Consider the following 72,089-nt stretch of genomic DNA (forward strand, 5'->3'; position numbering starts at 1 on the left):
TAAAGGAATTTCTGTCTCCCAAACCAGTACTAGAGGAAATATTAAAAGAAATTAACTGCAAAGAATAAATAATTAATGCACACAAGAACCAGAGAAACAAGAATTTCCATCCAGCAAACAACTAAGCAAAGAAGAACAAACACTACTTCAAACAGGAGTTAAATCTCAATATGTTAGAATTAAAAATAATCTCTCAATAATCATACTGAATGTAAATGGCCTCAACTTTCCAATAAAAAGACATAAAATGGCAAAATGGATTAAAAACCAGAATCCATTTATCTGCTGTCTGCAAAAAACACACCTTACAAGTAAAGATAGTAACAAACTTTAGGTACCTTGCCAAAAGAAATCAAAGACAAGCAGAAGTAGCAACTATGATACCAGTCAAGTTAGACTTCAAGCCCGAGCTTATTAGAAGAGACAAAGCAGGTCATATTTTTACTGTTAAAAGGAGCAATCCAGTAAGAGGAAATAACAATAGTTAACATTTATGCCCCAAACATAAGTACAGCTACTTTCATAAAATAAAAATGTTCAAACAAAATACTTTTCTTCTGTTAACTTAGCAGCTAATGAAAAAACAAAATATTCAAGGCAGCAAAGATTCAGCAAAATAAAAACTTTTACTCACTGCTTGTTAGAGAATAGATATTCCGAGTATTTTCAGAAAGCAATTTTGTAGTATGTCAAATATAAATATAAGGTAGCTGTGAAATAAAAATATATATTTGCAAATGTATAGCTTTAAGTAAAAAAATTATGGTTCAGAGAATTTTTTTTTACCACATCCTTATATATAAAATGCTCTACAACATTATTCTTTTTTTTTTTTTTTTTCGGGTCTGGGGATGGAACCCAGAGGCATTTGACATCCAAGCTACACCCCCTGCCCTATTTTTTATTATTTATTTTGAAACAGGGTCTTTCTGAGTTACAAAGGGCCTCACTAAGTAGCTGAGGCTGTCCACAAACTTCAATCCTCCCGTCTCAGCCTCCCAAATGCTGGGATTACCAGCGTGCACCACCACGCCCGGCTAACATTATTCTTTTTTTGTTTTGTTTTGTTTTTTTGTTGTTGTACTGGGGGTAGAACCCAGGGGCTTTCTGCCTCCGGTTCACACTCCCAGACCTAGTTTCTATTTTATTTGGAAACAGGGTCTCACTAAGTTGCTGAGAGCCTCACTAAGTAGCTGAGGCTGGCTTCGAACCTGTGCGATCCTCCTGTCTCAGCCTCCCAAGCGCGGGGATTACAAGCGTGCGCCACCATGCCCAGCTAACATTATTCTTAATAGTGAAAGTTTTCATGTTAAGGGGAAGACAAAATTCTTCCAAAAAGGGAAATTGATGATTTTGTTATAACAAGCTGCTATATGAAACATTACAACTGTTGAAGCAAGAGTCCTCAAGATTACTTAATATCATATTAAAGGCTTATGTGATCCAAAATATTATGAAAATTTTATAAACAGATAACAAATATACATTCACAAATGTGGTTTGTGTCTGTGAGAATATATCCACACACATGCTTATGCACACACACTCAGATGCACACATACACACCCCTTAGCATACTTGATGCTGGAAGAAATAGAAGACCCAAAGAACACTGCCTTTAAACAGTGAGGACATTATCTATATCAACATCCTATTGAGAAACAAATGGCACACTGAAGTTAAAATAATTTCAATTTGATGAGGGTTTATTTAGAACAGTGATTGATGGCATAGGTGTAGATGGAATGCAAATGAACCACCAGAATGGGAACATAGGATCACCATGTTGACCCCTGACAGAAGAGAGAAGAAGGGGTAAAAAACACATCATAATATGTAGATGCTTGCTGGGCAGCAGCGGTGTGCTGGCTTATGGGAAGCAAATGCTCAAGAGGAACCTGTCTGCAAAGAACTTGTGGAAGCCTTGTCAGCACCTGGTGGGAGGGAACCCAATCTGATGAGGGAAACCAACCAAGAGGGCAGATCAGGAAAGGAGCCCACTGTGCATTCACTTCCCTGCAAACGCTGACGCACCATTGTGCTCCAGGGGACCATTCTCTGAGATCACAGCAACATGAGCACATCGTAATTGGTGGGAAGAAACGGCTCTGTGAACACTCAAAACCACACATCACAAATCTTGGAATCCCAAGGGCTTTCTCTATTTTTACCAGACCCAAAATAGTAATATTAAAAACTGAGACAGATGTGCTATTTCTGGGAGGTCTCAGAATAACTTTTGATCTGTTGCTGTATATCCACAAGGAAGGAAACAATGTGATAGAACCATTGTCAGGAAGCAATAAGCTTCATTTTGACATCATTTGAAGCAAAATTTGCAAAATAAGAACAAAAGGCAACAGTGCCATTGCGATCCCTTTGAAAGCAGATTAAGTTATATCCACAATAATAGATCATGATGGTATCAGTTACCAATATGCACAAATTTAAGAATGCTGTGCTTAATGTAAATGTGTGATTTTCTGATTTTTGATAATTATACTGAGGTTATCCAATAATATATTCTTGTTTTTAGAAATATAAACTAAAATATGTGAAGCTAGAGGGGCATTATACCTGCAATTTCTTCTCAAATGATTCAAGAGAAATAATGTTTGTATATGTACATATACATACAAATAGAATAATAAGATAAACATAGATCTTAACAAGACATCTGAATGATGGCTATGTGGGGATTCTTTATACTACTCAAACTTTCCTGTAGCCAAGAATTATTTCAAAGCAAAATGTGTAATGTGTAAAAATTTCAAGGAAAAATTCTTAGAGGTAGAATATCTTTTCTGGTCCAAGATAACGATGTCCCTTCAGAAATGACTTAGCAATTTTTCTTAAAAACTGAAAATCAATTGTTGCTTTTTCATGCAACATTAAAATGATCTGGCTTTCAAAATACCTAGGTAGGTTATGGCAGATTGAACATATGCCTGTAATTTTTCTCCCTTCCACTCAAATGGCAATATAGGAATTTTTTATTTGCAAGACAACAATCTCAAGTCATGGGTAGAACAAGAGAGGGTATACCTTTTACATTTTGGAAAAAGAAAACAGGTGGAACAAAGGTAACTAATTCAAAGCACTAGAAAAAAGGAAATTTAATCTGCAAATGTGGAAGTCTGAATGCATGCAGACTTCTCCCACAAGCTTACGTATCAGAACAACAACAACAACAACAACAACAACAACAACAACAACAACAACAAAATACTTCTAGAAATATGGGAGCCAACATAAGGAAATCTGGTTAAGAGCAGTTTACAAAAACAGAGACCAAGCCTGGTGAATGTGGTACACTCTGTAAACCCAGTACTTGGGAGGCTGAGACAGGAAGATTGAGACCAGCCTCAGCAAGGTAGAGAGGCCCTGTTTCAAAATAAAAAAAATAAAAATAGGACTGGAACTGTTGCTCAGAGGTAGAATGCCCCTGGGTTCGACACTCAGTACAACAACAAAATTAATTAATTAATAATAATAATAATAATAATAATAATAATAAAACAGACCAACTGGGCATGATGACACAGGGTTGTAATCTCAATACTCTCAAGGCTGAGACAGGAGGATCACAGGTTTCTGTCTAACCTCAGCCACTTAGCAAGATCCTCAGCAGCTTGGTGAACCCTGTTTCAGAATGAATGATGTGTTTATATATATCTTGTATTCCATTAAAATGTATGACTACAACACACCAACAAAAAATAAAGTTAAAAAATAAAAAATAAAAATAAAATAAAATATGACTGGGAGTGTAATCAAAGGTAGAATGCCCCCAGGTTCAACCCCTAATACCACAAAACAATCAAACAGAAACCAGATTTCCCCTTTTATTCTATGAAGCTGGACAAATTCTAGCCCAATTCCATAGAGCACTGGCAGCTCATTCTTTGGAGAATTATCTTATTCTGGCACTCTGAAACATAGGAATACCAAAGTTCTCAGACAGCTGAGGAAACTGTAACAAGAATAATTGAGACCAAGAAAACAGAACACAAAAGTACTTGGACAAGAAAACAAAGACTGCAGAGAAACAACCCTTAAGAAAAACGCAATAACCCTGGAGAAACAAGAACTTTTAACAAGACACAAGAAAAAAGGAATATTTAGAAAAACAAATGAAAGGTCATGAAATTGAAAATATGAAGTCATAGTTGGTTTTTTAAAAAGCTCAGTAGGTTTATTAGGAAATAAAACTTAGTAAAAATTATGATACTCTCTCAAGAAGGAGGAGAGTGAAAATAATCAGAAAAAAATGAAGTGAAGTGAAAGTAAGAGAAAAAATAAGAACACAAAGATGTTTGGTTTAAAGTCATTTTTTTGTCATCCAGAAAGAAATGTGTATGTTTCGAAATGTCAAATTGTGTGAAAAGGCTTATAACAAAACCATAATCAGTTCCTCCACCCACTTTTTCCTAGTCCCTCGGTGATTTGAGAGGAAACCATCTTCACTCTACAAGCTGTTTTAGAGACTTAGCTAGCTTTTCATTCAAAATGTCTGTATCATTTATGTAAATAAAGATCGCAGATTGAACATAAGCCTTCAATTTTTCTTTCATCACATAAATACTAAATGTATTGTATTCAATTTAGAGATATCAATTTGGGGCATTATATATTTCCCATGAATTGGTTGAGCATTCTACTCTTGTGTACTTCCATTACTTTTGCTTTTCCTTCTCTATAACTCTGATACAGTTGTATTTATTTTTAGATTAAATTAATATTCACTTATTTCTATGTAAATATTACTCACAGATGCACATTGCACTATGACTACATTTCCTTTCTTTTATTTTCACCATCTTTAATTAATACCATTTTTTATTGAGGTACAATGGGTACTCCATAATATTCACCCATCATCACTGTGCAATTCAGTGATTTTTTTTAATATATAGAACCGTCAAGAATGAATCACCACAAGCTGGCTTTGGAACGCTTCCATCACCCCCCCCCCCAAAAAAAAACTCCCTTGCACCTGTTTGCAGTCAATTCCTGCTTACACTCCCAGCTCCAGGCAACCACTCATCTGTTTTCTGTCTCTATAAATGTGCCTTTTCTGGAAACTTTATATAAATAGAATCATGCAACATGTAGTCTTTTGTGTCTGGCTTCTTTCACTTAGCATAATATTTTGAGATTCATTATGTCATAATGTAGATCTGTAGTTTGTTCATTTTTATTGATGAATAATATTCTATTTTATAGTTATACACACTTTGTTAATCCATTCACCAGTTGATAGATATTTAGATTGTTTCCACATTTTGCCAACTATAAATATTGCTGCCATGAACATGTATAAGTACAAGTGTTTATGTGGAATTATGTTTTCATTTCCTGTGGGTAGATATCATAGAACAAATTTTTTGAGTTTTTTTTAGTAAATTTATGTTTAACTTTTTAAAAAGTTAAGCCTGTTTTCCAACATAAAAGTCTCATTTTACATCCACACTAGCAATATATGAGAGTTCCAGTGACTCCATATACTCAGCTACACTGGATATTGTCAATCTTTTTGTTTCAAGCCATCTCTCATGATCCATTTTCCAATACAGTAACAGAAGATCATAGAATGAGTAATTTATAAACAATAAAATTTTATTTGGCTCACAGTTCTAGAGTCTAAAAAGTCTAAGAGTCATCACTTCCTAATCATCCTAGGAATTTCCTTTGCCTATGCCCTGATTTAGGTTATATGTCTTCTGAATTTCAAGATTCTCTCTTTTCTCTGCTAAAAAAAAGAGATTCACTGTGCAAAGACTAAAGCTTTACCAAAACTGGATTCGTTCTAATACAACCCTTGTCTAAGAGCATGTTCCAATTTGCTTAGCTCAAATACAAACAAAAGAAGACCCTCACATCTATAGAGCCCAGTACCCTGGAAATGAAGAGATTGATTGTCTTGGTAAAGTGGAAAAAAATTAAGAATGGCTTTGCAGAATTATTTTATCCACTCCAGAATTGTTGCTGTCTAATATTATTAAGAAGAAAGCATAGGAACTGATGACTATTCTCATTATATTTGGAATGCAATTTGGTCCTGACATCTTAGCATGCAACCAAGCTCCTGTTTTTTATCCAGTATACTCACACTGATGACATCCAAAAAGAATTCCTAGTTGATGTACACCTTTTGAAAAGTCTAAAGGTTTCCAGGACATTTGAAATTGTAAAAAAAAAAAGTTTATTTGCTGAAGAAAAACTCAACTGGACAAAACGTCTAGGTACCTGAAGTGCCGATGGAGTACCTGCAGTGATTAGCCATGTGTTTATTTTTGCTTCTAGGGTGTGGATGGAAGCTGGAGACACAGTACTGAGGCTCATTGTGTTCTCTGCTGGAGTACACTGCATCCAGGGGCTGCCTACATCCTTTAGCAAGATTGTCTTCCACAGTGAAAGTCATGTTATCAAAGTCAGGGATAAATATATCACCTTTGTAAGAGATTGTGTCGGGAATTTAAAGCAGACTATAAAGTTCTTAACTGCTCATAAGTTCATTAGATTTTTGGGGGAAAAACCATAAAATCTTTTTATTTTGAGGCTGAACATTTTATCAACATTTTTCATTGTTGATAAAATATTTTTTGTTTGCTTATTCTTTTTTGCCTGGACCACTTAGAAGATAAGTGGGCCCATATAGAAGAAATAAAACTTTCTCTTGAAGACAAAAAGTCAGTGTGGTTTTGCTATACATCTTAGCCCAAGTGAAAACTGAACAGGGCCTCTAACACCCAAATATTTACAAAGTATTGCATAAAGCAACAAGATGGCCAAGAAAGAAGTCAAGGCCAGCCTGGCCTCTGTGTTTAAATCAACTTTTCCCTTCTTATCCAACCTTTAAATACTATCTACCTTTTTCTTATAATATTTTGCATTATTGTAACTGAATTTTTCCTACTTCCAACTTATTTGTTTGTTATTTTATATGCCTTTATTGGTACCGTATAGTCTCACTTCATAATGTAAATCATATTTATAGTGCCATACATGCACACAGCACTTGGTGCCCCCCACTGTCTCCCCATCTCCCCTCTTCCCCATACAGAGTACTGAGATTGACATTGGAATATTCACATACGTAACATAGCTGATGTTAGTAATTCCTTCAATGAACCTCATTCTTTCTCTTCCACTTCCCCTAGAGCACCTCCCTGGCTCTGCTAAAGTTTCTCCTCCATTATCTGGAGTCCCTCTGGTATCCCCATTACTCCCCAGCATCCACATATTAGAGAAAACATATCACCCTTCACTTTCTGTGACTGGCTAAACTCACTTAACATAATGTCCTCCAGGTCCTTTCATGGCATAATTTTGTTCTTCTTTATTGCTGAGTAGAATTCCATTGTGTGGGTATTCTATAATTTTGTAATCCATTCATCTGTTAATGGACACCTAGGTTGGTTCTATAATTTGGCTATTGTGAATTATGCTGCTACAAATATGGGCATGCATATGTTTCTATAGTTCTCTGATTTTAGCCCCTTCAGAAAGATACCCAGGAGTGGTATAGCCAGATCTATTCCCAGTTTTCTGAGGAATCTCCATACTGATCTCCATAAAGGCTGAACTAATTTGCAATACCATCAATAGTGTAGACGTTTTCCAATTTCCCAACATCCTCACCAACATTTTTTTACTTTTTCACTTGTTAATGATTGCCATTCTGATTGGGGTTAGATGGACTCTCAGTGTAATTTTGATTAACCCTAATTGCTAGTGATGTTAAACATGTTTTCATGTATTTATTGACAATTTGTATTTCTTCTTTTTTGAAGTGTCTCTTCAATTCAATTGCCATTTCTTGACTGGGTTTCTTTAGTGTAAAGTCTGTTAAGTTCTTTATGTATTCTAGAAAACAATTGAGTTCACAATAACCTCAAAACCAATAAAATACCTAAGAATAAACCTAATCAATGAGGTAAAAGACATCTACAATGAAAATTATAAAACACTAAAGAAAGAAATTGAAGAAGATCTTAGACGATGGAAAGATCTCTCTTGCTTTTAGATAGGCAGAAAAAATATTATCAAAATGGCCACTCTACCAAAAGTGATCTACAGAGTCCATACAATTACTATCAAAATACCAATATCATTCTTCACCTAGAAAAATTAGTCATAAATTTCATATGGAGAAACAAAAGACCCAGAATAGCCAAAGCAATTCTTAGCAATAGGAACCTTGCAGGAAACATCACAATTTCTGACTTCAAATTACACTACAGAACTATAGTAATGAAAACAGCATGGTATTGGCACAAAAATATACACATAGGCCAATGAAAGAGAATAGGAGATACAGAAATAAATTTGCACAATTACAGCCAATTGATTTTCAACAAAGATACTAAACATATACATTGGAGAAAAGACAGTCTTTTCAACAAATGGTGTTGGGAAAATTAGTTATACAGTTGTAGAAAAAAAAAAAACTAAATCCTTACCTCTCACCCTGCACAAGAGTCAGCTTAAGATAAATCAAAGACCTATAAATTAGACAAGAGATTTTGAAGATATGAGAGGAGGACATAGGTCTAACAATCCAATATATAGACACAGGTAGAAACTTTCTCAATAAGAACCCCAAAGTTCAGAAAATTAAAACAAGTATTAATGAGTTAAATGGCATTAAATTAAAAAGTTTCTGCTCATCAAATGAAACCATCAAGAGTCTAAAGAGAAAGCCTACAGAATGGGAAAAGATCTTTAACTTTACATTTTTAATGGCATTTAAAAAAAAAAAAAAACAGTTCTAGGCTGAGGAAGATGGCGACCGAGAAAAGTGGGGCTTAAGAGCACCACTAACAACCAATCTCTATTACCACAAAATCAGTGCCTTTCATAGCCAGAAAACACTATCACCAGAGAAACAAAAAAAATGTAACTACAAGGGACAGAGACAAAGAGGGCTGGAAAAACAGGACTCCAGAAAAAAACCAGACTGCAGTGCTGCGGATGGAGCCGCAGCGCAGAGCGGCGGGCACCATCTTTTCTTGCAGCACCAGGCCCCAGAGAGGAGGGGGACTCAGAACGGAGCTCAGAGCCACAGAGGAGATACGCCGGCCTCACACCCCAGGACGCGACAGCAGCGCCTTACTGCTGGCGGCAGCGGAGAGTTCACTGGACGGCTCTAGAACAACACACTCAACAGCCCACCAGGCTCCAGAGAGAAGCAGCGGACAGCAAGCCGAGGTGAGCCGCTGTGGAACAGCCGGGCAGGATTCGGCAGATTTTTCAGGCGCAAGGAGCATCTAAAACTCCCAGTGGCTAAGCTCAGCACACACTGCAGGGACTCAGAGCAGAGCTCAAAACCAGAGAAGAAATACACCAGCCTCACGGCCAAGGGTGTGGCAGCAGCGCCATATTGCCACCGGCGGCAGCAGCAGCAAATTCACTGAGTCCACTACAACTCCATCTGTATACTCAACAACAGAGAGTCAAATTGTGGGCCCCAGAGGAGAAATCCCAGTACTGCACTCCCAGGGACTTGAACCAGTGGGGGAGTGGTGGTGGCAGAGATATCACACCATAGGAGAATGCCCAACCTGGCATATATACCCTCCCCCATAGTCTAAAGTAGCCTCTATTGACTCCCTGGGTCTGAGACTCTGTGATACAACCCAGTAAAGGAGTAGTGGGGACCAAGATACCACAGACTCGAGATCCAGAGCACCTTAAGTTAAGTCGTAGTGACCCAAGGGAAGAACCCAGAGAAGGCACAAACTTCTGAAATCATGGGAAAGAGGAATAACAATGGAGGAATGAATGCCCACAACCCCACAACATCAGAACCTGATAAAACAGAAATTCAGAGATTTCAAGAAAATCAAATCAGGAAAATAACTGTAGAAATAATAGAGGTGTTTTGAAAAAAATTCAGAGAGAGCCAAAAAGAGATAAAAGATGCAATTAATGAAGTAAAGGCCTCAATTCAAAGCACAAACAACCAATTAGACCACATGGAGAATAGAATCTCGCTCTTAGAAGATGATCAATCCAAAAATGAACACATAGTTTCTAATCTAGAAAAAAATATCCGACAGCAGGAATCTGATATTGAAGAAATATGGGCCCATTTTAAGAGAGCTAACCTAGGAATAATTGGAATAGAGGAGGGAAAAGAAGGTGAAACCAAAGGAATCAACAATCTCTTCAAGGAAGTAATAGCAGAAAATTTTCCAAACATAGAGCAAGAGGTCAATACACAGGTCCAGGAAACTTATAGTACTCCCTTTAGACAGGATCAGAGAAGAGGATCCCCACGCCACATAATTGTCAGAATGTCCAATGTGGAAGCCAAGCAGAGAATCTTAAAGGCAACAAAAACAAAGGGCCAAGTGACATTCAGAGGCAATCCAATTAGAATCACTTCAGACTTCCCAAACCAAGTCATGAGAGCCAGAAGGACTTGGAGTAACATATTCCAAACTCTGAAAGAAAACAACTTCCAGCCAAAAATTTCCTACCCAGCAAAACTTTCTATCAAATTAGATGGAGAAATAAGAAGCTTCCATGACAAACAGAAACTGAAGGAATTTATGTCTTCAAAACCAGCGCTAGAGAAAATACTCAAAGAGATTAATTATAAAGAAGAAATAGGTAACACACACCAGAACCAGAGAAACAAGATTTTCCATCCAACAGACAACTAAGATTGGTTATCTGTGGAGATTCATTATTTATGTTAGTCTTTTACCTATCTCTAAATTGTATTGTTTGCTTTTATTGTTGCTAGTTTTTAGGATTTCTAGTTGGAATATTAATATACCTTCAGATATAGCATTTGGAAATATTTTATCCCATTCTATCAGTAACTTTTAACTCTGTTTACATTGTCTTTGGATATACAATATATATTTTTAGAGAGTTTGTATACCCTTCTGTTGCCTGTGCCATTGAAATCATATCCAAGAAATCACTGCCAATTTCAGTGTTGTGAGGTTTTATGACCCAGATTTTATTCTAAAAGTTTATAGTCTTAAGATTTATATTTAGGTATTTTATCTATTTTGAGTTAATATTTGTATATGGGATTAGGTAAGGGTCCAATTTTATTCTTTTTCATGTAATTATTATTTTCAACAATATTTAGTTAAAAGATTATTATTTCCTCCATCAAATGTTTGTGGAAACCTTGTCAAAAATAACTTGACAATATAGGGAAGAATTTAGCTCTAGGCTTTTATTTAACTCCAGTGGTTTATATATCTTCCTTTAGAACAGTACTACACTGCTTCAATTCTTGTAGCTCTATATGGTTTGAAATCAGAAAATATATATCTTCTAGCTTTGTTCTTTTTCAAGATCGTTGTGGGTATCTAGAGTCCATAATCCATATTAGGATAGATTTTTTCTGAAAAATAAATATATAAATATATGTTAGTTTCACCTAAAAAAAAAGAAAAAATATTCTCTGGTAAGAAAGAAAGCAAAAAGAAATATTGAAATGTTATCTTTAAGTTATCAAAAGCTTGGTATCAGACAAATGAAACTGTTATGTGAGATTATCATTTTTAATTTTGGATAAATTACTACAATACTAGATGTCAACCACTAAGCCAAGCATGGGAAGGAGGGATGGGGAGGGAATGGGGTAGGGATCGGGTGGGGGCTGACTGGGCGATGTGTTCATGTATGTCTACAAAAGTTTTTTTGTATCCCACTATGATGTATGGATACAGTGCACCAATAAAAAAAAAACAGTTCTATTGAGTTATAGCTGATATTCAAAAACTGCATATATTTAATGAAAACAATTTGATAAGTTTGGACATATGCACACACCTATAATATCATTCCCATAATCAAAGTAATGGACTTAACCATCATGTATAAAAATTTTTTTATGTTCCTTTGAGGTATTTTTTTACTATTTGTTTTTGTTTATGTTTGTTTTATTATAAGATCAATTCATGTGAGTTCCTCTCTCTTAATGAATTTTAAACTGCCATAAGTGTTGTTGACTGTGGTCACAGTGCTGTTCAGCAGATGCAGACAACTAATACTAATTCATTTTGCATAACTAAAGCTTAGTACCAATTGAACAGCCTCCCATTCCCCTCTCCCTATAACCTCTTCTAACAACTGTTTTATTCTGTTTTTATCTTGGTTATTTTAATTAACTCATTTACATAGAATCATGTAATATTTGACATTCTATGACTGACATTTCATTTAGCATAATGTCCTCCAGGATTACATATATGTTTTCAAAAATCTCAAGATTTTCATCATTTTTTAATGAAATGATATTCCAATTGTATGTAAGTATTACATTTTCTTTATTCATTCATCTACCAATGGACAGTCTGGTTGTTTCTATATTTTCTATTGTAAATAATATTGTAATGAATATGAGAAGACAGGTATTTCTTCAAGATCATGATTATAATTATTCTGTGTATATATACCCAGATGTGTGACTACTGGATAATATGAGAGCTTTAATTTTAATTTTCTGAAGAATTGTCTCTGTCTTCTGTAATGGTTATACACATTTAGATTTCCTATTCCTCCTCAATCTCTACCAAAAGGAAGGCCTCAAACTTATGCCTTCTCATGCCCAGTGTGGTGGCGCACACTTATAATCCCCGCGCTTGGGAGGTGGAGACGGGAGGATCGCACAGGTTTGAAGCCAGGAAGCCAGCTGTGCTGGCTTAAGAGACCCTGTTTCCAAATACAAGGTATAAAATAGGCCTGGGAGTGTAGCCCGGAGGTAGAAGGGCTTCCAGGAACCCCAGTACCACCAGAAAAAAAAAAAAAAAAAAAAAAAAAAAAAAAAACATGCCTTCTCTGAGCCACACAGCTCCAAGCCTAATGCAGATTAGCCTAATTCCCTCTGGTTGTCCCATGTATCCAAAATTATGCCAGTTCTTTCAGTTCTCTTTGTGAACAGAGACAAAAACTGGCTTTTGAGGAAAGCACTGAAAACTCAGGGTGTATGTTAAAAGAACAGGGCCCCTGGACGTTTTTCCCACTCCCCACCACCGGTGCAGAGATGTGTGATACAGGTAAACTAAAAGTGGTGTTCTTACCCATTTCAGCAAGACTGATCTATGTTTCTGTGTTTTGCTTTTCTGGGCTACGACAACTTCATATAGGGATCTTGGGCTTTTCATATTTTTTTATGTGGTTGTTAGATAAGTATTTCTGTAGAGTAAGAAAAGTTGAAACTTCCTCTATTTTTTTTGGGGGGGTATGATTGAACCCAGGGGCATCTACCTCTGAGCTACACTCCCCAGCCCTATGGTTTATTCTTTATTTTGAAACAGGGTCTCAATGAGTTGCAGAGGGCCTCACTAAGTAGCTGAGGCTGTCTGTGAACTAGAATCCTCCTGTTAGACTCCCAAATGCTGGGATTACAAGTGTGCAGCACGACGCCTGGCTGGAACTTCTTCTGTGATAAACTCAGAAACCTGTGCAAATTTTTTTTTAAATAATGAAATATATAAAGAATATAGACTTGTTTACTTTAAGATATTAAAATATAAACAACTATTATAATATTGCAACTATAATAGTATTCCAGGAAATAGAAAGAAATGATGGTTATGTCTACAATACAGTGAATTAAAAAATAGAAAGCTGGGCGTGGCGGCACATGCTTGTAATCTCAGCCCTTGGGAGGCTGAGACAGGAGGATCACACGGGTTCGAAGCCAGCCTCAGCTGCTTAGTGAGGATCTCAGCAACTTAGTAAGATCCTGTTTTCAAATAAAGTATAAAATAGGTCTGGGAGGATAGCCTGGAGCTAGAAAAGACCCCATGTTCCACCCCCAGTACCACAAAAAATAAAAAATAGAAAAAATAAATAAATAATAAATAGAGAAAACTGATAAAGCCAAGGTCTAGTAATTTGAGTGGCCTCCAGAGCAGGGTGACAGAACACCAGGCAGCCGGGGTCTGAGCAAACCCTTCTCCCTCAGACTGAAGATATTTCTCTAATTGCGGAAACATTTATGGGTGACTGATTAAAAACTGTAGCCCTCCTTTCTCCAGCTGAATAATTTCCACCACAGGGGCCTGGAAGGAAGAAGTTTCCAGGATGGGCAGTCCCAAGACTAGAGAGAGACTGGCTTTGCCTTGGAGGTAACTCTGAGGGAGCTGGCCACCCCAGACATCCTCCAGGGATGGGGCTGATCTTCTCCTGGGATGGGACTTGGGACCTTACCAAGTCCCTTTCGGTGAAGTTTATGGGGTCTGTTTACCCCATTTTATGGAGGAGCCCAGGTAGGACTCCTCCACCTAGTTTCATGACTGTTTTCCTGATAAGAACCAGGGCCTACAGAGAGCAGGTAAGAATGTAAGAAGATAATTCAATTATAACCCTTTATAAGTCTAATAAAAAGAGATTATAATAACTACAGGGGTAATTTTCATGTGTGAATTCTGTCTTCAGTTCTATACCTGTACATTTAACAATCTCAATGATAAGAAATAAAGAATCAATAAAGAAATTTTAAATAATCATGATACAACTTCCCCAAAAGACTACAAGATCAGATAATAGATACCTGGATTTATATTATGGGTAAATTACTTCAGTCTTTTGATAAGTCAGTAATTCCCACACAACATAAGCTATTCTATGACATAACAAAAAATGGAATTAGTCTAGGAAATAAAAATCTTAGAATTTCCTGGATATGCTACCTTAGATAACCTTTCCCAAAAAAAGTTCTTTTATATATAAAAGATGAAAAAACATAGACTTCGTAAAACTGTTACTAAATTTAAATGGGATAATACTTGTAAACCTCAATTTAGTAGCTTCCCAGGGACAATGCACACTCTGCAAGTTTTTTTTTTTCAAGCTAAAAATAACATTGACCTAAAAATATGTTAAATATAACTCTGAAGTCAACTATAAATCAATTTAATTAATGAAAAATAAAGCTTATATAATTTTCAATAATGGCATTGAAAATTCTTGAAATATTACCACTAACACCAGCTCCCTTGTGTTCTGCAGAAAAGTAGATGTCAACATTATTCATATATTTACAAAGGCAACTGTGGGATATATATATATATATATATAACAATGAGTAATCTAAATACCTTCTATCTTGCTAATGTGTTCTTCCAAGATTGCTTAGCATCACAGAAATAACCTTTAAATTTGGGCCATTTTAGCTGCATAAAGCCTAATCCATTCAAGCTGCAGGCCTTTACAGGAACTCTGACAGGAGCACTCATGCTCCAGCCTACTTGCAAAAGGCAGTGTTCATGAAGTGAGTCCATGGCAGGGGCTTATTGAATCATCATGGGAAATCAGATTGGGCTTGTCTTTGTATAATAGATATATGGAGCAAGAAGCCCAAATGGCTCTTCTCCACCATAACTATGGCTGTATCACTATTTTTATATATTATCCTAGATCTTGGTCAAGTACAGATGATAGCTAAGAATAAAAATCATATACTAAGCATCTCTCATCTCTTTAACCCTTAAAGTGCCCTTAGGGAGTGTACAATAAGGATCATTATTCTCATTTACAACAAGAAAAATGAGGCACAGGGCAACTAAGAAATTTGCCCAAGATTGCACAGATGGCAAGTGACTAACTAGGACTTGAACTGGCTCTGTACCTCCAAAGCCAATGCTTTGCTATACTACCTCCTTCTGAGGTCTAGAGAGTCAGGATTTTTGAGGACCTAATACTTAGATCCTGGTGGGTGGCTCACTCATTGTTCAACATTCCTCATTGACTCCGTATAACCGTTTGGATTTGGAATATCTTCAGCCCTCATGGAAATGGGGAAGCAATCGCTGTAATCTCTTACAGTGGACTTATCTGAGTGGTGGCCTGGGCCAGGAGGATGTGGCTGGAGAGAGTGGGTCCCTGAGACTGAGCCTTGTGTATTATATATGGTTCTTCTTCCCCTGACACACACACACACACACACTCTCTCTCTCTCTCTCTCTCTCTCTCTCTCTCTCTCTCTCTCTCTCTCTCTCTCTCTCTCTTCTCTCTTCTCTCTCTCTCTCTCTCTCTCTCTCTCTCTCTCTCTCTCTCTCTCTCTCTCTCTCTCTCTCTCTCTCTCTCTCTCTCTCTCTCTCTCTCTCTCGTGTTTTCAGCCTCCATGATGTAAGAGCAAAGCCCTGTGCTATCCCGCTCTCCACCTCCTGCCTCCATGCACTGAGATCTACTGAGGCCTCACATGGACTGAACTCAAAATCTCCAAACCATGAGCAAATAAACTTTCCTTCCTCTAAGCTACATGGTCAGGTCTCTAGATTATGGCTATGAAAATGCTGACTAATATACTCAGTAATCATTTGCTCCTGGTACCCACCTGTTTGGCAGCTGAAATTGTTAAAAGCGCCATTTTTTTTCACTGTAAGATGTATCCTAGCTTAGGGTTTTTTCTTTCTTTTTTCTTTTATGGAACTAGGGGTTGAATCCAGGGGCATTCGACCTCTGAGCTACATCCCCAGTCATATTTTTTATTCTTTATTTTAAAACAGTATTGCAGAGGGCCTCATTAAGTAGCCGAGTATGGCCACAAATTTGCAATCCTCCTGTATCAATCTCCAAAGTACTGCTAGCTTAGGTTTTAAATGAGATACTCTCCCTATATAAAGAAGAACTGCTCTTGTACACAAGCAGCGATCAAGGCAAACTGTGTCTTTGTCATGATTCCAGTGGGAGAAAGATGGCAGCAGTTCAAAACCAGCCACAACTCTGCCCATCCAGCCACATTTGTGTGCATGCATAAAGGAGAAAATTGCAATTTTCCAAGCATAATTCCAGTGGTAAGAAATTAGAGTCATGCCCTTTGACTTATGAAATTACTTTTACTGATTTCTACTACTTAAATATCATCTTGAGTGAATGACTCCCCCAGAATGTATTTGTATTAATATTAGGATTATTTTTCATAACTGTGCCAAAACCTGACCTCAAAATGTTTGGGGACATACAAAAGACAGAACATTAGCAAACAAATATGTATGACTGTAAAGCTCTGTAATAAGAGTCCAGTATACAATCCCAGTCCCATCCACCTAGACCTAAGAGGTTACAGTACAGTCAGGGAAACAATATTTACTCACCTCCAATAGTTTTTGAACAACATAACAATGCATAAACAAGTGTTAAATTATATAGAGCAAACGAATGGTAAGGTGAGGTGAGAGTCCAAAGAAAAGAGGCATTAATCATTGTGAGCCAAATTGTGAGAGGGAGTCCCTACAGAGGATCACTGACCAAATATTCCCGCAATCATAAATGGTCTAGGATTTTGTTATCGTGTAGCTTCTGATTCAGCAAGTTGAGACAGATCTGAGGTTCTTCATTTCCAACAAGTTCAAGGTGATACCCAAGTTGTTCCTCTACACACCACACTTTGAATAACAGCAACTTCAAAGACAGGGAAAGTTTGGAAATGTGAAAAACAGCAATAAAGAGACCTGTCTAATGCCCTTAGAAACAGTAAGAGAATTGGGAAAGTAGTTCAACAGAAGAATAAATGTACCAATGTTGTCTATGAATTTTTTGCCAATGATATGATAACCCCTAGGCCCAATTTTCCACACCACTATCACCTAGATTATTATTACTAGACCAAAGCCCAAAGAATCCTTTACACCCCTATGAAACACACCATTTCTTTTTAGTTGTCTGAAGGACAGGAAAAGCCCTGATAAAATGAAATTTTTTTTATGCTGTAAACTGAATTGAAATGAGTAGTATCTATTTTCTAATAAAGGTTTTGCAACTTAACTGACTTCTTTCTTGCCTATTTTTACATTCAAATTGCTCCAAAGTGTTATTTAAAACCTTAATATGTTTTAAATGCTGTGACATCATTCCTAAACAATCAAAAGCCACTTACAGCTCTAGGCAGAATATTCTGTACATATAACCATTCACCAAAAGAACCATTTGCACCTAGGACATCTCAAGCATTCCTAATAATGCATTTACTAGGCTAAAGTAAATACTACTAAGACCTATAAAAAAATTTTAAGATTTTATTTTTACTGCAAAATAAAGAAATTGGTAATAGACCCAGGCATAGCTTCTAAGTGTTTTAAGTTAAAATTATGGTGACAGAGTGAATGATTTGGATTCCACCATCTGAAGAAGAGTCAAGGACAAGCTTTAAAATCAGGCCATCGTTCTGGTATTCATAAGAGCAAAAACACATAGATAATGACTAAATTCCATTATGGCCAAGGGAAAGAAAGTTATTAACCCCGAATAAGATATTTAGGGGCCTCTCTTTTTTTTCCCTCAAGATTTCACTAAAAGCAGTAGAGGAAAATGTCTTTTCAAATTGCCTCTATAACACCCATAGCCATTATTCCTGGGGAGATATTGGCCAGATGGGGGTTGGTACCTGGAGTGATCAGTGAGGCTGAATTCAATTAGTGCTACTGCTAAGTGGTGCTTGCAGATAGCACCATGTTTAAAAATATGCCGTGCTCCAGAAGTGGGTAATATGCTTCACTTCTATCCTACAGACATTCAAAGACTGAACTCCCAAGGGTGACTTAGTTAGGAAGGGTCCCTTAATCTGGTGAAACTGCCTTACCCAGCAGCCTTCTAACTTTTCAGCCCTAGTAAATTGCCCCAGGCTTTCTTTTTCTTTAATGTTTACTGCTTGGCCTCATTTTTAAGCCTATATAACCCACAGTGGAGGACTTTCTAGATCCAGCTCTGAGCATGACCCCTGAATTGAGAGGCTTAAAGCTGATAAAAAGGCTTGAAAAATAGATAAGATGAGAAAATGTCAAAGACACTGAAGTTATTTAAATTGGAAAAAGAAGAAGGAGAGTTAATCAGTTGGCTCACATTATCTCCTAAGCTCATTTTTAAACTTTTAGAAATTTCAGGTGCTGGTTGCTAAACATGAATATTAATAAAAGTAAATGATATTGATTTGCAGTATTATAAACAAAAGTAATTATCAAAGGGCAAAAGGAAGTTTTGGGGTATGGTAGTTATAGCCATTATATTAATTGTAGTAAAAAGTTCAGAGAATATATTTGGTATTGTAGAGTGTTTGCTAAAACATTGCAAGTCTTATTTATTCTATTATAAAATTTTATGCAAGACATTTTATACACAGTCTTAGTAATTTAATATTTTATTCTTATACAATATCTATTATTATTTCATCACCTAGAACACAATATTTTATGCACAGTCTTAGTAATTTAATATTTTATTCTTATACAATATCTATTATTATTTCATCACCTAGAACACAATATTTTATGCATTATTTTTCAGGTTTTGAAAGCAATGCATCTTCATTGTAGATAATTTGGATAAAGAAGAGTTTAGAAAGTATTAGTCAAATACATAATATAGATAACATAGAAAGATAAAAATATTACAGATAAATATAATTAACAATTGGAATACTTCCTTTGAGATATATGCATGCACATTCATGTACATATGAGTAGTATACACAGGACGTATAACTTGCTCTTCTGCACATTACATTACTATGAGCATTTAACTTGTTACACAAATTCTCCTTTTATATATCAGCTGTTAATGTAGTAAGAATGCAAATATCTTGTGTTTAAAGATTAGCTCATTTTTAGCACCTATAATACAGTTTTAAATTTTGTGTTTATGTTTAGAAATACCAGAAATCCAACAGCTTAAACCAGGAGTATTTATTTATTTATTTATTTAGTGGTACTGGGGGTGGAACCCAGAGGCTTTCTACCTCTGGGCTATACTCCCAGACCTTTTTTATATTTTATTTGGAAACAAGGTCTCACTAAGTTGCTGAGAGCCTCACTAAGTAGCTGAGGCTGGCTTCAAACCGTGCCATCCTCCTATCTCAGCCTCCCAAGCGCGGAGATTACAAGTGTGCGCCACGCCTGGCTAAACCAGGAGTTTTTAGACATTAAATATCAAGCTGGGCGTGGTGGAGCATGCTTGTAATCCCAGCTCTTTGGAGGCTAAAACAGGAGGATCACACAGGTTCAAAGCCAGCCTCAGCTACTGAGTCAGGCCCTTAGAAACTTAGTGAGACCCTGTTTTCAAATTAAATATAAAAAATAGATCTGGGAGTATAGCCTGGAGGTAGAAAGCTCCTGGGTTCCACCCCAGTACTACAAAAAACAGAAAGAAAGAAAGAAAGAAAGAAAGAGAGAGAGAGAGAGAGAGAGAGAGAGAGAGAGAGAAAGAAAGAAAGAAAGAAAGAAAGAAAGAAAGAAAGAAAGTAAGTAGGTTGGTTAAAATGAGCTGCAGGGTTTATAAAAACTCAAATTTCTGGGACTACACTAGGTTTTTCTTAAGTGTGACCCAAGAATATGGATTTCTAACATATGTTCAATAATGCTGATGTTTCTAGGGAACCACACTCTTGAGAAGTATTGACTATGAAAGGACATAGAATTGATAGTCCAGAGGCAGGCTATTCTGGCCAAGTATCATGGTTGTATGACACCTTGGAAACCTAGCTCTTTGAATTTTTCCTGTCTCAGATCCTCAGAGTGTAGCTTTAGGCCTCTTAATCCCACGATGTTTCCTGCAATCTCTTGTTTCTACCAGAAAGAAGGGCAACAAGATATCGGCTGTCCTTTTTAAAGATTTTTTTTCCAGAAGGATTTTTACCTAGGGGTTTCTGCTTATGGATTTGGGAGTTAGACTTTGTCAAGACCTCTATACCTGTAAAGAAAGCCTTGGGAATGTAGGTTATTTTGTAGTTGGTTGGCAACTTGGTTTTATTTATTTATTTATTTATTTATTTATTTATTTATTTATTTATTTTTGTATGTGTGGGTCTGGGGATGGAACCCAGGGGCATTTGACCTCTGAGCTATACCCCCTACCCTATTTTTTTATTATTTATTTTGAAACTGGGTCTCACTGAGTTGCAGAGGGCCTCACTAAGTAGCGGAGGCTGTACTTGAACTGCGATGCTCTGGTCTCAGCCTCCCGAATGCTGGGATTACAAGCCTGCGCCACCATGCTCTGCTACTTGGTTCATTTTAAATACAGTCCATCATGGGAAAAAAAAAACACACAATTGGATTTGATAAGCACTCTTATCTTCTCTAAAATCTTAATAAGTGGTTTTATATCTCAAAGTTTATTTTCTCCCAAAGAAGTACAAATAAAAAACTTTTTAAAATGAACACCTTTAGCTGGGCGTGGTGGTGCAAGTCTGTAATCCCCGTGCTTGGGAGACTGAGACAGGAAGATCGCACAGGTTCGAAGCCAGACTCAGCTACTTAGTGAGGCCCTCTGCAACTTAGTGAGACCCTGTTTCCAAATAAAATATTTTTAAAAAATAGGTCTGTGAGTATAGCCTGGAAGTAGAAACCCTCTGGGTTCTACCTCCCACCCCAGTACCACCAAAAACAAAACAAAACAAAAAAAACACACCTTTAGCTTAAAGGGGAACTGTAGAAAATGGTAGACATTTTGAACCTCTTTCAGAGGAAGCAAACATGAGCTGATCAGTGACCCTTTTTCATCTGCCTTTGAAAGCGTGGCTGGTGACTACAGATAGATTCATGCTGGAGCAGTTGGGAACCTCTCCAACACACTCAATGCCTCATATACAGAAGAAGAAAACAAGTGGAGTGATTAACCCAAAGTTGGAGTCCAGCAGGAAAGTGTTTTAGAGAGAGTACAGAGGATGAGAAATTGAGGAAATTGATTTAAAAAAAAAGTTTGATACAGCACCCGGGAGTATCAGCTATAGAGAAAATGAATACAGTTCTTGTTTCTTTAACTTTCATATCTCTATAATTGAGCCAAGAAATATAAAAAATGACTTCAGATAACAGCCAGTGGCCGTTATAATTTGACTCAGATTCACAAGTCATTAAACTATTTTAAATCTTGACTCTATCTTGGATTCTGTTACATATTATTTTGAATGATTCTTCAAAATAATATACCAGTAACTTATTATGAAGAGCAGATAAAGTCATTCATCATTAAGGGTGACTTTGCAAAAGTTTATAGCAACCATTACGTCCATATGGGTAGCTTGGCATTGTGCTGGCAAATAGCTTTTACAAATAAAGCATTTTGAGCCAGGTGTACTGGAGATGGATGGAACCTAGAGGCATTCTACCTCCAAGCTTCACTCTCAGCTCTATTTTTTTTTCTTTATTTTGAAACAGGATCTCACTGAGTTGCAAATGACCTCACTAAATAGCTGAGGCTGTCTGTGAACCACGATCCTCCTGTCTCAGGCTCCCAATCGTTGGGATTACAAGCATGCAGCCCCATACCTACCCCTATTTCCACTAATTTAGACCAATGGGGGGGTCTCAGTAATTAATCCCAATTTTAAGAGATGTAACGTTATTTGTAATCTAGTCATATTCAGTTAAAAATAAAAAATGCTATATTATAGTATATATATATATATATATCATATATAACATATACAATATACATGTCAAAAATATGGAAAAGTACTCAAAACAAAATATACAGCTCAATGAATTACCACAAAACGAGTACTTTTATATCAACTAGAATAGGAAAATGAGCAAAGCTGATGATACATGAGATTCTTCTCTCTCTCCTTCCATTTCTAATTACTGTCTCTTTTTTCCTCCCCAAAGTGACCATTATACTGACTTTTATGGCAATCATTTTCTAGATTCTTTTCTTTATAATCTTACATTTAAGTTTACCTCTCTATCCAATATAGGTGAATTTCAGCTATTGGAACGATACAGTGTTTATACAGTATAAGGAAGGGAAGAACCTCGCCTTTTTTGTTTAACCTTGTGTTTGTTAGATCTAAACACACTGTCACAAGGAGCTGTAGTTTTCACTTACATTATTTGTTGTGTGACTATATCTCAGTATATTTAACAGGCTACTGCTGAAAGGCATTTGGTTTGCCCTGTCTACTTGGGGGTAATTTTGAATTTCACTGCTAACAACACTTTTATAAAATGTATGTTATTGAAAAGGTATGTGCATTTCCACTGGATATAATCGCAAGAGTGAAAATGCTAGTTGATCAAAAATTGTTATCCAAGGTGGTTGTACCAAAATATACTCAACAGCAGTATATGACAGTTCCCACTGGCCTAACTGTAATTGTCTGTCCTTTTAATTTCAGCCATCCGAACATAGCTTTCATTTGCATTTTGTTGATTAAAATGGCACTGAGATCCTTTCTACAAGTTTGTTGATCATTTAACTTTTCTCATGTGACGAGTTTCCTCAAGTGTCACCTTGACTTTTCTTATTGATTAGTTCTTTATATACCTTGTATGTGCACTTTTAATGATATTTTATAAATATCTTCTCTCACTCTGGGTCTTGTTTTTCATTCTCTCTAATGCTACCTTTTTATGGAAAGAAGTTATCAATTGACCAGTTTAATGTAGTCAAGTTTATATTTTTTTTATAGTTGGTGACCTTTCATTCTTTTTAAAGTTCATTTTATATCAGGAAGCCCATTCATATCATCTAATCAAATAAAGTTATTAACTTTTATAATTAAATTCATAACCAATTTGTATTTGATTTAGGAATAAGTGTTTAATGAGGTAAGGGTCATGCTTCTTGCTTGTTCCAAGTGGGTATTCAAATTAACTAAGAATTATTTACTTTTAAAAGTCCTTCTGTTCTTCAGTTGGGTCATTTTTGTCTTACGTTCTTATTTATGTGGAAGTCTATTTGGGAATGATCTAGTCTCTTTCTTTCATCTCTCTTCTATCACAATTATAGAACTGTCTTAACTAATATAACTGTTACCTAATCTTGATATCTGGTAGATATCCAGTTATTTGGTTATCTTCATTACTCTTCAAAAGGGAAAAGATTTTCTTGGATATTTTTGTCACTTTGCACTTGCATATAAATTTTAGAATAAACTTATTACACATACACGCCCTACTTGGGTTCTGAATACATCTGCATTGAACCTAGAGGTCAATTTGGGAAGAACTGACTACAGTGAATCTCACAACTCATGAACATAGTATAACCCTTTATTTCAGTCTTCAATTCCTTTAAAAAACGTTTTATAGTTCTCTCTGTAGAGGCGACAACCTTTAAAGTTTTTCCTAGTTATCTGTTGTCTAATATGCCATCATAAGCCACGTTTCTTTAAAAACTCAGTTTTTACTTATCTATTAAAATAAATAACTTTGATTATTGACTTGTATACAGCAACCCTGTTAAATTTTTAATAAATTTTTCTCTTTTGTGTACATAATACGTCATATACAAAAAAATTAGTTCTCTTTCTTCCTAATCCCTATTTCTTATTTCCTTTTTTTTTTTACCAAATCCTGAAAGCTACAGTAATTCGCATCTGAGCAATATGTAGCTTCACTTGTAAAATAGATAGCTTCTAGTGCATTCAATCTACTTCATCTATTTAGGCTAAATCCCACTCCTACAAGTTCTTCCCATTTCAAAGCATCTGCGACTAGACCCCATCCAAGAGGCTCAGAGCCCGGCTGAGGATGCGCGCGCAGCCCGACCCCTGAAAGCCCCGCCCCTCGCGCTCACGCAGCCAATCAGCGGCTGCCTCCTGCGCGCGCCCCAGCACCCAAAATGGCGGCGGCCGTTGGCGCGGAGTCCGGTTGATGGTGCCGCGGTTTTAGTCCTTCTGTTGCAAAAATGTGAAAGAAGCGCCAGGTGGAGGGGGTGGGTCGTAGGGATGAGTCGGCGAAGGAAATATGGGGACAGCCCTGCCCCGAAGGACGCGCCGCGCAAGGCGGCGGCGGTGGAGGAAGCCGCGGCGGCGGTGGAGCCGGGGAAGAGGCGGCAGAGCTCGGCCGGCGGCTGGGGGCCCCGCGGGGCCCGAGAGCGGCCGCTGCGGTCGCTGTGCCCGCCGGAGCAGCGTCCAGCAGCCGCTTGGTGCGGTGACAGTAACCCCGAGGGTGAGAGCCACGTGGGCGGCGCTGCAGCCCGAGCCCGCGAGCAGGGAGCCCGGGCGCGGGCGGCGGCGTGAGCTGGGCCGGGCCTCGGCCCTGCGAGTCCAGAGGCAGCTCCGCGGCCCGCGTCGCCGAGTCCGAGCTGCCCCGCCGGGGCCGCAGGTGGAGCGGTGTACCTGCGGGCCCGAGGGCTGCCAGCTCCCAGGCTGCTCAGCCCGTCTGCAGTGCAGGAATCAAAAGAAAGAGCTGCCTGTCCTGTCCCCCCCCACCCCCGCGTTTTCCCGGGGCAGTTATTCCCCTCAAACTTCTTTTTTTATTTATTTTTATTTCTTTTGTCCTGGCTTGCTGTAGAGAAGGGGCCAGGTGAAAATCTATAGCTTAGCAGTGCCTTGGTGATGTCCCATCAACAGGCTGAAGAAACCGGAAGTTGCTGGGTGTAACATCCCCCAGAGTAGGAAATCAAGGGCCCCTTTCTTTCTGATCAGTGTTTGGTGGTTCCTTTTACAAGCTTTTTAGAAACTATAGTGAGAATAAAACTCGTATAAAAGGCCTTTTTCTGGAACATGTTATTAAAGCTTTTGTTGTTACATCACTTGGCTTTCATTTACTCCCATAAAGCAACTCAGGAATGAACATACACAAACTATTAACGTTGAAGTGGTGGTAGGGAAAACTTTGCAAAATATGGATCTCTTTTGTAATAATTCGTGTAGGTTGGATAGAGTTGATGAAAGGAGACTAAGATTGTTCGTGGAGTTTCTGTTGGGAGACATTTAATTTTTTTAAAGTATTTGTAATTACAGGTGGTTCTACAAATTCTCCCAGTCCAAAGAATAATGGAATGACTAGGTCATATGCTATCGTACCTTCATGTATCTACCAAAATGTCTAAAAATATTTCCCCTTTACAATATTAAACTTATAATGTCTTAATGTGAATATTCATGCCAAAGGAAATAAGTTGTGCTTAAGAAATTGTCACTAAGAGAATATTTTATATTGGGCTATAAACAGTAGTCACAGCTCTTTGACTTTGTGACATTATGAAATGATGCTTTTAACATGTGACTTATTTTAATCCTATTTTATATAGAGAGGTATGAAACACCAAGAAGAGTGCTGAAAATGGATTTATTATCATGTACCTTCAGTTCTCCAAATGATCCAGATGGACAGAATGATATCTTTTGGGATCAAAATTCTCCAATGACAAAACAGTTAGGTAATTTATTATTAACATTTTAATGCAGATAAATATTTGATAAGTGATTAAGATTTAATTATAAACTTTCAGTCAGATGACATCAAGAACTTTATACAGCAGATTGTTTTTGAGAATCTTACATGATGTATGTGATATCAGTGCATAGTCATCTAAGCTACGCTAATTAAAAATATTTCTGGAAAATAACAGCTATTTTAATTAAAAGTTTTGCTTAAAACTTATAGAAATGTGTTTTTTAGGTAAAAGAAGAAAGAAAAAGATTAACACCACAGATAGTGATGAGATTTCAGATATTGTTAATCGTATTGCTCCTCAGGTAAATACCACACTCTTTTAGATTACTTTTTTTTTTTTCTTTTTGGTGGTACTGGGGTTCCTGGAAACCCTTTTATATTTTTATTTGGAAACAGGGTCTCTTACGCCAGTGCGGCTGGCTTCGAACATGTGCTATTTCCTATCTCTGCCTCCCAAGTGCGGGGATTACAAGCATGTGCCACCACACCCAGTTTATAGATTACTTTTAAAACAGTGGGAAGCCGGGCGTGGTGGCACAGGCTTGTGATCTCTGTGCTTGAGAGGCTGAGATAGGAGGATCGCGCAGGTTCGAAGCCAGCCGCACTGGCGTAAGTGACCCTGTTTCAAAAATATAAAATAGGAGCCCGGTGTGGTGGCGCACGCTTGTAATCCCCGCGCTTGGGAGGCTGAGACAGGAGGATTGCACAGATTCGAAGTCAGCCTCAGCTACTTAGTGAGGCTCTCAGCAACTTAGTGAGACCCTGTTTCCAAATAAAAAATATAAAATGGGTCTGGGAGTGTAGCCCGGAGGTGTCTGGGTTCCATCCCCAGTGCCACCCCCCCCAAAAAAAAATAATATATATTATATATATATAATAATATATATATAATAATATATATAATAATATATATGGTATATATATGGTTTGGAAGTGTAGCCCGGAGGTAGAAGGGCTTCCAGGAACCCCAGTATCACAAATAAATAAATAAATAAATAAATAAATAAATAAATAAATAAATAAATATTGGAAAATGTGCATCAAGTGATGTGTAGTTCATTTATATGAAAATAATGTTTTATCATGATTCTATTTTCAAGAAATAGGAAGCAAAGATTACTTTTACCTTTCTATTTCTGAATTGCATGTTTTGAAAAAAGGAACATAATATAAAATTTGTAATTGGTATCCAGAGCATTGGATTGATTGTAGGACCCTCACAGATATCAAAATCTTTGGATACTTAACCTCTTTTCTGAATGGTATAATATTGCATTGTGTCTTATGCAAATCCTACTTTACTTTGTTTCTTTTCCTTTCCTCTCTTCCCCTCCCCTCCTAGGGCTTCACAGGTTAGGCAAGTACTCTCCCACTGAGCTAAATTCCCAACCCCTCCCATATACCTTAAATCATCTCTAAATTACTTATACCTAATATAATAAATGTAACTGTTACACTCATTTGTTTAGGGAATAGTAACAGAGAGTCTATAGCTGTTCTGTACAGCTGCATTTTTTTCTGAGTATATTCAGTCAGTGGTTGGGTGAATTTGCCACAGATACGGACTGTATAAGCTTTCCTACACTTGTTTGTTTTTGGTGGTATTGGGAATGGAACCCAGGGGCCTTCTACCTCTGGGCTACACTCCCAGACTTATTTTATAATTTATTTGGAGACAGGGTCTCTTAAGCCAGCTGAGGCCGGCCTTTAACCTGCATGACCCTTCTGTCTCATCCTCCCAAACACGGGGATTACAAGCGTGCACCACCACACCCAGCTACACTTGTATTTTGTTTTAGTTTCTTTAGAGTTTTCTGTGTTTTTTTTTTTTTTTTTTTTGGTGGTGGTACTGGGGTTCCTGAAAGCCCTTCTACCTCTGGGTTATACTCCCAGACCTATTTTGTATTTTGAAACAGGGTCTCTTATGCCAGCGCGGCTGGCTTCGAATCTGCACGATCATCCTGTCTCAGCCTCCCAAATGCTGGGATTACAAGTGTGAGCCACCATGCTCAGCTGCAGATGACCGTTTTTGAAGCATGTAAATCTTTGTCAGATCATTGTCTCTTCAAAAGCTTGTCATGTTTCAAAATGACAAATATTTATGCTTATTTTTAGGCGAGTTATTGAGTCCTTTTCTACTGTTTTCAGAGATTTCTTTTTTAAATACACACTTAAATTCTAATTAAATGCTAATTTTGCTTTCTGCAGCCTTACCTTTACAGTGTTGTTTGTTTGAAGGTAGTGCATACCTTCTCTGTTATTTATACAACTTTGCACACTATGCTTTTTAGGATGAACTGAAGTAATAAATAGAGTACCTAGAGTACCTGAATTAGTAAATATATTTAATTGTTAATGATAAGTTTAAAATATAAGTTTAACTAGTATACAAAATACAGAAAGTTTTGATATACAAAGTTGTGCACATAAAGTAGTCATAACATGTTAATTCTCTAAAAATTGAATGAATTTAAAGCCAGGTGTAGTGGCGCACGCTTGTAATCCTTGCACTTGGGAGGCTGAGACAGGAGGATCACACGGGTTCGAAGCCAGCCTCAGCTACTTAGTGAGGCCCTTTGCAACTCAGTGACCCTGTTTCAAAATAAAGAATAAAAATAAGGGCTGGGGGTGTAGCTCAGAGGTAAAATGTCCCCGGGTTCCATCCCCCCTACTGCAAAACAAAAACAAAAAAGAAAATAGTGTTGATTCATTAAGGATTTTAAAGTACCAGGTCATAGGGGTACTTTAAGTTTATTTGTACATATGTGTAAAATGGCATTTTCTTTATGTTCACCATACTGAGCTATCATAAGAAGAGTCTGCCTTTAAGAACAATATAATATAGCTATAATTTTTTTTTACCTTGTGTGATAATTCATTTTATTTACTACAAAAGTAGAATAAAAACTGGTTAATCAATTTGATTTATTGGTTTTGTTATTGCTACAAAAAGCTCATTCTCTAGCTTAACTGTTCTCAGTTTTGGTGTTAAGTGTTCTCTTTACTTAAGTGTTCTCAATTTAGGTTAACATAGATTGTCCACCTCTAGATAGAAATAATAACAGTATTTGGAAAATTTGATGAGCTAAGGGATAGAATCTGTATATGTCTGTATTTTCAGTTCTTAGATACTACCATAGGTTGCTTATTTCTAATAAAGTTTTAAATGAGTATCTTATGACAACCAAAGCAGTCAGTTTCTTTTGATAAAAACATGTCTTTACACATGCATATATTAAATTTGAAGAATAATTTAGTTTTCAAAATCTATTTTTAAAATCACAAATTCCTAATTTTTAATATTTTCACTCTGAAAAACATAAATTGATGACTTCTACAACCTGTTATTGCCATTCTAGCCTCTGCTTGTCTTTTAGTTTGTTAAGTAACTATCACCTCACCAGATTTTATTGCTCTAAGAAAATAACTCAAAGTAATTTTTACTTTCTTCCTTATTTGCTTCTGTGTTTATGTGTGTGTGTACACATGTGGGAATGTGCATGCATCTCACATCTCTTTTTTTCTTTCCTCTTCCAAAGGATGAGAAACCAATAGCAAACTCTATGCTGGGCATGTGGATTGGTGCGTCTGCTATTCCTTGTACTCCTAGTGTAGCAAAAGAAAAATCAAGAGTAAAAATGAGCTGCACAAAGTGAGTTTAGACTTTTAAACTTTTCTAAGATTCAAGTAATATTTGTAATAATAATGTTTTGTTTTTGCAAATATGTCAAAATAGTTAATAAAAACTTTTTAGTTTTATTCAAGCATGGTGGTGCCTGCCTATAATTCTAGAACTTGGGAGGCTAAGACAGGAAGATCCTAGATTTAAGGAAAGTCTCAGTGGGTAGGTGAGACTCTCATCAACCTAGTGAGACCCTATTTTAAAATAAAAAATAGGGCTGGGGTTGTAGCTTGGAAGTAGAATGCCCCTGGATTCAATCCCCAATAACACACACACACACACACCTCTTTAGGTTTGAAATGTAAACTTTTGGAGTAAAAACTTGTAGTTTAACAAATTTAGTTGAAAATATCTTAAATTACAATATTATAATGACTCAAATAATTTCTTGGTTATAATTTTTGATGTTCAATAGGTTAAAAACACAAAATCGAGAAAAAGAACTCATGAAATTGGCTAAACAATTTGATAAAAATATGGAAGAGCTAGATGTGATTCAAGAACAAAACAAGAGGAATCATGATTTTATTCGGACAATTTCAGAAACAGAGACTTTAAGTAATTGTAAAGATTATGAACAGATGCAAGCATTGCGTGATATAGTTCCAACAGTAGATAATGTTATAATAAAGAAGCCAATGAAAGGAAACACCAGCATATCTGTAGTAAATGATCAAAATAGCAGTCAGAAACCATTTGACCCAAATGCTGAAGCAGCTTTTAATGCCATTTTTGATGGTTCTACTCAGAAATGTAGTGGACGGTTAAGCCAAGATCTGTCAGATACTCTTTTGAACAATTGTAATACAACCTTTGGAAAGAAAAGTGCTTTGAAAGAGGAGAAAATCATTACTAATGATACTCTGCTTGCTGAAAAACTGCCAAATAAAATCTCTGTATCACTTTCTTCTCAAGTAGGTACTCCCATAATGACAAAATCATGTGTGACTCCCTGTACTAAGGAAACAGAAGCTTCTAGTAAGCACATTGATGCATTTAATTCCAGCAGTTTTGAGGATGATTGGGAAAGCCTACTATGTAATGAACCTTCTGTTATTCAAAATGTTGAAATGCTTGAACTGGTCCCTTCTAAAACTGTCCCAGCTACTGATCATAAGGGAATTTGTACCTTTATTAGTAAAAATGATGAAAGTACACCAAAAACAAATACAACTCTAGATGCCAGATTGAAAGATTCAAAAATACAAAATCTTCCTTTAAAAATATGTAACAGAAAACTAATGGATGCTGGAGAATGTAGACGTTCACCAAGTCCAAATGATAAATCAGTCAAATTATCATTCACTGGAAATGAAATGAAATTTGAAAAATGTTTCAATAAAATTGTCATTCAAGACAGAACTCAGGATTGTGCAGTTGCATCTGCTGTGACAAAAGTAAAAGAAAATATTCATATCAAGTTGACTTCTAATGTAACTGGGCCTGAAAAGTCTGCTTTAGACACAAAATATTCTAGTGAACAAAAAAATAAACCCAGTTTCAATCAGTCTTTCAAAGCATCTGTTAATATTGAGTCTTTTGGTTCTGCAACCTTGAAAAATGAAACCACTGTTAGTAACCCAAATCAGACAAGTGCATCGGAATTAAGTTCTTTTGTTGATGACTGGAATGATCCATCATTTGCCAATGAAATTTTTAAAGGATGTCATTCGTTAGATACTACCTGGGAAGCAGATGATGTAGATGATGATTTGTTGTATCAAGCATGTGATGATATTGAAAGACTAACTCAGCAACAAGACATTATAAAGGACAACAAGACATCAGAAAGTATACTTGAGATCAATAATAGTTCCAAACATGGAGCCAAAAACATGTCTACTACATCTAAACAAGGAAGTCATTTGGTGCAATCAAAGCATTTGAATCTGGGCAACCTTTCATTACAAACATCTTCCTTGACAAATAACACACAAATAAATCAATCAATGAAAACAGAGAAAAGGGAAACGTGTGGGAATTTTCCACGTTTTTTGTGTGCTGCAACAAATTTCACTGTGTACTCTAAGAACTCAAATTGTCAGATCAACAGTCAGCATGTATCTTTGAGTAACACTGATGTTCCAATAGTGATGAATAGTACCAAATCAGTTCTTACAAGAAGTTCAAGTTTGAATGTGAGTACAAATCATATGAGCACAGTAATTACTACTAATAATAACAACTTGAGTACTCAGCAACTGTCCTTTAGGACCATAACAGATGGAGTTCACAGTGACCTCAACAAAGCAGTTACATTTTCAAAGTATACATTTGCAAAAGTGAAAAATTCTCAGATTCTTTCTCAGTGTAATCAAAATTATATAGCACGAAGTCTGTCTGCTACCAAAATCACACAAAGCTTAGAGAAAAAGAAAACTGTCAACTCATTACATGGGAAGGGGGATCAACAACAATCTTCAGTGAACATTTCTGAGTCCTTGAAACATTCTTCAAAAGGTATGTATGAAATAATTCTCTTTGAAAAGTATTAGCTTAAAAAGTAGTAAAATTATTGTTCGAGGATAAGATAATGTAAAGTACGGTGTTTCACTAGAATTCTTAAAGTGATTCTTATAAATAATTATGCTGAAGTATATAAACTATAGGTGATTTATTTTTTTAAAGATTATATTGGATCCCTTCCCAGCATTTAGTAACTGGTATATAGTAGGTATTTTATTTTTTGAACAATTCATGAATTCTTAGAAAATCATACCTTCAGATGTATGTATTCAAATATTAGAATTATTAGGTATATTTACTAAATGTCTTTTAATGCTTTATTATTTTAGTAAAACTGAGAGACAATATTTGAAATTTGGGGGCTTCTTAATCATCTTTGCTAAAATCTGATGTTTAAAGCTCACTGCTAGTTACTGATTATTAGAATTGTGATGGTGATTTGTTTGATGGCAACCTGTCATTTTGATTCTTTGATTTCCTTCTTCCCCAACTCTCTGTTCTGTCAATAAGTTCCATTGATTGTACCTTAAAAAGTATATGTCCAGAGCTGGGCATGGTGGCACACGCTTGTAATCCCAGCATTCGGGAGGCTGAGACCTGGAGGATCGCGGTTCGCGGACAGCCTCAGCTACTTAGTGAGGCCCTCTGCAACTCAGTGAGACCCAGTTTCAAAATAAAGAATAAAAAATAGGGCAGGGGGTGCAGCTTGGAGGTCAAATCCCCCTGGGTTCCATCCCCACCCAGACCTGCAAAAAAAAAAAAAAAAATTATTTGTCCAGACTCTCTATTTTTCTCACTTTCTACCACTACCACTCTATCCAAGTACAGATTTCTTGATTGAATGGCTACGGTTCTTTGATATGTCGCTTTTCATTTCTAGTCTCCAAATAGCAGACTAGTCTTATAAAATGATACAGGCAAACATGGCATTCCTATATGTATAAGACAATTTGTAAGTGGCTACCCAACACATTTCAAATAAAATCCAAACTTTACACTGTAATCTATAAGGCCCTGAATTATCCTTTCTCAACCTGCCCATCCAGCTAAGCTTTAGCTATACCAACTATCTTTCAATTTTTTAAACATTGTAGATTCTTCCCTAGTTCCAGGAACTTAGACAATGGCCCTTGACGAGAACACTTCCCAACATTTGACCTCCCACACCCTTTTTGTTTATGCTGTCTTTGCCTTATGTCTGAATAAAATGTGATTCTCATACCCAGAATGATTAAGATTCACTTTCTCTGATATGCTAACTTAGGGTGCTTTATTTATTATGCTGGCTTGTAATTACAAACTTTCTTAATCACTCCCTCTCTCATGACGCCAACTTCGGGACTCATAATGTTGATCCTAATATAGTGAGTCTTTCTTTTAACATCACATCATTTGTTAGTAATGCTAGCAAAGCATTACTGCTACAGATTTTCAAGGTGCGCCCCTTCTTAGCTTACAACAGTAATATGCTAGTTTAAAAAGAAAGGTCACAGTATAGAGTAACTTGAAGTAACATGTTAAATCCTCAATTTTTTGTTTCCCACAACCATTTTATCAGAGGACACTAACCACAGTTTGATATTCATCATGGAGCATTTTCTGTGGATAGAAAAAGGCATTGGGGCTAAAGGTGTTGCTCAGTGGTGAAGTACTTGCCTAGCATGTGTAAGGTCCTGAGTTCCATCTCCAGTGCCACCAGAAGAGAAAAAGAAACAAGGTGTGTCTGTGTGCATACATATGAACACATTTAAACAAACAGAATTATGCACTCTATGCCCACTATTTTGCAGCTTGCTTTTGCCTTTACTTAATGTATTATCGTTTACCTTTTCCTATTAGTACCTACAGATTTGCTTCAGTTCTTTTCATGGATAAATGATACTAATATGGATATGTCATAATAACTGTATTGATGGAAGTTTACATGGGTGACAGATTTTATGCTATTGCAAACAATACTGTAGTGAATATACTACTTAAATTTCTGCATGCTTGTATAAGAAAATATTTAGAATTTTGGTGAATACTGCCAATTTCCCTTCAAAGAAAGTTACACCAACTAATATACTTGTCAACACTGGTAATGAATAATTCTTAATATTATATTCCAAACTAGGTGCTTCAAAGCTTTAAGGATTGTTATTAATCTCTAACTTTAAATATTTAAATTTATATGAAAGTGACATATAACTAACATTAATTTATTTATATATAGTTATAATTCTACTAAAAATAATCTCAGATGTATTTGAATTGTCCTAAAACTCCTGTCATTCTGTGTGCATTTTTTATGGCTGGTTAATCTGCCTTTTAGTTTCCTGTACAAAATTTTTACTTTCAAATATAGAATCTTAGCCAAGGATTGCAAGTTTGCAGCCAGCCTCAGCTTAGTGAGGCCCTCTGCAACTTTGACCCTGTTTGAGAAGAAAGAATAAAAAACGGGGCTGGGGTTGTAGCTTGGAGGTAGAATGTCCTGGGTTTTATCCCCAGTAGTGGGGGGAAAAAAATTAGAATCTTAATATTAACCTTGGCAGTGTTTGCTATTCTGCTTCTCTTTGACTTTCATGTGTAGCAAGCTGCTCTCTAGGAAATCTTTGAAGCAAAACCCAGTTATAGTAAAGAGCTGTGGTTCTCATAGGTTAACATATTTTGTTTCTGGGCCCTTTAGAAAAACAAAATTTCTTGACATCACCCCACCACCACCACCATGCTTTAAAATCAAACGTAAGGAGAGCCGATTGAGTTAAAGGAAGTGTTGATGGGAAGAATATGGCTCTCCCTCAGTCAGATTTTTCATGGCATGACTATATCATTTGAAGTTATTTTCCATGATATTTTCAGGCCAGTTATAAGACTACTTCAGGAAGCTATACTATTTCTTGCCATTGTGGATTATTAACCTATCTTTCTTCCATTCTCACAGTAAATTGAATATAAACTCTATGTGTATGTATTCTGAGCTTTGTGTTTCTTGACTTTGAGTCTAAAAATTAGATACTTAGTAAAGCTAATTGTATTTTTTAGTATATTTCTGAAAGGTAAAATAGCTTTAGCCTAATAACAAGCTATGAAATAAAAGATATCAGGATCATCTGGGGGTGTGCATATTTTTTTCTTTGAATATTTTTTCCCATTTCTGATTGTACCAAGAAAGGAAGGTATATTTTGGAACATTTTCCCCTTATTACCAAGATAAAAACTCATGTAACAAATTTCTTTATCTTTCTAGGAATCAATGAATAAATTTTTCTCATCCTCTCAGAAACATACATTTTATAGCATATAGTTTTATCAATAGAAGTTCACTTAAATATGTATTCGGGTTATAGTGTTAAATATTAAATACCATTTAAATAAAATAGTTCCTAATACAAAGCTTCAGCTAAGTTAATAAAAAACATTTTAAAGTTTCTATGAAATTCATTTTCCAATAAAATTATCTCTAACAGTAAGTCACGAGTAGCTAGTTTGACATGAGGAATTTTTCATACTATCATTCAAAAAAAATTTTTTTCTGAATAGCTGAAATAAAAACCTTGCAGGCCTATTTAGAAAAAAAAGTAGTTATGGGTCAGGTGCAGGGTACATTCCTATAACCCCAGTACTTGAGAAACTGAGACAAGAGGATTGCAGGTTTGAGACCTATTTCTAAATAAAAAAAAAAAGGGGGGCTGGAGATTAAACTCAGTAGTAGAATGCCCTTGAGTTTAATCTTTGAACCACACACAAAAATAATTCATATATATTAATATAATTTATGTTATAGTACTATATATTACTTGAGGTATTGATATTACCAAATTATATTTTTACCACTTAATTTATTAAAGTTCATATAACATTTAAGATTCCGGTTTGTATGTTTATTTTTAAGACATATACATGTATAGATCATATAAATTAGATACCATCCATAAGAATTATTTGGTGAGTAGTCAAAGTAAACAATTTTTAACTAAATTGATTTTTTTCACCCTGAAAAGAATGCATCAAATAGGGACAAACCTATCAGTACTTGATTTTCTTTTGACCCTACAGCATTATATTTCTATGCATATATTTGGAATGCTATATTTAGTAGCTCGGTTTGATAGAATAGACAAATCAATGTGGCAAATCAGGGTAATAAGCAAAATTAAAAGCACTTATTCAAAATATCGTTAGGTTATAAAATTAATACATATATGTTTTGTTTAATTTTTAGACGAAGAAGAGAAAAATAGAAAATATTCTCCTGAAGAAATTAAGAGAAAAAGACAAGAAGCATTGGTTCGAAGAATGGCCAAAGCACGGGCATCATCTGTGTACTCAGCTCCTCTTTAATTTTTTCAATGAAATATTAGTATGAAAACTCATAGATTGTTGATAACTATCTATGATAGGAAATGTTTTTTATTTCTCTATGAGAAATTTAATGGTGACTTATAAAGTATGGACTTCTACTTTATTTAATAAATCAATGTTGGCGTTGGTAAATTAAACTTCTGCTTGGAATGTATGTGAAAGTAATTACATAGAACTTCTGGAAATTTAGGAAAATTAGCAATTATGTACTAAGTTATACGGGAGAAAATGGTTATACTTTTTTTTTTTTTTTTTTTTTTGGTGGTACTAGGGTTGCTGGAAGCCCTTCTACCTCCAGGCTACACTCCCAGACCTATTTTATACTTTTTTTAATTTGGAAACAGGGTCTCTCAAGCCAGCAAGGCTGGCTTCGAACCTGCGTGATCCTCCTGTCTCTGCATCCCAAGCGCGGGGATTACAAGTGTGCGCCACCATGCCCTGCTGAAAATGGTTATACCTTTTAAATATGATTGAAGGAGCTCATCAAAAATAAATTATGTACCTAATTTTCTATTGTAATGCCTTTTTTCTAATACAAAATTTCAGTTTACTGAGTTCAGAGAAACTATAATTTTGTTTTTAGTAACTGTTGCTTAAGATTTTTATACATTTTTATTTATTTATTTTTTTTTTTATGATGGTACTGAAGGTGGAACCCAGGGGCTTTTCTACCTCTGGGCTATACTCCCAAACCTACTTTGTATTTTTATTTGGAAAGGGTCTCACTAAGTTGCTGAGAGCCTCACTAAGTAGCTGAGGCTGGCTTTGAACCTGTGCGATCATCCTGTCTCAGCCTCCCAAATGCAGGGATTACAAGCATGCACCACCATGCCCGGCTCAATTTTTAATTAATACTTCCATGTTACTATGAACATAGTTGGTAGGAAATAAAGAACTTTATTTGTAAAGGTTTTGTTTTTATTTTCTAGCTAGAAGTAGATTTGGATTTTAATATTTTTAAAATGTGATACAGTTTGGAAACTTTCTACCACATTTAGGGAGAACATTGGCTTTAGTTTGGCTTAGAAAAGGGAAAGTAGTGGATTAGCTATATAAGTAATTATTAATACCATATTGAACTGGCAAATGTCAGATATGATTTGAATCCAGGCTTTTTGTTAGGTGAGAAAAAGACACAAGTTAAAGCTGTGCTAGTATTAGAATGATCTCTTTGGACACCTAGACAATTATTTTGCTTGAAAATACTATGGGATAAAGTAACTTGAGGCATTATTTTACAATACATAACTAAAAGCACATGAAAGACTTTAATAGCAATGCTTAATTTTTATTTAAAAGAGTGTTTCCAGGTTACAAGAATGAGAGTCTCTTCAGTTTTTCTATAACTGCAATTTCCCCATTAATTGACTTCACTAATTTTTTACTGCACTTTTTTTTTTTTCTTGTTTGGAATTTGCTGAGCCAGTAGTGGAAGTCTTAAGTAGAAAGCATAAAGCAGAGAGGATGCGTTATTCCTTTCAAATGGCTTTAGGAGACCAGAGGGAAGTGGAGATAAGAAACACCTGCCACGGTGTGATACTCACCACTATTCAGATGTCTTACAGCTCTGATAATGTGCCAGTTACTGTTCTGTAGGTGTATATCTTATTGTAAATGGTATTTTCATATAGACAGTAAAGTAACAGATTTCGATAACCTGTATTGTCTAAGAATATATTACAAACTAAATACAGGGAAGTTTCTATGAAGAAAATGAAAAAACTTTTTCTGAGTGTCTTTTCTTTGTTCTGACATGCTTTGACTATCTCTTTGCTTAACTTCTTACTTGCTTACCACTTCCTTTCTCTAGCATGCTTTTATTCCATCTGTCCTTTAATTTAGACTCAGCCTAATCTGTTTCTTGGAATCTTGTACCTGGCCATCTTCACTGCAATTGATTTCTTCTCTAAGTGATTTTGTCTCTTTACAAGGAAACTTTATACCACTTCTGGATGAATGGAAGGGTGTAATGATCTGGTATATCTGAACCTGACCCTGTTTGGATTCTAAGGTTACCCTGGTGTTCATACCCTCTCCTATCTCTTTTTTTCTTTCACCATTGTTGGAAACACTGGGAGTTGAGTGGGCCGTGAATGAGCATGCAGGTGGCTGCCTGCTGTACCCAGCTTGGTTCTTGTCTAGAGAATCAGTCTCCATAAGGCAAAGAGGCAGCTGGTGGACCTCGAGCTCTGTTCTTGCTCAAGCTTTGTGGTGGCTCATGCAGTGCAGAAAAACTGATGCCAGTAATGTGGTTGTCATGGAAGAGCCTTGCAAACTTCAGCCTGTCTCATTTGTTTTCTGTTATAAACATAATCCTAATCCCAGGTGCACATGGATGCTCATTGCAGGCATGGTCCTTGGTATGTACACATGAATTATACTGAAAAGCACTGCCTCATACTGTCATGCACCACCCTGTTATCACCAGCTCTTAAGCTACCTAGGACTGAGGTACTTTACTTGTCCCCACTTAATACTAATATTGGTGGTTATCCATTGCATTTTGAATAGACTTGGACAGATTCTGGTTGCAGAGATTCTGCTTTGTCCTACTTGAATCAATTCAACTCTAACTGAACTTTTCTTTTTTGATTTTTGTCTTTGTTTGCAGTGTTGAGGATTGAACTCAGGGCCTTGCACATGCTAGATAGTCAATCTACCATTAAGCTATAGCCCTAGCTCCAGAAAGTGTTTTCTAGGAACAATTTAAGTTTAGCCTAATATAGGTTGTTGTAGTTTAACACTGGTATAAGTGATGGTTTATGGAGAATCTATCCACAGTGTATAATTCCCGCCATTGGGATCATTGATGGGATTCAAAACAAAATACCAAACTTATTCTTGTGCCTTCTCCAGTACCTCATGGATGAATTTGTGTAGCAACTGGCTTCTGTATGTGCCTTTTTAACTTCTGCTAGCTAGTAAATTATAGTTGCTAAACTTCTATAATGCTTTTAAGCACTTTAACTATATTTAACTCATTTGCTTCTCAAAACAACCATCTAAAGTAACACTGCCCCATTTTTAAAACAGGGCAAGTAAACAGGTTAAATAACTCTCAAAAATCACATAATTAGAAAGTAATTAGAGCTGAAGTTTGGACCCCCATAGTCTAATACTAATTTATTATTTATTGTTGTGTGTGTGTGTGTGTGTGTGTGTGTGTGTGTGTGTGTGTGTGTGTGGTACTGGGGATGGAACTCAGGGGCATTCTACCTTTGAGCAACATCCCCAGCCTTATTTATTTATTTATTTATTTATTTATTTATTTATTTATTACTTTTGAAACCGGTCGCACTGAGTTAAGGGCCTCAGTAGCTTAGGCTGTCTGTAAACCGCAATCCTCCAGTCTCAGCCTCCCGAATGCTGGGATTACAAGCATGTACCACAATGTCCAGTTTAATACTAAATATGAGTTTCCTTCAAGTGGATTTTAAGTCAGGAGTGGAGGAAGTGCAGCACACATAAAAGTGTATAATACCCAAACAGAACCAAGTCAGGTTTCTGGAGAGAATCTGGAAACTACATAATCAACCATTTCCTCCCTGACAACAGAGGAGGAGGGAGTTAGGTTCCCTGGGGAGGGTGTAGTGCTGCTCCTGGGGTTTGGAATGATCCCTGGAGCTTTCAGTTTTTGAAGACTCATGATCAAGACTTCACAATGGATGCAGCTGGACCCAGCAAGATGGCAAAGCCCAGGGTAGCAGTTCTGTGCACATGATGGTGTGGGTTCTGGCTGTGGTCTGGATCTACTGGGAGTAGTAGAGGCCATAGGTGAGGGTGGCTTCTATAGGAAGGCAACCTGTTAGTATCACTGGATTTTCATGGGATATGGAAGGGAGCTTTCCCTTAAATCCTGGGTTGCTGGAGACTCCAAGGATAAAGCCCTCAATGACTGAGGGGTTGCCGTGATTCAAGGGGAAACTCCTGGGTCACTGGGCCAGGAGCTCAAGTGTGAGGAAAAAAAAACAAATACTGTAATCTTAACTTGCATATTCTGTCGTGTGGAAGCAATGCATAAGAACCACTAGTTCTGGCATCTATGCCAGAAATTTCATCAATGTCCTGTAGGTCTCTCAATTTTATCACTCAGGAGAATTTTTTTCCTGCCCCAGTTTCTGTAACAGATGTGTTTGTATGAGTGTTGATTATGTGATTGTGCAGAGGTTGCCTTTTATTCATTCAGCTATTAAACAGAATAGGGAAATATGTAAAATATATAACTGTTTTTAGATCTCTTCATTTACTTCATTATTTTAATACTTCTGGGTGTTCTGGTTTTAATTTCCTAGTCTAAGATATGGTAAAACTCAAGCTCCTAATAAAACTCCAATTCAGGTAGTAAAATTAAGATTTCTGGTTAGATGAATTCTGTTTAAAGTTAGGGATACTCATATTTCAGTCCAGGAACCTTTTTATACGCTTAAAAGTTTCTTGCTCATATCAGTATATTTACCACATCAGAAATGATACATTCATCGACACGTTTAAAAGATAATAAATTATTACATGTTAAACCTGTGTCTTAGGAAAATGTTTTCTAACAAACTTGAGTGAGAAAAATTGCATTATTTATATTTGAGGTACATCTTTGATTTTTAACATTACAGTTGATAGCTAGATTCTCCTGTTTGTGTCTGTGTTTCATTTGTTACAGTATATTATTAGAATTGGAGGTATTTAAAGAAAGCCCAATCTCGCAGATATGCACTATTATTGAAAGAAGTACAATAGTCTTTTTAGGTAAAAGTGGTTATTTTTGGTAGTACACTCAAACTTGAAAAAGTGGTAGTTTCTTAAAAGTTAGTTCCAAGATGGAATAACAAGAACCACACATACTTTTCTGGAATCAGCCAAACTGGGGGGGGGGGGGGGGTATATTAAAATGGGTTTCAAGACACTAGACTTCAAGCAATTAGAAATGTGAAAATATGGGTCGATACAAAAAAAAGTTGTGCACTGGAAATTGTAAAACACCTGGGTAACTATACATAATGTTTTCTAAAAGTTACTGAAATTTCTTGTAAAAATAATTGGTATAAGAAAAATAACAGTTTTTGTGGAGTTGTTAAATGTAAACCTTAGTGACATCACAACAGCATAAAGGCCAGGAGGAGGACAAGTAGATACTGTTCATTTTGCACCCTTGACATGCACCCCTAACACTTAAAATTATCTTTTTACACAGTATATTAGTTGTCTAGAGGAATAGATCCGATTAAATGTATGTGTAATTACAAAAATACTGACTTAACAACAATCAGGCAAGGTAGTCCCACCATACCTATCTAAACTAGAGCATCAGGAAAACCAATAGCAGCTCAGTCCAAGAAGTTGGCATCCTCATAAATAGAGGGACGTGGTGCAGCCCCAGTCCCAGGCCAGGGGCATCCTGGACAGGCACTTAACCACAGTTGACAGGCTGAAGAGTCTGATGGCAGTGGGCAATGGCAGCCGGGTGTGTGGGAAGAAGACACAGGAAGGAGGCAAGCTCCCTCATCCAAGAAGGTTCGATTCCCTCACTTGCTGACCCCCATGCCAATTATCTCAAGACCTTCACAGACACCCAAATATGTGTTTTACCAATTTTCTAGGCATCTCCATCCAGTCAAGTTGACAACCAGTATTAATCATCACACAGTATATTAGCTGAACAACTGTCAAGTATAAGCTTTACTGACTGCTCAGTCCACAGATCATAAATGACAGATGTTGAGTCATGACAAGTTACTTTCAGAATCTGTCAGTGATTGGTTACTGCCCGTCTATAATTCAGTTCATACGCTCAAAGCAAAGTAAAGCAATATCCTTGATTTTTTTCCTAGTGATAGCCCAGTTTTAACATGTTACAAAATGGACAATTGAAATAATCAAGGTGAAAGTGCAGCAAAAAACCAAAACACAAACATAGGAAGTGAAAATCAAATCCAACATATATGGAGATTAGAAACAGCCATTGGTGAGAATGTTGACACCTTTCAAAGGGCTAAGTAGGCAGAGGCACTTTGCAAAGGTAAACTTACCAACAGGAATGGGGAATGTTGTAAAGTTGTGGTTAAAAAAGAATGAAGATGTCCAGATGAACCAACATTGACAAAAAGCTTCACAAACTCTCAGCAACTTAATCACATTAAACAGAAAAGTTGAAATGTTCAGAGCAGATCCAAACTTGGAGTACAGCTCACCACAGCATAGAAAAGATACCTTTTTGTAAGTTGTATGAGAGGAAGAAAGGTAAGCACCATTCAAACGGACTACATTTTTTACAAAAAGATAATTATCTCCTGAGCGTAGTGGCACACACCTTGTGGAGCAGGCTGAGACAGGAGGATAGAGACAGGAGGTTAGAGACCAGCCTCAGCAATGTAGTGAGACTCTCAGCAACTTAGTGAGACCCTGTTTCCAAATAAAAGATAAAATAGGTCTGAGGGTACAGCCCAGAGGTAGAAGTCCCTTAGGTTTTTCCTTTCTTAAAATTGAAGATTTAAAAATCTTAAAACTTTGGTTCTCAGTTTTTAGTTTATTTTGACAAATATTTTTAAAGGTCATATAACAACTATACATTTCTTCATACATATTAAGTTTTCTTGCAGTAAACTTCTTTATTATGCATGAAGTGGGATATTATCAATCTAAAAATATACCAATCAACTAAAAGCCTATACTGAAAACACTAAAGCAACTACTGAAAATAACAAAATAGTTATAACTAGAAATTCAGCCCAGGGAATAGGATGAGATAATAAAAAACACTCCTTAAAAGAGGCCAACATAGAACAAATGGAATAAGTAGGAAACTAATAATATTATAAGCTTACACCTAACCATAACTGTAGTCATGTGTAATGTAAATGGTCTAAACATTCAAATTAAAATTCAAAGATGGTTAAATTGGATTTTTAAACTCACAGCCAAAAAGACAGAAGTTTCTTAACCATAAGAACAAAAGTACAACTTCCAAATAGGATTTATCACAAGAATGCTGGTGTAAGCCAGGTATGGTGGTACACAGTAATCCTAGTACTTGCGAGGCAGAAATAGGAGAATCCCAGGTTCAAGGCCAGCCTCAGCAACTTAGGCTCTCAGCAACCTAGCCAGACTCTGTTTCAAAACAAAAAAGGGCTGGAGGTGTAGCTCAGAAGTAGAATGCCTTTGGGTTCAATTCCCAGTAATACACACACACACACACACACACACACACACACACACACAGGAATGCAGGGTTTTAGCTTTTGATAATTAGGGAAGTTCACTATATTAACAAGAAAAATATAATTACCTAATAAAATACAAAGGAATTCCAAACATGTAGTTAACATGATACTTAATGGTGAAATTCTGAATGTTTTATTTCTTCCTAAGATCAGAAAGTCAGAAATTGCTCTCACCATACCTTCAGCATTGTACTGTAGGTTCAAAAATATAGAAAAAAGAGAAAATTATCCAGGTTGAAAAAGAAGTATAACTTTTTTGCAGGTAACATGTGTATAAGTAAAAAGCTTATGTAGTTAACAAAAAAGCTACCAAAAGTAATTTGAATCTTAAAAAGTTAGAGAAAACATCAATAAATAATACTTCTAAATATTAATAGATGAAATTAAAACTATAAAAAGTATTACTCATAATACCTTCAAAAGTACTATGTACTTAGGGATAAACCTAGCAAAAGATTTTGGTAAAGGCCTATATACTGAAAACTACAAAATATTGCTGAGAAAATTATTGTTACCATTATTCAGCAACATCCGAGAACTTTATCGGACACAGCCCTGGCACCAGGGTCTGAACCACTGTCCCCAAAGCCCAGCAGCCTGTGGCGGAAGTGAAGGTGGTTCCATCCCATGAAGTCTTGACAGACAGGAACCCACAACACAACTCTCTCCCCAAAGGTTATACTATACACTTGGGAGGTTAGATCCACAGATGTGTGAACAGGTCAGATCTTTTATAAATAAGCATCTAGTGAAGAGAAAAAATGCTCACTCTACTTCATCCTTGTTACACAGAGCTCCTGAGGGAAATTTGAAAAGACCTAAATTAAGTGAAGAGATAACCTGTTTGCCATTTAGAAGACTCAGGATCATTAAGATGTCGTCTCTCCCAAAATTAACCCATAAATGCAGCTCATTTTTTATAGAAAAGTACAAATAATTTTAAAATTTATATGGGAATGCAAAGGACATAGTTTCCAAAATAACTCATATAAGTTGGAGGCCTAACATTACCTGATTTCAAGACTTGTTATAAAACTAAGGAAATCAAGACAATTGTAATATAACTAGACCTATAGATCAAAAAAACAGAATAGACAATTTAGAAATTAATTCACACCTAGGTGGGCAACTGATTTTTTTCACAAGGGTTCATATGAAATTAAGTAGGAATATTTTTTTCAGCAAAACTGCTCTAACAATTGAATATTGGGATAGAGAAAAATAAATTCTTATCCCATGTCTTGTACAGAAATTAAAATGTAATCGTAGACCTAAACGAACTTTAAAATGTGATCATGTAAGAAAATAGAAAAGGACTTCCGGGAAGATGGTGACCAAGAAAAGCGGGGCTTAAGAGCCCCGCTAACAACCAATTTCCATTACCAAAAAAATCAACGCCTTTCATAGCCAGAAAACACAATAACCAGAGAAACAAAAAAATCACCAGGCTCCAGAGAGAAAGCGGTCTGAGAACAGAGCTCAGAGCCACAGAGGAGATACACCGAGGACGCGGCAGCAGCGCCATACTGCTGGCGGCAGCGGCAAATTCACCGGATGGCTACAGCAAGCCGAGGTGAGCCGCTGTGGAACAGCCAGGTGGGATTTCTCGCCACAGGTAAAATCTAAAGCTCCCAGTGGCTGAGCTCAGCACACGCTGCAGGGATTCAGAGTGGAAATCAAAACCAACAAGAAATACGCCAGCCTCACGGCCGAGGGCGTAGCAGCGGCGTCATATTGTCACCAGCGGCAGCAGCAGCAGAGAATTCACCGAATCCAGTACAGCTACATCTGCGTACTCAAGAACAGTGAGTCAAACTGCGGGCCACAGAGGAGAAATCCCAGTACTGTACTCACTGGGACTTGACCCAGTGGGGGAGTGGCGGTGGCAGAGATATCACACCATAGGAGAACGTGCAACCTGGCACCCCCCATAGTCTAAAGCAGCCTCTATCGACTCTCTGGGTCGGAGAATCTGTGATACAACCCAGTAAAGGAGTAGTGGGGTCAGAGATACTACTGACTCGAGATCCAGAGCACCTTAAGCGAAGTCATAGTGACCCAAGGGAAGAACCCAGAGAAGGCACAAACTTCCGAAATCATGGGAAAGAGGAATAATACTGGAGCAATGAATGCCCACAACCCCACAACATCAGAACCCGATAAAACAGAAAATCAGAGATTTCTAGAAGATCAAATCAGGAAAATAACTGTAGAAATAATAGAGGTGCTTCGAAAAGAACTCAGACAGAGCCAAAAAGAGATAAAGGATGCAATTAATGAAGTAAAGTCCTCAATTCAAAGCACAAACAACCGATTAGACCACATGGAGAACAGAATCTCACTCTTAGAAGATGATCATTCCAAAAATGAACGCATAGTTTCTAATCTAGGAAAAAATATCCGACAGCAGGAATCTGATATTGAAGAAATATGGGCCCATTTTAAGAGAGCTAACCTAGGAATAATTGGAATACAGGAGGGAAAAGAAGGTGAAACCAAAGGGATCAACAATCTCTTCAAGGAAGTAATAGCAGAAAATTTTCCAAACATAGAGCAAGAGGTTGATACACAGGTCCAGGAAACTTATAGAACTCCCTTTAGACAGGATCGGAGAAGAGGATCCCCATGCCACATAATTGTCAAAATGACCACTGTGGAAGCCAAGCAGAGAATCTTAAAGGCAACAAAAACAAAGGGCCAAGTGACATTCAGAGGCAAACCAATTAGAATCACTCCAGACTTCCCAAACCAAGTCATGAGAGCCAGAAGGGCTTGGAGTAACATATTCCAAACTCTGAAAGAAAACAACTTCCAGCCAAAAATTTCCTACCCAGCTATACTTTCTATCAAATTAGATGGAGAAATAAGAAGCTTCCATGACAAACAGAAACTGAAGGAATTTATGTCTTCAAAACCAGCACTAGAGAATATACTCAAAGAGATTAACTACAAAGAAGAAATAGGTAACACACACCAGAACCAGAGAAACAAGAGTTTCCATCCAACAGTCAACTAAGATTTGTTATCTGTGGAGATTCATTACTTATGTTAGTCTTTTACCTATCTCTAAATGGTATTGTTTGCCTTTATTGTTGTTAATTTTTAGGACTTCTAGTTGGAATATTAATATACCTTCAGATATAGCATTTGGAAATATTTTATCCCATTCTATCAGTAACTGTTAACTCTGTTTACATTGTCTTTGGATATACAATTTTTTTTTATTTTTTAGGGAGTTTGTATACTCTTCTGTTGCCTGTGCCATTGAAATCATATCCAAGAAATCACTGCCAATTTCAATGTTGTGAGGTTTTATGACCCAGATTTTCTCCTAAAAGTTTATAGTCTTAAGATTTATATTTAGGTCTTTTATCTATTTTGAGTTAATATTTGTATATGGGATTAGGTAAGGGTCCAATTTTATTCTTTTTCATGTAATTATTATTTTTCAACAATATTTAGTTAAAAGATTATTATTTCCACCACCAAATGTTTGTGGAAACCTTGTCAAAAATAACTTGACATTATAGGGAAGAATTTATCTCTAGGCTTTTATTTAACTCCAATGGTTTATATATCTGCCTTTAGAATAGTACTACACTGTTTCAATTATTGTAGCTTTATATGGTTTGAAATCAGAAAATATATATCTTCTAGCTTTGTTCTTTTTCAAGATCATTTTGGGTATCTAGAGTCCATATTCCATATTAGGATAGATTTTTTTTCCTGAAAAATAAATATATAAATATATGATAGTTTCACCTAAAAAAAAAATAGAAAAAAATATTCTCTGGTAAGAAAGAAAGTAAAAAGAAATATTGAAATGTTATCTTTAAGTCATCAAAAGCTTGGTATCAGACAAATGAAACTGTTATGTGAGATTATCATTTTTAATTTTGGATAAATTGCTATAATACTAGATGTCAACCACTAAGCTAAGCATGGGAGGGAGTCATGGGGAGAGAATGGGGTGGGGATCGGGTGGGGGCTGACTGGTCGATGTGTGCATGTATGCCTACAAAAGTTTGTATCCCACTATGATGTATGAATACAGTGCACCAATAATATATATATATATATATATATATATATATATATATATATATATATATTTTATTTTTTTTAAAAAAAAGAAAATAGAAAAAAAAACTGTGACCTTGGATTCATCAAAGTTTTTGTTTAAAGCAACACACACACACACACACACACACACACACACACACACACACATAAAGAATTAATGAGCAGGAATGTATCAAATTAAGATGTTTTTGCTCTTTTAAAGACATTGTTGTGATTTTTTTCATCAAGAATGTCAAAAATTATTCAATGGGGAGAGAAAATTCTTTTTAACAAATGGTTCTGGGACAAGACACCCACTGAAAATGGTTAAGCCAGACCCCTTCATCATGCCAACTATAAAGAATTAACTCAAAGTAGATCATAAAATTATATGTAAGAGGTAAAACTATAAAATTCTTAGTAGAAAACTGTAGACCAAATCATGACTTTGGAATAGGCAGAAGTTTCTTAAATCATAACAACAAAAGTACAACTGACAAAAGAAAATGAGTTTCATTAAAATAAAAATTTTGGCAGGGTGTGATTGTGTCAAGTAAACACTGAAATAATGCTCTTCATCACTGGTCATTTGGGAAATGCACATTAAAACTACAGGTGTGGTGGTGCATGCCCATAATCCCAGTACTTGGGAGGCTGAGACAGGATGATCACAGGTTCACAGCCAGCCTTAGCAACTTAGTGTGGCTCTCAGCAATTTATCAAGGCCCTGTGTCCAAATAAAAAATAAAATTGGTTTGAGGATGTATATCAGAGGTAGAATGCCATTTGGTTGAATAGCCAGCACCCCCCACACACACACACACACACCTACAATGAGATCCTGTTACACATATTAGAATAGCTACAAAATAAAAAGTGGTGACAAGATCTGGAGGAAATGGAACTCTCCTAAGTTCCTCATAGGAATACAAATGTTAAAAAAAATAAAGTAGTTTAGAAAACAGCTTTATGATTAATACAAAACTCCAGAAACAACTCTTGAGGCAGAAAGTAAATCAGTTATTACTAGAGGTTGGCAGGAGACAGAGAGGAACTGTGTGAAAGGAAAAACCAAAGAGAAAAATTGGGCGGTACTAGGGTTGTTTGTTTGTTTGTTTGTTTGTTTATTTGCGGTACTGAGGATGGAGCCCAGGGGCATTTTACCTCCAAGATATACCCTCAGCCCTATTTTTTTATTCTTTGTGTGTGTGCGTGTGTTACTGGGGGTGGAATCTAGCAGCTTTTCTACCTCCGGGCTATACTTCCAGACCTATTTTTTTTTAATATTTTATTTGGAAACAGGGTCTCACTAAGTTGCTGAGAGCCTCACTAAGTAGCTGAGCCTGGCTTTGAACCTGTGTGATTCTCCTGTCTCAGCCTCCCAAGAGCTGGGATTACAAGCCTCCACCACCATGCCCGGCTTTATTCTTTATCTTGAAACTCTGAGAGTCTCAATGAGGTTGCAAAGGGCCTCACTAAGTAGCTGAGGCTCTTTGATCACAAACTGCGATCCTCCTCTCTCAGCCTCCCAAATGCTGGGATTATAAGTGTGTGCCACCACGCCCGACTTTAGGTTTACTATTTGAATTTGGTGCTTTCATGGATTTATACAATCTTCAAAATACATAAAATTTTATAATTAACTGTGTGAAGTTTACCATATGTTAAATATGACTCAGTTAAACCTATTAAAATAAAGTTGGGCTGATGATGTAGCCCCCATGGAAAAGCACTGGCCTTAGACATGCAAAGCCATGGGTTCAATCCCAGCCCCACTAATAAAATACATAAATAAGCAATAAATGTAGAATCTGCAACCAAACCAATGAAATTTTTACTCTCTATGTTAAAATCAATTGGTCTCCATTATAAATTGAATAAATCTTGCAAATTTTTAAAAATACTATCTTGTAATAATCATTGGAAAATATTGGTTCACTAAATTAGGCTGATTTTTCAAATGCTGTTAAATTTCATTATAAAATCATCTTTCTTTACTGTCACTACCAGTCTTAAGAAATGTCTTTCATGCGAAGCGGCGGGCGCCATTTTGCCTTGCAACACCAGGCTCCGGAGAGGAAGGGAACTCATAATGGAGTTCCGAAACCAGAGAGGAGATACACTGGCCTCACGCCTGAGAACGCGGCAGCAGTGCCTTACTGCTGGCAGCAGCAGCGAGTTCACCGGACGGTACCAGACCAACACACTCAACAGCCTACCAAGCTCCAGAGAGGAGCAGCGGACAGGGAGCGGAGGTGAGCCGCTGCGGAATAGCCGGGCAGGATTCGGCAGATTTCTCGGCGCAGAGAGCACCTAAAGCTCCCAGGGGCTGGGCTCAGTGCACCCTGCAGGGACCCAAAGTGGAGTTCAAAAACAGAAAAGAAATACGCCAGCCTCACGGCCAAGGGCGCAGCAGCGGCACCATATTGCTACCGATGGCAGCAGCAGCAAATTCACCGAGTCCACGACAGCTCCATCTGCACACTCAACAGTGAGTCAAATTGGGGCCCCTAGAGGAGAAATCCCAGTACTGTACTCCAGGGGACTTGACCCAGTGGGGGAGTGGTGGTGGCAGAGATATTACACCATAGGAGAACACCCAACCTGGCACCCCCCATAGTCTAAAGCAGCCTCGATTGACTCCCTGGGTCTGAGACTCTGCGATACAACCCAGTAGAGGAGTAGTGGGAACTGAGATACCATAGTCTCGAGATCCACAGCACCTTAAGTGAAATTGTAGTCACCCAGGGAAGAACCCAGAGAAGGCACAAACTTCCGACATCATGGGAAAGAGGAATAATACTGGAGCAATGAATGCCCACAACCCCACAACATCAGAACATGATAAAATAGAAATGCAGAGATTTATAGAAGATCAAATCAGGAAAATAACTGTAGAAATAATAGAGGTGTTTCAAAAAGAATTCAGAGAGAGCCAAAGAGAGATAAAGGATGCAATTAATGAAGTAAAGTCCTCAATTCAAAGCACAAACAACCAATTAGACCACATGGAGAATAGAATCTCGCTCCTAGAAGATGATCATTTAAAAAATAAACGCATAGTTTCTAATTTAGAATAGAAAAAAAAATCCAACAGCAGGAATCTGACATTGAAGAAATATGGGCCCATTTTAAGAGAGCTAACCTAAGAATAATTGGAATAGAGGAGAGAAAAGAAGGTGAAACCAAAGGGATTAACAATCTTTTCAAGGAAATAATAGCAGAAAAATTTCCAAACATAGAGCAAGAGGTCGATACACAGGTCCAGGAAACTTATAGAATTCCCGTTAGAGAGGATCAGAGAAGAGGATCCCCATGCCACATAATTGTCAAAATGACCACTGTGAAAGCCAAGCAGAGAATCTTAAAGGCAACAAAAACAAAGGGCCAAGTGACATTCAGAGGCAAACCAATTAGAATCACTCCAGACTTCCCAAACCAAGTCATGAAAGCCAGAAGGACTTGGAGTAACATATTCCAAACTCTGAAAGAAAACAAGTTACAGCCAAAAATTTCCTACCCAGCAAAACTTTCTATCAAATTAGATGGGGAAATAAGAAGCTTCCACAACAAACAGAAACTGAAGGAATCTATGTCTTCAAAACCAGCGCTAGAGAAAATACTCAAAGAGATTAACTACAAAGAAGAAATAGGTAACACACACCAGAACCAGAGAAACAAGATTTTCCATCCAACAGATAACTAAGATTGGTTATCTGTGGAGATTCATTATTTATGTTAGTCTTTTACCTATCTCTAAATTGTATTGTTTGCTTTTATTGTTGCTAATTTTTAGGATTTCTAGTTGGAATATTAATATACCTTCAGATATAGCATTTGGAAATATTTTATCCCATTCTATCAGTAACTTTTAACTCTGTTTACATTGTCTTTGGATATACAATATTTTTTTATTTTTTAGGGAGTTTATTTACCCTTTTGTTGCCTGCGCCATTGAAATCATATCCAAGAAATCACTGCCAATTTCAATGTTGTGAGGTTCTATGACCCAGATTTTCTTCGAAAAGTTTATAGTATTAAGATTTATACTTAGGTCTTTTATCTATTTTGAGTTAATATTTGTAAATATGTTAGGTAAGGGTCCAATTTTATTCTTTTTCATGTAATTATTATTTTTCAACAATATTTAGTTAAAAGATTATTATTTCCTCCACCAAATGTTCGTGGAAACCTTGTCAAAAATAACTTGACAATATATGGAAGAATTAAAAAAAAAAAAGAAATGTCTTTCATGCGTTGGAAATTTGTCAAGTTTATGATGGCTGATACAAATTTTCCAAAATTGTGATTTTTACTTGAAAGCTTGAATTTTTATCATTGACAGGCTAACTTTACTCATTTTTAAGAAAATGTCTGCCAAATGCCTAAGTCTGATTACCTGCACTTCATCTTTATTTATTTATTTATTTATTCATTTATTTTAAAGCAGGGTGTTAAGCCAGGCATGGTGGCACACACTTATAATCTCAGCATTTGGGAGGCTGAGACAGTAGGATCATGGTTTGCAGATAGCCTTAGCTACTTAGTGAGGCCCTTTGCAACTCAGTGAGACCCTGTTTCAAAATAAAGAATAAAAAATAGGGCTGGGAGTGTAGTTTGGAGGTAGAATGCCCCTGGGTTCCATCCCCGGGACTGGAGAGAAAGAAAGAAAGAAAGAAAGAAAGAAAGAAAGAAAGAAAGAAAGAAAGAAAGAAAGAAAGAGGTGTTGCTAACTTGCTGAGGCTGGCCTTGAACCTGCAATTCTCCTGTCCTGGAATTACAAGTGTGCGCTACCATGACAAGCTCCTATTTTCCTGTTTTTAAATACAATCCTATTTGCATACTTTGCTTAATAAATTTTTATACCTACCAAATCTGTGCATAAATATGTAAAAGAGTAAAGACAAAAAATTTTACCTCAATTTTTCTTTAAAATTATTAAACATTAAGTAGCATATATGCTAAAACACTATCTGGCTTTAATCTTTAACATTTTTATTATAACATATCTGATCTAAATTTTATTAAAAGGTATACAGTTTCAAATTCACTGAGTTTCCTGGATGTTTACTTTTATGTCTTTCACTAAATCGGGAAATATTTTGTTCATTTTCTTCATCTTTTCTCTCCTTTGTTTCTAAAACTTCATTCACCATTCTGGTTTTACACTACAAGTATCTAACACTTATATTTTACTTTGCCCTTTTCCCTCTTTTAGATTTAATGATCTTCAGGATAACTGAAATTTTACATTACATCATGCAGCTATTTAGCCTGTTATACTAATTTTTAAATTTCAAATATTAGATTTTTTAGTTCTAAAATTTTTAGTTGGTATTCTGTCCTTTGGCTGATATTTTCTATTATGTTTGTAACTGAAAGCATCTTCTCATATTATCATCACACATAGTTTTAAAGCTGCTTTAAATTCCCTGCTTGGTTATTCTGACATATTAATCATCACAGTTGATTACCTTCTCCCTAGAGAATAGTTTACATTTCCTGGCTGCTGATATGTCAAATAATTTGGGGTTATATCTGGATGGTGTGATGTTTATGTTCTTATAGAGAATCAAGATTTTGTTATACTCCTCTGAAGAGTATTGGTGTTTTTGTTCTAACAATCAAATTGGTTAGACTCAAACAGAAAATCCCATGTTGGCTGTGGTGGGTTGAAGATCCCATTTCAATGTACGTTACTTTTAGTCAGCTCAGTACACATGTAACTCAGGGATTAGCTGGAGACCAAGAGCCTATACACAGATTTCAGGTTTTCCTTATCTAATTATCTCCATCATTTTTCTCTCTGGAAGCCCTTCTCTAGTTCCTCTGAAAAGAAAAATGGTAGACTTTCTCTTGACAATTTAGCCTCTTTGAGCCAGGCGTGGTAGCGCACGCTTGTAATCTCAGCATTTGGGAGGCTGAGACAGGATGATTGTGGTTCGAGGGCAGCCTCAGCTACTAGTGAGGCCATTCACAACTCAGTGAGACCCTGTTTCAAAATAAAGAATAAAAAATTGGGCTGGGAGTGTAGCTTGGAGGTAGAATGCCCCTGAGTTCCATCCCCAGTACTGAAAAGAAAGGCACTTTTTAAATTTTATTTATATGTGGAACTTATTGAAAATAGTATACATTTAGACTGTGCTTGGTGCCCTCTCCCCGACTTCATTCCCCTTCTCCCCTCCCAACAATGAGTGTCCAGGTTAACCATGCTATATTCATATTTTTACACATATTCAGATGTTGCTCCTCCATTAATAATCTCAGCCTTCTTCCTCTCCTATCCTTCCATTCTAGCTTTGCTGAGATTTCCCCTCCATTATCTGGAGTCCCTCTAGTATCCCCACTACTTCATAGTTTGGGCATATTAGAGAAAATTTATGTCCCTTTTCTTTCTGTGTTTGGCTAATCTCACTTAGCATAATGTTCTCCAGGTCTTTCTATCTTCTTGTGAATGCCATGATTTTGTTCTTCTTGATAGCTAAATAGAATTCCATTTTGTGTATTTTCCATAATTTTAGAATCCATTCATCTGTTGATGGAGACCTGGGTTGGTTCCATATTTTGGCTATTATGAATTGTGCTGCTATGAACGTGGGTATGCATATTTTAATGTAGTTCTCTGATTTCAACCCCTTTGGAAAGATACCCAGGAGTGGTATAGCCGGATCAAATGGTGGATCTATTTTCAGTTTTCTAAGGAATCTCCACACTGATCTCCATAGTGGCTAAACTAGTTTGCACTCCCACCAACAGTGTAAAAGAGTTCCTCTTTCCCTACATCCTTGCCGGCATTTGTTGTTATTTGGTTTATGCTTGCCTCTCTAATTGGGGTTAGATGGATTCTCAGCGTAGTTTTGATTTGCATCTCCCTGATAGCTAATGATGTTGACATTTTCATGTATCTATTGGCCATTTGTATCTCTTCTTTTGTGAAATATCTATTCAGTTCAGTTGCCCATTTCTTGATTGGATTATTTGTTTTGCAAGTGTAGAGTCTTTTGAGCTTTTTGTATATTCTAGATATTAGCCCTGTATCTGAGTGGTGGCTGGTAAAGATCTTCTCCCATTTTGTAGGCTTTCTCTTTAGGTTATTGGTGGTTTCCTTTGATGAGCAGAAACTTTTTAGTTTGATGCCATCCCACCTGTTAATTCTTGCTTTAATTTCCTGCGCTTTGGAGATCTTGTTGAGAAAGTTACTGCCTGTGCCTATATGTTGGAGTGTTGATCCTATGCCCTCCTCTAATAACTTCACAGTCTCTGGTCTAATTTCTAAGTTTTTGATCCATCTCGAGTTGATTCCATGCATGGTGAGAGGTAAGGATTTAGTTCTGTCTTTCTACAAATAGATAGCCAGTTCTCCCAGCACCATTTGTTGAAAAAGCTGTCTTTTCTTCAGCATATGAGTTTGGCCCCTTTGTCAAAGATTAATTAACTATAGATGTGTGGGTTTGTTTCTATATCTTCTATTCTTTTCCACTGGTCAGTATGCCTGTTGTGCCAATACCATGCTGTTTTTACTACTATTGCTCTATAGTATAATTTGAAGTCTGGGACTGTGACACCTTCTGCGTGATTCTTGTTGCTGAGAATTGCTTTGGCTTGTTCTGAGTCTTTTCTTTCTCCATATAAAATTTATGACTGATTTTTCTAGGTCTATGAAGAATGTTGTTAGTATTTTGATGGGAATTGCATTGAATCTATAGATCACTTTTGGCAGAATGTCCATTTTGATGATATTTATTCTGCCTATCCATGATCAAGGGAGATCTTTCCATCTTCCAAGGTCTTCTTCAATTTCTTTCTTTAATGTTTTGTAGTTTTCTCTTGTAGAGGTCTTTTACATCTTTTGTTAGGTTTATTCCTAGGTATTTTATTGGTTTTGAGGTTATAGTAAATGTCATTGTTTTCTTTATTTATTTCATTGTGGATTCATTGTTGGAATAAAGAAAAGCAACTCATTTCTTTAGGTTGATTTTTATATCCTACAACTTTGCTGAGTTGGTTAATCAGCTCCAAAAGTCTTTTGGTTGAGTACTGTGAGTCTTCTAGATAAGTAATCATGTCATCTGCCCATAAGGATAGTTTTAATTCCTCTCTTCCTATTTGAATTCCTTTGATTTCCTTGTCTTGTATATTGAAAAGGAGTGGTGATAGTAGGCATCCTTCTCTTGTTCCTGATTTTAGAGGTAATATTTGCATTTTTCCCCATTCAATATGATGTTGGCTTTGGGTGTATTATATATTGCCTTAATGATGTAGAAATATGTTCCTTCTATTCCAATTTTCTGCATTGTTTTTTTTAACATAAACGGGTCTTGGATTTTATCAAATGATTTTTCAGCATCTATTGATATGACCATGTGGCTTTTGTTCTCAGTTTTATTTATGTGGTGAATAACGTGTATTTATTTGAGTATGCTGAACCAGCCTTGCTTTTCTGGGATGAAACCAACGTGGCCGTGGTCTACAATTCTCTTGATATGGTTTTGAATGTGTATAGCTAGTATTTTGTTTACTAAGAATATTGGTCTGTAATTTTCCTTTCTTGAGGTATCTTTATTTTGTTTGGGGATTAATGTGATGCTGGCCTCATAGAAAGAATTTGGGGGAATTTCTTCTCTTTCAATTTCCCAGAATAAGCTGTGAAGTATTGGTATTAGTTATTCACTGAAGGTTTTGTAGAATTCAGCTGGAAACCCATCTGGGCCTGGGCTTTCCTTCGATGGCAGAATTTTGATTGCTGTTTCTATTTCTTTGCTTGCTACTGGTTGGTTTAGGTTTTCTATGCCCTCTTGGTTCAGTTTTGGTAGGTTATATGTGCTTAGAAATCTACCAATTTCTTTCATGTTTTCCAGTCAAAATGATTTTTTTCAGCCAGCTATAAAGCAGTAAGACAAATGTTGCTATCATTTTAAGTACATTCTTAATTAAATTATTAAATTATCTTGTTTCACTATTATTTGATTACTATTTAGGCCCTCATTTTCAATTCTATGCTGATATTACAACTTTTGATGTGACCAGAGTAGTGATATTTTTCAATGTCATGTAATATCCTTTGTATGCACAGTCTATTTCAATGTGTAGATTTTTATTTGCCTTGTGACAGAGACTTTTTTGTTCTAGTGGCTCTCAACTAATCTAAAATTTCATTGATTTTGCCTTTTGTTTAAAACAAGTGTGAGCCAATTTTTTTGAGGTGTAAAAGCATAGTTGCATCAGAGTATGATAGTTGCTAAATATATGAGTTTAAAACTAAAATTTGGAGACCCCTGGAGAAACCGGGCCCAGTAAGACGCTGGGTTCTTGGCGGGGGTCGCGCGTGGGGCACGCCAGATGGGGCCAGGGTCGCGGGACTCTGGGCCCCGGGCCGAACTGCGAGTAGCACGCCAGACCCCTGGAGAAACCGGGCCCAGTAAGACGCTGGGTTCTGGGCAGGGGTCACGCGTGGGGCACGCCAGCCAGGGCCCGGGTCGCGGGACTCTGGGCCCCGGGCCGAACTGCGAGTAGCACGCCAGACTCCTGGAGAAACCGGGCCCAGAACAGAAAAAGATAAAGAAAAATATCGGAGAGGAGGTAAGAAAGCCATTATGGATGCCAGGACACTGGAGATGCAGACAAAACTTATCTACATGCACTGGAACTTATGGAAAAATTCGCCGTGAAAGAAGACTGCTATTTCTCTATATTGTTAAGAATCTCAGACATCACCTGTAAGGAGAGAGTTTAGCGGAGACCAAGGAGAAATGCGGTGTTGAAAGAGTTCTCCGCGATGGTGGTGGAGACTTGTATTCAGGAGAAGCAGAAACCGGATCCTACCAACTTTATTTTTTTGGAGAAATTACACCAAATGTCAAATGCTACCATCACGCATGCTTAGGAACACTGAACAACATTCAGAGTGGAAAAAGAGCCTGGGAAGGATTTGAAACGGTGGAGGCAGTGGCAATGCCAGTGGCCAATACTCAGGGGAGGCAGAGATCTGATACATTACACCTGGAACCTTTGAAATAATAACCACAGAGACAGTGATCGGAACCTGCTGAGGGGTTAGGCGGGCGCCGGGGCCAGTGGCCGACATCGGAGCTTGCTGTGAGGCAAGGCCTGTACTAAGGCCTTCGTGGCCAGGATTGGAACCTGCCGAGGGGTTAGACCGATGCTGGGGCCAGCGAGGCCAGCATTGGAGCCTGCCATGAGGCAAGGCTTGTGCTGGGACCTCCGAGGTCGGGTTCGGAACCTACTGAGGAGTTAGGCCGGTGCTGGGGCCAGCGAGGCTGGCATCGGAGCCTGACGTGAGGCAAGGCCGGTGCTGGGGCCTCCGAGGCTGAGATTGGAGCCTGCCTTGAGGAAAGGCTGGTACTGGGGCCTCCGAGGCCAGGATAAGAGCCTGCGAGGGGTAAGGCCGGTGCTGGGGCCAGTGAGGCCGGCATCGGAGCCTGCCATGAGGTATGACCAGTGCTGGGGCCTCCAAGGCCGGGATCGGAGCCTGCTGAGGGGTTAGGCCGGTGTTGGGGCCAGCAAGGCCAGCATCGGAGCCTGCCTTGAGGCAAGGCTGGTACTGGGAACTCTGAGGCCAGGATAAGAGCCTGCCGAGGGGTTAGGCCGGTGCTGGGGCCAGTGAGGCTGGCATCGCAGCTTGCCGTGAGGCATGGTCAGTGCTGGGGCCTCCGAGGCCAGGATAAGAGCCTGCTGAGGGGTTAGGCCGGTGCTGGGGCCAGCGAGGCTGACATTGGAGCCTGCCGTGAGGCATGGCCGGTGCTGGGGCCTCCAAGGCCAGGATAAGAGCCTGCCGAGGGGTTAGGCCGGTGCTGGGGCCAGTGAGGCCGGCATCGGAGCCTGCCGTGAGGCAGGGCCGATACTGGGGCCTCCGCGGTCAGGATAAGAGCCTGCCGAGGGGTTAGGCCGGTGCTGGGGCCAGTGAGGCCGGCATCGCAGCTTGCCGTGAGGCATGGCCAGTGCTGGGGCCTCCGAGGCCGGGATAAGAGCCTGCCGAGGGGTTAGGCCGGTGCTGGGGCCAGCGAGGCTGACATTGGAGCCTGCCGTGAGGCATGGCCGGTGCTGGGGCCTCCAAGGCCAGGATAAGAGCCTGCCGAGGGGTTAGGCCGGTGCTGGGGCCAGCGAGGCCGGCATCGGAGCCTGCCGTGAGGCAGGGCCGATACTGGGGCCTCCGCGGTCAGGATAAGAGCCTGCCGAGGGGTTAGGCCGGTGCTGGGGCCAGTGAGGCCGGCATCGCAGCTTGCCGTGAGGCATGGCCAGTGCTGGGGCCTCCGAGGCTGGGATAAGAGCCTGCCGAGGGGTTAGGCCGGTGCTGGGGCCAGCGAGGCTGACATTGGAGCCTGCCGTGAGGCATGGCCGGTGCTGGGGCCTCCAAGGCCAGGATAAGAGCCTGCCGAGGGGTTAGGCCGGTGCTGGGGCCAGCGAGGCCGGCATCGGAGCCTGCCGTGAGGCAAGGCCGGTGCTGGGGCCAGTGAGGCCGGCACCGGAGCCTGCCTTGAGGCAAGGCCAGTACTGGGGCATCCGAGGCCGGAATAAGAGCCTGCCAAGGGGTTAGGCCGGTGCTGGGGCCAGCGAGGCCGGCATCGCAGCCTGCTGTGAGGCATGGCCAGTGCTGGGGCCTCTGAGGCCAGGATAAGAGCCTGCCGAGGGGTTAGGCCGGTGCTGGGGCCAGCGAGGCCGATATCGGAGCCTGACGTGAGGCAAGGCCGGTGCTGGGGCCTCCGAGGCTGAGATTGGAGCCTGCCTTGAGGAAAGGCCGGTACTGGGGCCTCCGAGGCCGGAATAAGAGCCTGCTGAGGGGTTAGGCCGGTGCTGGGGCCAGCGAGGCCGGCATCGTAGCCTGCCATGAGGCATGACCAGTGCTGGGGCATCCGAAGCTGGAATAAGAGCCTGCTGAGGGGTTAGGCCGGTGCTGGGGCCAGCGAGGCCGGCATTGGAGCCTGCCATGAGGCATGACCAGTGCTGGGGCATCCGAGGCTGGAATAAGAGCCTGCTGAGGGGTTAGGCCGGTGCTGGGGCCAGCGAAGCCGGCATCAGAGCCTGACATGAGGCAAGGCCGGTGCTGGGGCATCCGAGGCCGAGATTGGAGCCTGCCTTGAGGAAAGGCTGGTACTGGGGCCTCCGAGGCCAGGATAAGAGCCTGCCGAGCGGTAAGGCCAGTGCTGGGGCCAGCAAGGCCAGCATCGGAGCCTGCCGTGAGGCAAGGCCGGTGCTGGGGCCAGTGAGGCCGGCACCGGAGCCTGCCTTGAGGCAAGGCCGGTACTGGGGCATCCGAGGCCGGAATAAGAGCCTGCCAAGGGGTTAGGCCAGTGCTGGGGCCAGCAAGGCCGGCATCAAAGCCTGCCGTGAGGCATGGCCGGTGCTGGGGCCTCCGAGGCCAGGATAAGAGCCTGCCGAGGGGTTAGGCCAGTGCTGGGGCCAGCGAGGCCGATATCGGAGCCTGACGTGAGGCAAGGCCGGTGCTGGGGCCTCCGAGGCCGAGATTGGAGCCTGCCTTGAGGAAAGGCCGGTACTGGGGCCTCCGAGGCCAGGATAAGAGCCTGCCGAGGGGTAAGGCCGGTGCTGGGGCCAGCGAGGCCGGCATCGTAGCCTGCCATGAGGCATGACCAGTGCTGGGGCCTCCAAGGCCGGGATCGGAGCCTGCTGAGGGGTTAGGCCGGTGTTGGGGCCAGCGAGGCCAGCATCGGAGCCTGCCTTGAGGCAAGGCTGGTATTGGGGCCTCTGAGGCCAGGATAAGAGCCTTGTGAGGGGTTAGGCCGGTGCTGGGGCCAGCGAGGCCAGCACCGGAGCCTGCCTTGAGGCAAGGCCGGTACTGGGGCATCCGAGGCCGGAATAAGAGCCTGCCAAGGGGTTAGGCCAGTGCTGGGGCCAGCAAGGCCGGCATCAAAGCCTGCCGTGAGGCATGGCCGGTGCTGGGGCCTCCGAGGCCAGGATAAGAGCCTGCCGAGGGGTTAGGCCAGTGCTGGGGCCAGCGAGGCCGATATCGGAGCCTGACGTGAGGCAAGGCCGGTGCTGGGGCCTCCGAGGCCGAGATTGGAGCCTGCCTTGAGGAAAGGCCGGTACTGGGGCCTCCGAGGCCAGGATAAGAGCCTGCCGAGGGGTAAGGCCGGTGCTGGGGCCAGCGAGGCCGGCATCGTAGCCTGCCATGAGGCATGACCAGTGCTGGGGCCTCCAAGGCCGGGATCGGAGCCTGCTGAGGGGTTAGGCCGGTGTTGGGGCCAGCGAGGCCAGCATCGGAGCCTGCCTTGAGGCAAGGCTGGTATTGGGGCCTCTGAGGCCAGGATAAGAGCCTGGTGAGGGGTTAGGCCGGTGCTGGGGCCAGCGAGGCCAGCATCGGAGCCTGTCTTGAGGCAAGGCCGGTACTGGGGCATCGAGGCCGGAATAAGAGCCTGCCGAGGGGTTAGGCTGATGCTGGGGCCAGTGAGGCCGGCATCGCAGCCTGCTGTGAGGCATGGCCAGTGCTGGGACCTCCGAGGCCAGTATTGGAGCCAGCTGAGGGGTTAGGCTGGAACTGGAGCCAGCAAGGCCAGCATCGGAGCCTGCCATAAGTCAAGGCTGGTACTGGGTCTCTGAGGCCAGGATAAGAGCCTGCCGAGGGGTTAGGCCGGTGCTGGGGCCAGCGAGGCCGGCATCGGAGCCTGCCGTGAGGCAGGGCCGATACTGGGGCCTCCGCGGTCAGGATAAGAGCCTGCCGAGGGGTTAGGCCGGTGCTGGGGCCAGTGAGGCCAGCATCGCAGCTTGCCGTGAGGCATGGCCGGTGCTGGGGCCTCCAAGGCCAGGATAAGAGCCTGCCAAGGGGTTAGGCCAGTGCTGGGGCCAGCGAGGCCGGCATCTGAGCCTGCCGTGAGGCATGGCCGGTGCTGGGGCCTCCAAGGCCAGGATAAAAGCCTGCCGAGGGTTTAGGCCGGTGCTGGGGCCAGCGAGGCTGGCATTGGAGCCTGCCATAAGGCAAGGCCGGTGCTGGGGCCAGCGAGGCCGGCATCGGAGCCTGCTGTGAGGCATGACCAGTGCTGGGGCCTCCAAGGCCGGGATCAGAGCCTGCCGAGGGGTTAGGCCGGTGCTGGGGCCAGTGAGGCCGGCATCGCAGCCTGCTGTGAGGCATGGCCGGTGCTGGGACCTCCGAGGCCAGTATTGGAGCCAGCTGAGGGGTTAGGCCGGATCTGGAGCCAGCGAGGCCAGCATCGGAGCCTGCCTAAGTCAAGGCCGGTACTGGGGCCTCTGAGGCCAGGATAAGAGCCTGCCGAGGGGTTAGGCCGGTGCTGGGGCCAGCGAGGCTGGCATTGGAGCCTGCCGTGAGGCATGGCCGGTGCTGGGGCCTCCGACTCCAGGATCGGAGCCTGCTGAGGGGTTAGGCTCGTGCTGGGGCCAGTGAGGCCGGCACCGGAGCCTGCCATGAGGCAAGGCCGGTACTGTGGCCTCCAAGGCCGGGATTGGAGCCTGCCGAGGGGTGAGGCCGATGCTGGGGCCAGCGAGGCCGGCATTGGAGCCTGCCGTGAGGCAATGCCGGTTCTGAGGCCTCCAAGGCCGGGATTGGAGCCTGCTGAGGGGTGAGGCCGATGCTGGGGCCAGCGAGGCTGGCATTGGAGCCTGCCATGAGGCAAGGCCGGTACTGGGGCCTCCGAGGCCAGGATAACAACCTGCCGAAGGGCTAGACCGGTGCTGGGGTCAGCGAGGCCGGCATTGGAGTCTGCCATGAGGCGAGGTCAGCATCGGAGCCTGCTGTGATACATGGCCAATGCTGGGGCCTCCTAGGCTGGGAACAGAACCTGCCGAGGGGTTAGGCCGGTGCTGGGGCCAACGAGGCCGGCATTGGAGCCTGCCGTGAGGCTAGGCCGGTGCTGGGGCCTCCGAGACCGGGATTGGAATCCTGCCAAGGGGTTAGGCCGGTGCAGGGGCCAATGGCCAGCATCAGAGCCTGGCGTGAGGCAAGTTCACTCCTGCGGCCTCCAAGGCCGGGACCAAAGCCAGCTTAGGGGCTAGACCGGTGCAGGGGCCAGCGAGACTAGAACTGGGACCTCCTATGAGGCAAGGCCACTGCTTGAGCCAGCGAGGTCTGGATCAGTCCACTGAGTAGCCAGGCCACTACTGGGACCATCAAGAGTGGGATTGGTACTTGCAACGCAGCATGCACAGAGAAATATCGCAGAAAATATAAATAAGACGCTTCTCTTAATCAGCAATAACTAGGAGGAAAAGGGCAACAGGAAGAGGTTGAGCTATAGAAAGGGCCCTATAGTGAAGCAACTAATGTGACCAATCAGAGGGTATGTAATACTGGAGGACGGAGCCTCTTTAAAATGCAGGAGGTACATAAACAAATGTATCAAAGTAAATCACCAAAGAAGCGTGGGATGGAGGGAAGGGGAGGGAATGGGATGGGGACTGGAGGAGGGCTAATTGGATGATGTGTACTTGTATATCCTCTCAAGTCTTGTACTCCAATGTGATTGATATATGACTACAATGCACCAATTTAAAAAATAAATTAATAAAAAAAATAAAACTAAAATTTGTTTTTTGTAATTCATTTATTGTATTTAACCTTTCTGGAGTTATATTCATCGTCCTAACACTACCTACAATAAATCTTTTTTCTCATAAGATATATAGAAAATATGTGTGAAAGTTGAAGACAGTATAAATTGAACCCAACACATAAAGTGGCTCAATTTTAAACTATCTTTAAAATTATCTAAACCCATATTTTACCTGGTTAAAGTGATATTCTGGAAATAGGCATGTTTCCCAAGTGAAAATTGTTTAATGAAATACAACATTTTACCCTCTTATTTGAATTATGTTCCTACAATCTATGCCTTAGATGTATCTTGCTCCAAGCGCTCACATGATGTGCTGGGGTCCTCTATCTACTTCTCTATCTCTGTTGCTAACTTGTACAGTGATTCTCCCTGGTGACTTCATCTTCAGCCAATCTGTCTACACACACACACACACACACACACACACACACACACACACACACACACTTTATATCTTAGCTCCCATCTTTATTTTACTTTAAATTTTTTTATTTTTTGTGGGTTTGGGGATGGAACCCAGAGGCATTTGACCTCCGAGCTATACCCCCTGCCCTATTTTTTATTCTTTATTTTGAAACAGGGTCTCACTAAGTTGCAGAGGGCCTCACTAAGTAGCTGAGGCTGTCCGTGAGCCAGGATCCTCCAGGTCTCAGCCTCCCAAATGCTGGGATTACAAGCATGCACCACCACACCCGGCTGAGCTCCCATCTTAATCATTGAACAAATTCTGATTTTCTCTACTTTGCAACTTTTCGGTCAAGGAAGTAGATTCCTGATTGACAATCCTACCAGAATCCTGTGACATACAAGAGAAGCAGTTTCTCAAAGAAGAAATATGGGGCAGGCAAGAAAGTAGCATTATTTTATTACCTTGAACTGTCCTTGACCAAAAAAGATTGTTTATCATTATTCCAGGCTAACTATCCTTTATTTTCTGAGATACCAAGAAATAACATAGTTTCTTTTAAAGACCAAGAAACTATATAATGTCGCCAATGCATCTGTCTTTTTTTGAAATGTTGGACAAGGTCTTTGTATTTGAGAGAAGACAGAATACTGCTGATGAAAGAGGTAGATTATCTTAGGAAAGTATTACTGAAATCTCACATAACTCCCACATTTTTGGTTCCAACTTGGATATATTCCACTTCAAAGAGAGCTAAATACTTTAAGCAGCTTATGGGATGAAACATAGAAACAGTTTTATGTGTCTAGGGGGAGAAAAAAAAAGCTCTAAACTTGAGGAATTAACCTTAAAATAACAACACATAATCAATTCAAATGGTATTACAGAAAATATTTAAATATGCCCAAAGCCGCCCAGTGAAGGATCCCAACAGAGTATATACATTTTCCCTGCCATGCCAGCCTTGGTTACTCATGAATATACCATTTTCGTTTTTCTAATGCTGGGCTCTTGGTCCAGCTTCTGTGTCTGAACTGTGTCTGAAACTATAAATGCGCAAGTCACAGTATTGCTTTGTGAACCAATTTGTGAAAGTCGGTTTAGAAACCTAGCTGTAAAAATCTTGGGTTTGGAACATATCCATCATTTAGTCAAAACTTGCCATTTTTAAAAAAAAGTCTGTTCAGTAGGCTGCCTTGTGTCATTTGCTCTGATCAGTTCAAGAAACATATTACTTATCCCTAGATTATCCAGCTGTGTCTCGTTTTTAGGATGGAAGAAGCTATGTGACTGTTGTTTCCTATAGAAGTAGAATTATTTTTCAATACTTTCTGATTTCTTAATATTGTGGGTTTTAAAATTTTGATATAAAGACATAATCACATCATAACTATTATATTTTCCGTTTGAATTTTACTGCTGTATTTTGTAAAGAAACTTCTTTGTTTCATTTTAGGATTCGAAGTCTGAATTTAGCCTTGTTAACAAGGTTTTTCAATTGTGAACTATAAGCTGGGCGTGGTGGCTCACCCTTGTAATCCCCGCGCTTGGGAGGCTGAGACAGGAGGATCGCACAGGTTCGAAGCCAGCCTCTGCTACTTAGCGAAGCTCTCAGCAACTTGGTGAGACCCTCTTTCCAAATAAAAATATAAAAATAGGTCTGGGAGTATAGCCCGGAGGTAGAAAGACCCTTGGTTCCACCCCCAGTACCACCAAAAAAGTAAATAAATAAATTGTGAACTTTATTGTATTTGCTTGGTAAACTTTGCCCATCCTATTTTCTCTTCAAACAATTTTATTTCAGATGTGTCTTTTTCCTACAGTATAGACTTTGCTTTCAATTTTGTTTTTTGTGGCACTAAGGACAGAACCAAGGGGGCATTCTACCTCCAAGTTACCCCTCCCAGCCCTAATTTTTAATTCTTCATTTTGAAACAAGTTCTCACTAAGTTGTGGAGAGCCTCACTAAATAACTGAGGCTGGCCTTAAACTGCGAACCTTTTGTCTCAGCCTCACAAGTACTGGGATTACAAGCTTGTGCCATCATACCTGGCTTGCTTTCATTTTTTTAATGCATAACTTATTTATATTTAGTTTATTATTGTTTACAAATTTGTCCTAAAGCTGCCTTTGTACATATTTTAAATTTGGCTTAAAATTCTCCAACATAGTTATCTATAACCTAACTTGATGTAACCATTTCTCTCTTTCTCTCTCTTTTTTTGGGGGGTAAGGATGGTACTGGGGATTTAATCAAGGATTTTACCTCTGAGCTATATACCAGTCATTTATTTTTTTATTTTTTATCTTGATACAAGGTCTTGCTAAGTTTCCAGGAGCTGGCCTCAAACACGAGTTCCACCTGTCTTATCCTCCCTGGTATTGGAATACCAGGAACAGTCTACTTGACCAGGACAATCTATTTTAATAAAAGGCTAACCTACTCATGTAACAAGTAGTCAAGTCTAGACCAACCACAAGAGGCCAACTGTTCAACTGATGTTCAAACAAGACAGATGAAAACTGTAACCAAACTGGCTATTTCTCTACCTTACTTTTGCTTTGTGTAAATTATTTCCTTTTTTCTGGCTATATGTATAACCTGCTCACATGGTGAGATGAAGCTTTCTGAACGATTTCTGTTCCAGGCTACTTGTCAATTCTGGAATTGCAAATAAAAGCCGATTAAGATGTGCAAAATAGCCCGGAGGTAGAAGGGCTTCCAGGAACCCCAGTATCACCAAAAAAAAAAAAGATGTGCAAAATGATATTTATTGCAACTTTATATTTTTAAAATATATTTTTCTTGATTCATTGTAACAGTGAGATGCAAAGGGATAAATTCTTACACACATACCTCACTTGTGCATTCCACTCTCCCCTAGCCTCCCCACACATGTTAGGGAGAGGTAGGAATTACCTCCTATGTGGACATAAAAATATTTGAACTCTTTCCTTATTTCCTCAAGACTCTTTTTTCATTCCCTCCCCAAAGCCTCTTCCACTCTGCTACAAGTCTCTCTCCTCATTTATCTGCAGTCCTTTTAAAATGTTTTTAAAAAAGAATACTTTGGACAATAATAATTATTATCCAAATAATTATTATAATTATTTATTATTATAATAAAGCCAGAATTTTGTAGCTATATATGTATACTTATGTATACCTACATGTGTGTGTGTGTGTGTGTGTGTGTGTGTGTGTGTGTGTGGTATGCACGTGATACTGGCGACTGAACCCAGAGCCATTCTACCTCTGAGCTACAGCTTCAGTCCTTTTTGATGTTTTATTTTGAAACAGGGACTCACTTGGTTGCTAAGAGTCTCACGATGTTACTGAGGCTGACTTGAGCCTGAGATCATCTTGTCTCAGCTCCCCAAGTACTGGGATTACAGGTGTGCACCACCATGCCTGCCTCAGATTTTACCTTTTGTCAGTCTACTTTTAATAGTCATGAACTTTTTACTTATTCAGTCTATTTGTGCTGACCATAGAGTAGGACTCCAGAAGTACACTTCTGGAGCCAAGATGCTGAGGAAAGTTTAATTTTTATCTTAATCTACTTTAGTGCTCATACATGCAAATATTATAAAATTCTGATTAGGTCTGGCCTGGGTTCCAGATAAGTACTTTACAAAAAAAAGTAAAGGACATGCACCGCAATTGAGAACTTTGTTCTGAACATTAGACCTCACTTGCTGTTTTCAAGAGAGCCTCTTGCACCCCAGAAGCATCTTATTCTGAAGAGGTAAATGAGCTCAAGACTCATTTCTTCAAATTAAGAGGATGGGAATTAGAGTGGTGAAAGAACCCAGACTAACATCATTAAAGAAGCAATCGAAAACAGCTGATTTCTCTAACCGGGCAGTTAAGAATCTCTTTTCTGGTGACGTCTCAAGCCACAGAAGCCATGTCTTTGAAAAATTCTTTTGTACAAGAAGGACCCTTTCACTCCATCCCTTTCAGGACTGTGGACTGTGGTTGGGGAGGGAGGAACTTGAGCCTTTGGAAGCACAACTGGTGGGGGATTTTAAGACCTCATGGACAATGTGAAGGAAAGGAGGAGAGTTTAGGAACTTCACGTGAAATTAACACCTCTTCGGACGGATTCTAAACGGCTACATTGAAAGCCACGTCCTATAAATTTTAATTTTGTCTATTGGAAATAAGTTTAGGAATTCCAACGATCGCCATTTCAGCTGATTGTTACACCTATTGGGCAATTGTTTATTAGTTATATTTAGTGATTTAATTTTTCTATTAGAGGACTTGATAATTGAGCATTTTTGGAAAAGTAATTATGTTTATTTCTATTTCTAACAGTATGAAAAAAAACTACATGTGAATAAAACTAGATTCACTAATGGGCTTATGGATATTTGATTAATGGTTCAATTCTTTTAATTAAGAGAACTATACAAAAATACAAAATGTTTTATTTAGTGTGGCTTAAGGATATCGAACAAAAAAAAAATCCAAAAAAGGGTTCTTTATAATTTTGTAATGGAGGCTGGAAGTATTCTAAGCCTGTTGACTGTACAATGGAAGCATCTGGGAGGTTAAGTGAATACTAATATTCATCTGGGTATCTCTCCTGGGTATCAGTATGGTTATTTTCCTTCCTTCCTTCCTTCCTTCCTTCCTTCCTTCCTTCCTTCCTTCCTTCCTTCCCCACTGGGAATTGAGCCCAGTGGCATTCTATCTCTTAATTATACTCCAAGACTCATTTTTATTTAATGTTTTATTTTGAAACAGGGCCTTGTTAAGTTGCTGCGGCTGGCCTCAAACCTGCGATCCTCCTGTCTCAGCATCACAATACTGCAATACTGGGATTACAAATAAGATGTGTGTGTGTGTGTGTGTGTGTGTGTGTGTGTGTGTGTGTGTGTTTTGTGTGTGGTACTGGGGTTCCTAGAAGCCCTTATACCTGCAGGCTACACTCCCAGACCTATTTTTATACTTTTTTATTTGGAAACAGAGTTTCTTAAGCCAGCGCGATGTTCCTGTCTCCACCTCCCAAGTGCGGGGATTACAAGCGTGCGCCACCACGACTGGCTGCAGTTAATATTTTTTTTAAAGTTCCATAGGTAAGCTGGGCATGGTGGCCCACACTTGTAATCTCAGCATTCCAAAAGCTGAGATAGAAGGATTGGAGTTCGTGGCCAGCCTCAGCTACTTAGTGAGGTCCTTTGCAACTCAGTGATACTCTGTTTCAAAATAAATAATAAAAAATAGAGATAGAATACCCCTGGGTTCCATCCCCAGTACTACACACACACACACACACACACACACACACACACACACAGTTTCACGGGTAATTTAAATGGGTATTCAGTGTTCAGAACTGAACAATGCTATCCTTTTAAGAAGGTTCATCTCAAATATTTACTACACTAAGCTCAATATTGTTAAAAATTAAATAAACATTATCAAATAAGTGTATTTCTTAAATGAGTTAAGTCTCACTCTTTGTTACTGGGATTGAACCCAAAGACACCCTACCTCTGAGATGCACCCCTAGTTCTTTCCATTTTTTGCTTTTAAACAAGGTCTTAATAATTTGCTGAGGCTGGCCTCAAACCTGCAGTCCTCTTCTTTCAGCCTCCCAAGTACTAGGATAAGAGGTGAATGCCACCATGCCTGGCTCTCGAGCCTTAATTACCGTGATAAAGGAGTTTTCATTGCACTGGGAAACATTATTTTCAATAAAATAAATAGACAATGTCAAAGAATGGCATTAGGAAGAGCTAACTGTAGTAAAGATTTTGTCTTAAGGGTGTTTTGAGATGGCAGGGTAACAGAGGAAAAGCAAGGATTAAAGGAGCAGTGAGAAGCTGGGGCTCAACCTGGGCTCCTGGTGCAGCAGCTACGGCAGCCGGCCTCCAAGACGACTCCCCAGAAGTCCACCCTCTGGCCTTCGCATCCCGTGGTCTTCATCTTGCTCCTTCTCTCCTGCATAACTCTGGCAGGAGTCAGTGGGAGGACACGCAGGCAGCTCATAGTGAGGCCCATGTGGTGAGGCCTTGGCCAACAGCCAGGAACCACGCAAGGGAGCTTGCAAATGGACTTGTGGGTTCCTTAAGGCCAGCCAGGCCTCAGTGTGTCCGCAACAGCTTGACTGCCACCTCATGGGAGACCTTGGGCCAGAACAAATCAGGCCAAGAGCAGAAGACAAGGCATGGGAGAAAGATGCGGGGGTGAAGATATGAATTGGGCTGGCACGCCGTGTTGTATTCTAGCTGAAAACTCAAGTATGTTGGCTGAGAGGCTTGTGAGGTGAGGGAAGGGGCGCAGAGCAGCGAAGATGTTCAAAGATGCGGTAAATACTGTGAGGGGGACTAAGGACCCCTTGGGTGTTTATTTCTCCTCTTAAAATTTTGGAAACTTGCCTTTTTTTTTTAACAGAACCATTTGAATTTAGAAGGGGGGAAAATACTGTAAAAACTGTTTAAGTGGGCTGACCTCCGTGGGGCAAAGAGTGAATTAATGTATTATGATTCGTTGATATCTATTGAGGCAAAATGTATTCATCACTAGTGAACCCGGAAAACAAAAACTCATTTATATACTACAGGCCCATGATAGCCACCCTTCAAAACTACCTATGGGTTGCAAAATCCCTTTGTTGACTAAGACTTGATTTCCAAAACTAGTTTTATTGATTTTTAATATATTTACGAAAATTTACCACATTAACCAACAGTCATCGGATGCCTTCTACATTTTTTGCACAGCCTCTTAATTATATCCTACAAAGCATGTAAATATTAAATTGAAAGTCCAAGGACTTAGTACTGTTTTTTATTTTTTATGATGTTGTAATAGGAGCAGGAAAGAATTTTATGAATGAAAAAAAATCACCTGGTTTAAGTATAAGCTCATAACCTTCTTTAAGCTGTTGGAATGTTTTCCTAAGGAATTTGGCCTTAGGCAAGTCTCTGCTTTTAGAATAAATCAGATCAATCTCAATTTTATCATTGTTTTCCTTGGGGCTTATTGTTTATTTTGCAAGTAAAACTCAAAATCAACAATTGGGTCTAGGGTAAACATTCAGGAAATTGTGCCCACCCTGCCTAGTCTGCATGAACTGCCTGCAGGGAACAATTAATTTGCTATTTTCCATAGTTCTTCAGAAAACCAGATAAAGAGAGATTTCTTCTTAAGTTAAAACAACTGTTCCACTTTAAAACAATGAACATTTATGATATACATTTCGGAAGATCAGAAAACTTAAAGTTACTTTTTAACTGTGCATTGTAATACCACCAAGCATAACATACGGCAATTAAATTTTTTATTTTTTTTGGAACTTTTTCCTCTATCTATATATTTGGGTAGTAGTATAGAATTATGATTCTTCGGTATCCATAGTTTTACATCATTTATCTACCTCTACTCGGATTCACAAATTTAACAAATATTCATTAAGCAATATAAGCATATATTCTCCTCCCATTTTGACCTAAAATTTTTAATGCTTGTGTAAAATCCTATATAGTACATATAGTACATACAATTACCATAATTTATTTAATCAATATTCCATGGTTGAACACTTAGTGCCAGATCATTTTTTTTAATCTGCGAAGGGCTTACTTTCTTTTAGTCTTTAGTTTCTTTTTGTTATAAAGAAGTAATATACACAAATTATAAATCCAAACAATAAAAGAGGGCTTTTATGAAAAATGTCCTTCCTAACTCAGACCTCCAGGTTCCTTGTCTTCCTTCCTCTTATTATCTGTTTTTCGTCTCCTTTTTTAGGAAGGATCTGTGCATATGCACTCTTCCGTCTTTTCCCCTATAAATGGAAGTGTGCCATATGCAATGTTTGCAAAGTTCTTCACTTTTCATTTGCCTCTTAATGATATGGAGATAGTCTCTTATCTGCATATGCCTCCTTGTTTTCTACTATTTATGGTTGGTTTTTATCATTTATCTAATCAGTTCTCTATTGACACCTACCAACACTAGTTATGAATTTGTTGTTATTTTTCTCTAGCCTATTTTACTGATTAGTGTCCCACCTGAGCAATGTTGAGTGGTTCTTGACTTAATAGGAATGTATCTAGCTTTCCAATATTAAGCAAGATCCTGGCTTTTGGATTTAGACAGAATTTTTTTGATCGTTTTGAAACAGGTTCTCTCTAGATTGATGAAAGTCTCACTAAACTTCAGAGGCTGCCCTGGAACCTGCAACCCTCCTGCTTTAGCCTCCCAAGTACTGATATTACAGGCGTGCTCCACCACATCCAGCTGGGATTTGTTTCTTA

General features: G+C 39.0%; 1 protein-coding gene across 1 annotated transcript; it reads left to right on the forward strand.

Annotated features, from left to right (window-relative positions):
- Window positions 1-24,646: 24,646 nt before the first annotated feature.
- Window positions 24,647-36,573, forward strand: ETAA1 (ETAA1 activator of ATR kinase; the record flags this gene model as incomplete). The annotated part of the gene is made up of 6 exons (XM_080711379.1): window positions 24,647-24,869; window positions 25,957-26,085; window positions 26,328-26,404; window positions 29,642-29,754; window positions 30,200-32,244; window positions 36,455-36,573. 6 exons carry the CDS (start codon window positions 24,647-24,649, stop codon window positions 36,571-36,573), a joined length of 2,706 nt encoding a protein of 901 aa, XP_080567505.1.
- Window positions 36,574-72,089: the final 35,516 nt, after the last annotated feature.

This window comes from Muscardinus avellanarius (assembly GCF_963383645.1).
Source record: "Muscardinus avellanarius genome assembly, chromosome: 15".
Classification (NCBI taxonomy): domain Eukaryota; kingdom Metazoa; phylum Chordata; class Mammalia; order Rodentia; family Gliridae; genus Muscardinus; species Muscardinus avellanarius.